Below are 68,383 nucleotides of genomic sequence, written 5' to 3'. Positions count from 1 at the left end.
GTAATTCAGCAGAGAAACTGCCCTATAAGACAAGTGCAAACAAACTCCAACTGACGGAGCCAAAATTTTAATTTTATAAGTTTTGAATTTTAAATATGGTATTTAAAACTAATATTTAATCCTCTATCTCAATTTATATGGTGTCAAGTGCTTGTGTTTCGCCTGCCAAGTACGTGGGTGCGGCTTTTTAAGGGTGTAATATTTTCGTTTCGAAACAGTTTGGGGAGTAATAGGGGTATAGTATAGGTGTGTAGTCAGTAATGTGGTTATATGTTGGGGGTTCATTTGGTTATTTTTTTAATAATTTAACTTCAAACTTCCTCTTTTACTCTTAATAAAATAATTTACAACTACATAGATACTTGTGATTTGTTTTAAATCACAAATTTTAAAAAAAATCATTTTTTCTTAAATTCCGTATCTAGTCAAACTATACCACATAAATTGAGACGAAGAGAATAGCTGGTACTGAAATTCAGTAGAAAAAATGCCCCACAAGAAAATGTAAGAATTTATATAATACTACCCCGTTACCATTATTTTTGAATGATCATGGTGCCGAGTCAACTTATACACACTTTAATTAATTTTATATGATATTTGCACATGTATCGAATAGCTATATTCACCATTACCTTCCACCTATATAGATATCGGATGACTCTGTCAGATCAGCCTTATCGACCCATGTAATAACTTAGTTCAACCAGACTTGATAAGATAGAAAAGAATAACCTACTATTTTTTTCACCTCTGAAACTTCAAACTAGGCATTATAGTTTTCATTTCAGTGATTATGAGGTCACGACTTTGTGTACTATCTCATTTAATTTGTATGACACTATATTTTTTAATTAGTTTTAGCTCAAAAAGAATGTTATATTTTTTATATTTGAAGTAAATTATTTTCACACTTCTATTTCACTTTGAAAATCATAAAGTTTGAATTTTTTTATTTTTTTTAAAAAAATTTTGTATATCGAATCAAACCATATCGCAAAAATTAAAATACAAAGAGTACTAATATTTTTCAAAAAGGCAGTCCAAATACACAACGTCAGTCTATTTTTGTAACTTTGGGATACAGACAATGTAGTACCTTGTCATGCTCCTGTATTCACATTGAAGTCGGCAGCATGGTTCAACTCCTGGATTAAATTTGATGTGATAGTGTTTAATTAATTATATTAATATAATATATTAAGTGTAATCCTACATGTGAGATTTAGCGAAAATAAAGTGTACGCAGTTCTTACATCTATCTCGTAAAGGTCATTTAATTGATTATGTAAATAAAGAAAATTGAGATTTATCAATCTTAAATATATTTAATATTTTTGTGATTACAAAATTATATCGTTAAAGTTAAATGCAAGTTCAAAGTAATTTTTTTTTTTATCATAGGAATGTTGCAGAGGATATTTATTTGGGAAAATAACACTATGGCATTTTAGGTAAAGTATTTACCCGAAATGGTCATAGTTTTGTTTTCTTACATTTTTAAGCCTTCATCCCATTTTTTAAAAAAAGTTATTACCCGAGATAGTCACCCCCCCTCCCCCCATATCAAACTCGAAGATGCTATTTTTTCCTTCCAAATCTCTTTCTAATGTTGTTGTTTTTTTAAGGGTAAAGTATGTATAAAACACATACACTATGTTACACTTTTAACACTATATAAATACTGTATAACACTACATAACACTGTAGAAGAACACCTCTTATACGTTATTATACATTTTATACAAAGTTTATACATTGTCTACAGTATATGTATAAAGTTGTATATTGTTGTATAAAGTTGTACATTGTTGTATAATGTTGTATATACAAGCTGCGGCCATAATTTGTTGGGTCATAGGTTTGTAATTTAAAAATATGGCTACCCAAATGTGTAGTGAGGAGCCAGATATTTTTTTTGAACTGTATAGTAGAATGACAGATATTAGTTGGTACTGTAATTCAGCAGAGAAACTGTCGTATAAGACAAGTGCAAACAAACTCCAACTGAACGGAGCCAAAATTTTAATTTTATAGGTTTTGAATTTTAAATATGGTATTTAAAATTAATATTCAGTCCTCTGTCTCAATTTATATGGTGTCGAGTGCTTGTGTTTCGCCTGCCAACACATACGTGGGTGCGGCTTTTTAAGGGTGTAATATTTTCGTTTCGAAATAGTTTGGGGAGTAATAGGGGTATAGTATAGGTGTGTAGTTGGTATTTGGTAATGTGGTTATATGTTGGGGGTTCATTTGGTCATTTTCTCAATAATTTAACTTAAAACTTTCTCTTTTACTCTTAATAAAATAATTTACAACTACGTAGATACCTGTGATTTGTTTTAAATCACAAATTTCAAAAGTCTTCATTTTTTCTTAAATTCCGTATCTATTCAAACTATACCACATAAATTGAGACGAAGAGAATAGCTGGTACTGAAATTCAATAGAAAAAATGCCTCGCAAGAAAATAAGAATTTATATAATACTACCCCGTTACCATTATTTTTGAATGATCATGGTGCCGAGTCAACTTATACACACTTTAATTAATTTTATATGATAACTGCACATGTATCGAATAGCTATATTCACCATTACCTTCCACCTGTATAGATATCGGATGACTCTGTATCAGCCTTATCGACCCATGTAATAACTCAGTTCAACCAGACTTGATAAGATAGAAAAGAATAACCTACTATTTTTTTCACCGCTGAAACTTCAAACTAGGCATTATAGTTTTCATTTCAGTGATTATGAGGTCACGACTTTGTGTACTACCTCATTTAATTTGTATGACACTATATTTTTTAATTAGTTTTAGCTCAAAAAGAATGTTATATTTTTTATATTTGATGTAAATTATTTTCGCACTTCTATTTCACTTTGAAAATCATAAAGTTTGAATTTTTTTATTTTTTTTAAAATTTTTTTGTATATCGAATCAAACCATATCGTAAAAATTAAAATATAAAGAGTACTAATATTTTTCAAAAAGACAGTCCAAATACACAACGTCAGTCTATTTTTGTAACTTTGGGATACAGACAATGTAGTTAGTACCTTGTCATGCTCCTGTATTCACATTGAGGTCGGTAATGTTATAAGCATGGTTCAACTCCTGGATTAAATTTGATGTGATAGTGTTTAATTAATTATATTAATAAAATATATTAAGTGCAATCCTACACGTGAGGTTTAGCGAAAATAAAGTGTACGCAGTTCTTACATCTACCTCGTAAAGGTCGTTTAATTGATTATGTAAATAAAGAAAATTGAGATTTATCAATCTTAAATATATTTAATATTTTTGTGATTACAAAATTATATCGTTAAAGTTAAATACAAGTTCAAAGTAATTTTTTTTTATCATAGGAATGTTGCAGAGGATATTTATTTGGGAAAATAACACTCTATGGCATTTTGGGTAAAGTATTTACCCAAAATGGCCATAATTTTTTTTTCTTACATTTTTAAGCCTTCATTCAATTTTAAAAAAAAAGTTATTACCCGAGATAGCCACCCCCCCCCCCCCCTTCCCCTCATATCAAACTCTAAGATGCTATTTTTTCCTTTCAAATCTCTTTCTAATGTTGGTGTTTTTTTAAGGGTAAAGTGTGTATAAAACACATACACTATGTTACACTTTTAACACTATGGGCCTGTTTGGAAAGCCACCCAGGTAATTGGAATTGGGTGTAATTACACAGTTTGACCTGTTTGTTTGACCAGGTAATTACACAGTTAGGTGGGAATTGGGTGTAATTGACAGGGTGTAATTACACTCTCCAATTCTCAAGGGGGGGCTGAGAATTGGGTGTAATTACACCCTGTAATTACAGGGTTACTTTTTAGTCTGTTTATTTTTTTACTTTAATTCATTTTTATTTTTAATTTATTTTATTTCTATTATTTTTATTTTTTTTATTTTAAATATTTTTTTATTTCTATTATTTTTATTTCTTTTTTATTATTTTTATTTTTTAAAATGTATTTTTATTTTTATATTATTTATTTTTCATTTTCTTTCTTTTCATTCCCAACCTTTACTTCTTGTGATTCCATGTAATTGCTCGTATTTTTTTTATTTTATTCATTTAGCATAACCGTGTTATTATTCTAATATTTGAAACTACACCTCTTAATATTGGAAAGAATGAGTTATTAACAAACTTGACATATAACAGGTGACGTTATTAAAGTATAATTTCATTGTGAATGGGGTTATAGACTTATATTTTTCCTTTCTTTTGAATTATTTATTTAAGTTACGTTGGAACTTACTTATGTAATGTTGGAATTTGACATAAGAGTATTATGTTGAACTTTTTCTTTTGGATTTTGAATTTAGGTTATATTTTGAATTTTAAGTTATTTGCTTTCACATTGCATGTTGTTTATTTTTCACTTACATTTGATGGATTTTTTGTGTCAAACATCTGAAGAATGTTATGGCATTATATTTATTAATATTATTTTTTTGTCAAACATCCAATCCATGACGTTCTCACAAAAAAAGTCTTCTTTTAAGTTTTATAATTAATTAAAATTAAATATTAATTTGAAAAATATATATCAATTATTTTTGTTACAATATTAGTTACAAATATATGATTATTAATTAATATATTTTCAAGAAACAATGTGTTATTAAATAACTAATTTAATATCATTTATAAAGGCAATATATTTTAAATATTAATTTTAATTTTTGTATAATTAAATTTTATTTTTAAATTAAACTGACTGTGTAATTACACTTGTGCAACCAAACAACACGCTTGTAATTACACTGTAATTACGTTATGACAAACAAACAGGTCGTTGTAATTATACTACTGTGTAATTACTAGGCTGTGTAATTACTACCCTAGTAATTACACCAATTCCAATTACCAGGTGGCTTTCCAAACAGGCCCTATATAAACACTGTAGAAGTGTGTATAAACACCTCTTATACGTTATTATACATTTTATACAAGGTTTATACATTATCTACAGTAGATGTATAAAGTTGTATATTGTTATATAAAGTTGTACATTGTTGTATAATGCTGTATATACAAGCTGCGGCCATAATTTGTTGAATCATAAGTTTGTAATTTAAGAATATGACTATCCAAATGTAATTTTATGTGCTAAATTATACATTGCTGAAATTTCCCCTATTTATTTTGTGTGCACTAGCAAGAGTAGGTAGTAGTCATAATATAGCCGTGGTTGAGGTGTAAGGTGAGGGTTGATAGTTGGAGCTTCTTTGTCGCTAATTATTATATTTAGGAAAATAGACTTCCTTTTAAATTTAATATCTGAAACTCACCAATTGAATATTAAAAAAAAACTATACGGAATGTCTTTTTTTGGTTTAGTGGTTAGTAGTACTGCGCACAAAAAAACAAACAAAGACATCTTTTAAGACTTTCTTCTCCAACGTAATAATCAATATGTTGGCTAATTCTGTAATGTTGACCCCACATATTAACGGCCAGTGGTCTTTAATTTTTTGGCCCTCAAAATGGTGATCTTTAATTAATTATATTAATATAATATACTCAGCGTAATCTTACATGTGAGGTTTAGCGAAAATAAAAATGTACGCAGATCTTACATCTACCTCTTAAAGGTCGTTTAATTGATTATGTAAATAAAGAAAATAGCGAAATTCTACCTTACTTACAAGTAGAATTTGCTTGGGCAAAATTCTGCCTGCAACTTCTGCCTTGCGATTTTTTATTTTTTTTACTGAGCTGAAGTTCGAACCCACAACCTCGGAGTATTAGGCGAAGGGCAAAACTTAAAGACCACCAATTTAAAAGGCAAAAATTAAAGACCACCCCAAATGAAAGGCAATCCGTGCAAAAAAAAAAAAAAAACATAGTAACAGCGAAAGAGAAATCAAATGGATGGACCATTAAGATGAATCCATTAGGTAGAGTTTCTCTATTTCTAGCGTTTAAAATCAAGACTTCTGATTAAAAATAGAAAAGTTATACTCTTTTAAATGGTAACGATTGCGCATGGTAAAAATGAAAAAAAATAATAGAAAAATCACTTATTTTTTAAAATAATTTTTTTGGAAACATTTTCCGTCATACCAGACACACTAAGACGTGGCAATCGACGTACTTTCACATGGAGCCCAATGAGAGAAGCCTCGTGGCATGGTTCAATTGATTTTGTAAAAGGATGTTTGGTTTGTTTCCTTATTATATTACTTACCATTAGATTACTATTTCCAACCACTAATTTGCTACTAATCTCCAAAAAAAAAAAAAAAAAAAAAAGGTTCCCACTAGGACTTGGACAAATATTCTCGTACATCCGAGGGCAATTCGCAGAATTGTACTTCTTTTTAAATTTTGCCCCTCATATTTATAATCTTTAAATTTTGTCATTTGGCTAAAATTTATGGGTTCCAGATTCGAACTCTCACTCAGTCAAAAATTTTAAAAAAAATCGCAAGATAAAGTTTAAATTTCGTTATGCCCCCACCGGCAGAATTTTAGTTATGTTTAACCAAAACTCTGCCGATGGGGGCAGACTTTTCCTTGAGGCATATATATATATATATATATATTTACTTTTCAAGGTAAACTTTTAGTTATGCCTTAACTAAAAGTGTGCCTCATAAGACACTAAAAGTATGTCCCATAAGGCGGAACTTTTCCTTAAGGAATAACTAAACTTATGCCGGACCCGGCATAACTATAAGTTCCTCCTTATAAGGCATAGTTTATGCCTTAAGGAAAAGTTCCGCCTAAGGGGTATACTTTTAGTTATGCCTTAGGGGCATACTTTTAGTTATGCCTTAACTAAAAGTCTGCCCCATAAGGTATAACTAAAAGTATGCCCCATAAGGAACTTTTCCTTAAGGCATAACTAAAAGTTTGTCTTATAAGGCAAAGTCTATGTCTTAATGAAAAGTTATGTCTTATGGGGCATACTTTTAGTTATGCCTTAACTAAAAGTCTGTCCCATAAAACATAACTAGGAAAAGACTTTTAATTAAGGCTTAACTAAAAGTCTGCCCACAAGTATGCCGGACCCGGCATATACTTGTTAAGGAATAACCAAAGTTATACCGGACCCGGCATACTTATGCCAAGTCTGCCCATAAGGCATGAGTATGTCGGGTTCGGCATAACTTTGGTTATTCCTTAACAAGTGTATGCCGGGTCCGGCATACACGCGACCCAAACCTTGCCTTGATTTTTTTTTAAAAATTTATGCTTGAGCGAGGGTTCGAACCGAGAATCTCATGATTTCTGCGCGAAGCTCAGGGTTGCAACGCGAAGGGCAAAAATTAAAGACCAACAATACGAGCGGCAAAATTTAAAGACCACAAATATAAAGGACAGCTTTAAAGACCACCCAAAAGAAGGGCAATCCGCGCAAAAAAATGTACATCCAAGCTAACGTAAAATATTATCCATGTGATATGAAGATAGCTTAAAAAATAAGTAAACATGATCTTTTATTCTTTTTAACTTTTTCTAACGTGAAATGAGTAGAGCAATAATAATTGTACTAATAACTACCGCAACAAAAGAGAACGCATATTACAAGGGTAAATACGTTTACATCAAATTAATTAAAGTTATATACCTCTATCATTTAATTACAATTAAATAATAAGATACTTAGATTTGGTCTCAATATGAGAGCGATAAATGATGCTAAAGCAAGACCGAGAAATAGATAGTTTGTTAGTTCCTTCGTCTAAATTCAATCTTTGAAACCTCATAAAATAAGAAAATTGTGGAAAGCATAAGCCCCTTTAAAGATAAAAGTGGCTTTTCTATGTTTCTTATTTTATTTTCCACCCATATCGGGCACCCGCTAAGAAGCCCGACTATTTGTATCTCGAATTGCACTACCCATTGAAACGCGCTTTCCTGTATTATACTAGTCAATAAAATTTGCCCCTTTGCAATCCACAGTGAGGTTTTCTTAACTGATTCCGATTCATTTCATAATGTTGAGGCAATTTACTTGCTTATACTCTCTTAGCATAATAATCTTCCAATCTTTTCAATATCCATTTTTCTATTAAATCAGACACTACACCTACTACAAGCTTCGTGTGAACATTGATAAATTGATAATCATATCAAATCAATTGAGTAACTAGTTTTTACAACAAGAATCTTTACTCAGTTGGATTACTAAATTATTTTTTATAAACCATCACTTAAAACTTGTCAAAAGTATCATATTCTTTAATTTGCTCCTAATAACTTTTTGTGACACAAGACAAGATTGAGATACTTCCTAACTAAAAACAAAATTTAATATTTTTGTGCAATAAAGTAAAATGACCTTTCTGAAACTTTTCCTTTTTCTTGGACTTCTGCTGCAGTCCTAAGGAAGTCTTTTCAATAAATTAATGATGATTCCATTTTATAAGGTTGAGCCTCATTTACTTTGGTCCTACTCTCTTAACATAATAATTTCCCAATCTTTTCAAGATCTATCTTTCAGCTAAATCAGACACTGCACCTACTACAAGCTTCATGCGAACATTGATATATTGACAATCATATCAAAGCATCCCACAACCCACCAATCGCAATTAAATTTCCAAACAAACTCATAAATGATGGCTTCCTTGCTTGATTACTTATCACGAGACTATTATCATTACATTATTACACTAATGCACCTTGTTTATTTTTAAGTTACATATATACAAAGAAACAGGGACGAAAGGCGTGAAACGTTGGATACCGCGACACCTAACACGCGGTATACATAGTAACTGGATACTTGATACGACGCCTCATGAAAGCCAACATATATTCAATGAAATAGACTAAATGCGCGCCAACTTGACCGGACACCACCGTTCTCACGGTGGACAAAAAGAGTGCCAAAATAGATCATTAAAACACTGGACATTGTCCAAGTGTTAAGAGCCACAACCGAAGCCTTTCAAAAAGCTTCAACTTTTGATGAAATCAGGCTGATTGCTAACAGATCTAACCCAAGACCATTTATGATCTCTAGTATCAACTTTGTTCTTTGCCTGGGCAATTTCATCTACTGGAATATACGCATAGTTTCCACTTACCGGTCCACAAACAAATCCAGTGTACCCTGCCATAACTCCGTGAATGGCCGAGTGCGCCAACAAAGTGCAGTACGCATTATCTGTTGCGTTTGCAGGAACCGCGCGTATCATATATGTAGGATCTATGTACTTTATTGTGAACAACTCGTTCGGGTGATCCCTGTTCCACCAATTCTTGAGTTCCGACTTCAACCACCCTCCGACGTCCAAGAAAACAGGGTTGCCCGACTCGTCCTTCTCTGTTTTCTGTGATTCTGTTCTCGGAATCATATCTTGTCCAGCACCCTCCGCTACCACCAACACCGCGTGCCCCCTCTTCTTCAGTCGATCTTCAAGGAATTCGAAGAGCCCTCCCTTACCTATTGAGACATAGTACAATTAACAACTTAAAAATGTGCTAACATTCGTCACACAATTCAACATGAGAATAGTATAATGAATTCCTTAAAAATGTGCTAAGATTGGTCACACGAGCAACATGCTATACCTATTGACACATAGTATAACTAACTCCTTAAAAGATGTGCTAAAATTGGTCACACGATTCAACATGCTATACCTATTGAGACATAGTATAATCAACTCCTTAAAAATGTGCTAAGATTGGTGACATGATTCAACAAGCTACAACATGCTACCAAAGCAGGACGGATACCCTAGGTTTAAATCCCAGCGCCACTCGAGAAGTAATATATATGTATACAAGATTCTCACACAATTCAACATTATATTCAGAACAGGCAAAATGATCTTAGGTTCAAATCTCAGCGCCACCTGAGAAGTAATATATATATATGAATGTCAATGAGATTGTCACACAATTCAACGTTATACTTGAGGCAGGCAAAACAATCCTAGGTTCAAATATCGTCACCACCCAAAAAGTATGTATATATGTATATAATGTATTTATGCAAATGAGATGGTCATACAATTCAACATTACTTTCTAAGTAGAAGTCGATCTCAGTAATTGAACAGCAATCAACATCAGTACTGCATGTAGTGCAATTAACCAGTATTGTCAAGTTGCAACCATGAGAGAGAGAGAGAGAGAGAGAGTCAGATAATTCAACATTACCTTCCAAGTAGAAGTCGATCTCGGGAATCAAACAACAATCAACATCACGGCTACTTAAAGTTGCATGTAGTGCAATATGACCGGTACTTCGACCCATAAGTTTCACCAGCCCAATGCCATTTACTGCACTCACTGCTTCTACATGAGCGGCATTAATTGCTTGTTGTGCCATCTCCACTGCAGTTTGGAATCCAAATGATCGGTCGATAATGCCAACATCATTGTCGACTGTCTTGGGGATTCCGGCCATTGAGATATACAGTTTTCGTTGTTTTAATTCCTCGAATATCTTCACTGCCCCGCGCATTGAACCGTCTCCTCCTATGATGTAAAGCTGAAAACAACAATACAATGCACAAACACAAATAATTCCATAAGCACCATCACTAGCTAGCAATAAATAGAGATAAAATTAGCGTCCAAGTGATCATTCAAATGGATATACATCATTTATAGAGGAGGAAGCTCAAAGATTTGCACCACAAACCATTTATTCCTGAGAATAAGTGAATAACCATGTACCACATAGACCAGCTTGTTTTAGCGATATAATCCAAATCAGATCAGCATATTCTCCAGTAACATTTTACAAGACACTTCTACTAATCAATTTGTTGGTGGATAATATTAACTATTTATAGAACACAAATACTCAAACACTAAATTTGTTTACTATAATTTGAATCGTCCTTTTATCACATTACATCAACAGCACCAGTGGTCTAGTGGTAGAATAGTACCCTGCCACGGTACAGACCCGGCTGGTGCAGAGCTTTTTTATCCAAATTGGATTTGGATTTCCCCGGACCCTGCTAACACAGGACGCTCCGTGCACCGGGCTGTTTTTAAGATTTGGATTTTTGTCTAGCTTTTTTTTTGTAATGTACATTTTGAAAGTTCATATTCCATTTCACTTCCAAACCATTGTTTAGAGAACAAAACCAAGCTCTGATATGCTCACCAATTTCAGTTGTCATAATATTGTATCAATAATTTCTAACAATACCTACGACAGCATTTTTTTTTCTATGATATACATTTATCTATCGATGTTGTTAACAAATTATGAGCATATTAAAATTCAAAAGCCTGCTATTTAAATGGAGAAAGATAGAAGAACGAGCTGAAGTTTCAACTGTGTGCCACCATTAAGTGGAGAAAGGTGGAAGGACAACGAAAGTTCCAAACAAATAAACAACTCATTTAGAACCCTGCACCACTATTTAAGTGGAGAAAGGTAAAAATGTAAGGGCTCAGTTTCAAACTGTGCAGAGGTGCCATATTTACACTAATTCCTTAAACAATAACAAAACTTAAATAGAAACCCGCAAAGTGTCATATTTGTGCAGATCTTTGGAATATATCAAGCTCATGTACTAAGTTCTAAACCGTGCACCATTATTTAAGTGTAGAAGGTAGAAGGACAGGCTAAATTTCAAACTGTGCGCCACTATTTGAGTGGGGGAAGTTAGAGAAAGGGCGTCATTAGCACTTTTGTCCCTTTTTTGTGCTGGTCTTTAATTTTTATCCCTCGTAACAAACAACTTTTTCGCGGGACATAAGTTTGTATTTTCGCTTAATAATATCCCATATCCAATAGCTTATGCCCGCATCCTCAAAAAACTTATGCAAGAACTTATGCTCTAAGTTGGATTTTGAAGGATAAAAATTGAAGACCAGCCTTTTGAAGGATAAAAGTACAATTTTTCAGAAGGAGCTAAGTTTCAAATTTGGCCACAAGTTCTCGGGGATTTCTCGATTATAAAATAAAAAATAAGACAACCACCATTTCAAAGCAAAGAATAAATCAAAACCTGGTTAAATCCATGATCTTCAATAGCATTAACAATCTTATTAAGATCAAAACCACCCCTAGATGTCTCGAGCACAGTACCACCTCTCTTATACCAATCATCAACCATTTTCGGATTCAACTTAACAGGATCATACGTGTAAAAACCTCGATAACCCGCTTTAATACCAAAAACCTCGATAACCCGCTTTAATACCAAAAATCTCTCTAACACCATACAATTCCCATAATGCAACAACTAATTCCCTAATATCAGTATTCATTCCAGGACATAAACCACCACAAGTAACAATAGCAGCTTTAACATCACTAGCGTTGAAGAAAATGGGGTCCAGCTCGAAGGTAAGCTAAAGGTGGGGTTGATGACGGAAAAGTTCTAGGAAGATCGAAAATGTTGTACCGCATGATAATATTTAAGAGTAGCTTTTGTAGAAGATCATACTTAGCCCTTATTTGTGTATAAAAACCCTTTTTTAACACTATTATAAACTCTATACAAGGTTGATACATTACGTATAATGTTTTTCCCAAGTATAATGATATATAATATTGTCTAATATTATATCTTGAGCACGCGGCGTAAATATTTTCAAAAGTTGTATTGCTAGTTGCTGGGATAAGTTCAATTGCTAAAAGGCCAAAAATTAAAAACCACCCAATTTGAAGGACAAAACGTGCAATTTTCTTCTTATTTAAGTGGGGAAAAGTATAATAGATCACCTAAGTTTCAAATTTGGCCCCAGTTATTCGTCACCACTTCTCGGGGATTTCTCGATTATCAAAAAAAAATAAAAATGAATAACCACTATTTCATAGCAAAGAAATATATCAAACCGGTTAAACCCATGATCTTGAATAGCATTAACAATCTTATTAAGATCAAATCCACCTCTCGACGTCTCAAGAATAGTACCACCTAACCGGATCATACGTATAGAACCCGCGATAACCCGCTTTAGTACCAAAAATCTCTCTTATGACATACAATTCCCATAACCCAACAATTAATTCCCTAATAACAGCATTCATTCCAGGACATAAACCAGCACAAGTAACAATAGCAGCTTTAACATCACCAGGATTAAAGAAAATCTTATTGCGGATCCAGCTCATAGGTAAGCTAATGGTGGTGCTGATGAAGGGAAAGTTCTAGAAAGATCGAGAATGTTGTGTAACTTACGAAAATTACACTTTAGGTCTATTTTTGATAATATTTAAGCCACGTATCCGATACATTGTGTAAAAAACCCGATTTAGCTCATATTTGTGTATGAACACTTTTTATACACTATTATAAACTTTGTACAAGGTTGACACATTACGTATAATGTTTTCCCCAGGTATAATAATATATAATGTTGCATAATATTATATATTGGGCTACGTGACATATATATTTTCAAAAGATGCATATTTTTTAAAATATCCCTTGCAACTTATGATGGTTGCTGTAATAAGTTCGATTGCTAAAAGGCCAAAAATTAAAGACCAGCCCATTTGAAGGACGAAACGTGTAATTTCTTCTTATTTAAGTGGAGAAGAGTAGAATGACGAGCTAAGTTTCAAATTTGTAGCAAAGAAATATATCAATACCTCGTTAAAACCATGATCTTGAATAGCATTAACAATCTTATTACGATCAAAACCACCTCTCGATGTCTGAAGCACAGTACCACCTCTCTTATGCCAATCATCAACCATTTTCGGATTCAACTTAACAGGATCATACATATAAAAACCTTGATAACCCGCTTTAATACCAAAAATCTCTCTAACACCATATAATTCCCATAACCCAATATAACAGTATTCATTCTGTTTACCCCAAATTTGGATAATCAATTAAATTTGTGAGTAGGTATAGAATATGTGGTTAAGCCTCAATCTATTTGGCGGAAAAAAGATATGTATGGATATGATATGAAGAGAGCAATAGTGATCAGAGATTCGCTATAGATTTATGTGTCTACTAATACATGAGTATCGCTTGATTGAACAAGTTTAAGAGATGAACACAACGAATTCGGATCAAAATAAGATATTGAAAGAGATTTGTATATATTTTCTAGTACAAAATGTTCTTGATGTGAGGAAGCCAACCCCTCAAAAGTAGAGCAATGAGCCCTATTTATAGTATTGCCCCATGGGCTTCATACAACATGAGAAACTAAAAAATAAAGAAAAAACTCTGAAATGGATTAGGTTGGGTTATGTTGGCCGTACGATCTGATACCCGTACGGTTGGCAGTTGAACATGGCAGGACGTTATCAACGCGTGGCAATCGCGTAACGGATCTCCCGGACTAACGGCCACGATCTAACGGAGGAACGGCCGTGATCAACTCGGCTATGGGAAAGTCGGACCAAACAATGTTCTTCCCTTTCCTCGGTTCAAGCACTCCTCCGATCCAGAAAGTAAATCTCCATACCCGTGTTGATCTCTTCCTTCACCGGTCTCACCGATCTAACATATATTCGGTTTTTACCGTATACAGATAGTCCCCACACTTTCCGGACCGAAATTTTATCGGAGTAACGGGAAGTGGATGAATCAAGAAACCGGTGACTCCATTTGTCCGTTGTTATCTTTTCATTTTGGCGGGAACCGTTGCGTCACGTCCCTCTGCCATCGGCCACGTGTCTCATCCCGGAAGGTCCGCTCTGACAACCGCCGCAACGCACGTCGCTTCAAGTCATTCCTCATTAATGATGGGACACGTGGCACTCCCCGATTAGCCGGGAACTGTAACCGCCTCAACCCCATGTCTATATAACGTCTTCCAACGCTCCATTTTTCCATTTTACGATCCCCTTAATCTCATCTTCAATCCTTCATTTCTTATAGCTTCAGCTCTTCATTTCTTCTTCATTTCTTCTCCTCACTTACCATCTTCCAATTCACATCTCTCGTTGATTTGTTGCTTGTAGTATGTAAAAAGGAACGATTCTGCCAACTTCTCCACTTTAACCATTTTTGTTGAGTAGGCTGCTGCTTCTTCCTCTCGTTTTCTGCCATTTTTGAATTCTCTGTCTGTTCTCTTACTCCACCTTTTAACTTCACTTTCGAATTTTGCCAAGTCTTTCTTCGTAATCTCCAAATGTCTGCTAACACTGAAACCACTTCCCATGATATTCCCTCGGTTTCGTCTCAAGGAACCGAGCCAACTTCTTCATCTAAGGCAAAAAGCACCTTCGAGCCCACTGCCTCGGACATTATACCGGCCAAACCTAATTTCAACAAAGATTTTGAGGTCGAAAAACCTTCTCCGATATCCGATAGAGGGTTTGATGTGAGACGATATCCCTCATCCATTACCGAGGGAAAACTCGACTTAGTCCGGGCTGATTGCGGGTGGGACACCCGTTCAGTTCAAGTTTTTGCCCCCGGGCCAAGCGAATCAGTCACTGACCATCGGGAAGGTTTCTTATACGTCTATACCTACCCTTTCACTCTCAAGCTCGACCCTCCGGTCGATCCGATCATCTTAGACATGTGCCGGACCTATAACGTAACCTTGGCACAGATTGGTCCGATTGTTTGGAGGGTCGTGTCCTGCCTCCGGCTGTTGGCCAATAATGCCGGGAAGGAGCTCACGCTGGCCCACTTGATACGCTTATATTCCCTGAGGTTGTTCCAGGGTGACGTAATAAAACTCGCAAAGCGTAGCTGGAATCCATTTTTCTCGAAAATGGACGAAGATAGAGATAAGGGCTGGTTGGAGCGATATGTCCGGGTGCGGACCACGGACATTATCCCGGACAACTGCATGACTTTTCCGGAAAGGTGGAATAATAATCGTAAGTCTGAATTCTTTTAATAACTGCTTGTGTGTTTTGTTGAACTTCAGTTTATCCACCTCCTCACTACTCTTCTTACCTATGTCAGTCGTGGGTTGGATTCCTCCGGTCGTCCGGGATCTTAACGAATGGGTTACTGCCCTCCTCAGCCAACATGCCCACGACGATCGGACGTGGGGACACCTGACACGTGGCTGATGGGTCGCCCAGAACCACAGTAATACCCGCCTTATATCCATATTCATTGTATCTTCTACCCTTCTGTGACATCTTCGATTTTCAGGTCTACCTAAGGGCTCGGTGGATCCAAGGCCGGAATCAGCAGCAGAATCAGCGACGTCGGCACCCGAGTTCGATTCAGCGGGTGCCTCTCGCATCCTTGCTGCCACCGCCAAGAGAAAAAGGCCCTCGGACAAATGGCAAAAACCGAAGAAAAGGGCGAGGAGCGTCGTTAGGACTTTAAGGGACGAAGCAGAGCCCGAGCTCCTCGTTTGGAGGATCAGCGAGGCCCCTTCCGTGGCTCCCATTCTGGAGAAGGATATCCCCGTGTCACCTCTCCCTTCAGCCGGGGAAGGACCTTCGGCTCCGGCATTATGCACAGGTGGGGAAGTAATTCATTACCCGGCTCCTTTAAGGTCGATTGAATTCATTGATATTTCAGGTGATGCTTCTTCCGAAGAAACTCCTCTGCAAAGGACGAGAAGATCCGAGGAGGCACCTGCTGCCGGAGCCGGTCAAAGGACTGAGCCGGTCCCCGAGACCGAAGCCCCCACGGATGTTGATCTACTGCCCTACTACGAGACTGCCGCAACTTCGGAGATCCCTGCCTCTGCCGAAGCTGCTGAGATCCCTCCGAGTTGTCCAACTTCGGCCTCAAGACCGGATGAGTTTGATGACATGTTCTCGGACACTCCTCCCGCTACCGGCGAAACTGCTGGATTCGGACATCTCCCGATCCCACGGGCCACGAGGGCGGCCAGTCGGACCACCGAGTCTGGTGCCAGGGACAACTTGGTGCATACCTTTCTAGCCCCAAGTGTGGAACCGAGAAGGAAAAGATCGGCTACGATCACCGTCCCCGAGGATTGCAGCTTTCTTTCTCGCCCGGTGGGTCTGGCAAGCTATCTGAGGCCCCTTGTCTCGGACTCGGACAAGCGAAAGATGAACGGGGTCTCTTGGCAATGCCTCATTAACGAGGGTATGCACGCGGGCAACAGGGTGAGTTTATCAGCCATCTTTGCATAATTTCACTGAGAATTTGTCTCGTTTGTTCAAGTTTTTAACTTGCTCCATTTGCAGAGTGTGGTGCTCATCAATGAAGCTTTCGTCCGTGCCCAGCAAGAGGTGGACGATCTCAAGGTCCAGCTGGATGCTCAAAGCCGAGAACAGAGAAATTTTTGCACCTTCTCCGGTTGAAGGAGGATGAGTTGAACCAAGCAACTACGCTTTCTAACCTCCGACCTGAGCTTGACGCAACAAAGGCTAAAAACCGTCGATTGAAGGGTGAGCTGGCTGAGATGGTCGAATATAACCGGAGTCTCGAAGTGGACAAGATCGGCCTTAGCCGAGATAACACCCGTTTTTCCTCAAAGCTTGGTGAGCTCGAAACCACCATCTCTCAACTCCGGGAGGAGCTGGACTCTGTCAAGTACGAAGCTACCAGCATGGCCGAGAGGCATCGGCTGCTCGAGTCTGAGAGTGCCCGGTATGAAGAGCGTATGAGGGTGTTTGAGGAGAAAGCGGAGAAGAGGGCCCAGATATGTGCTGCTCTAAAAACCGAGCTCGAAAATGCAAAATGTCCTCGGAGAGGCTCGGGATGTTCTGGCGGCAAAGTTAGCCCAGGCCGAGGCCGATTTGGAAGAAGCTCTGAAGAGCGTGGAGGCCGCCGAGGCTCATGCTACTATTGCTACTGAGTACGAAAAATGGAAGTCTCGGAGGATCACCCTTGAGCAAGCCGAGCATGGCTTTACGGATCTTCCGACCCTTATTCTCGAGGCTAAAAGAATCGAGGAAGAGGCTAAGGGTGCCCTCGGGGCTGACTCCGACGACTCTGAGCGGACAGTGTCCGAACACTCCGGCTCCAGCCAATCCGGATAGATTAGGGCCTGTACTTAGCCTTTTATTTTTTGCCTTTGTAGGGGTCTCCGATGTAAAATCCTTTGTATAAATAGAACATGTATTTTCCTTGATTCTTTTCTTCGAATGAATGTTTGTTATGACTTCCGCCCGAATTGTCGGTTCGTTTTAAGGAGTCTTTATTTCTGACTGTGCCTACATATCAGCTTTTCTCTTCATCCGGTACATGTCGTCCGGGAATTTTATGGAATTTTTGCCCATGGGACTCATCTTACGCTTTGTGAATTCGGACGTCTCCGAATCACGACGGGCGTTTTTAGGGCATTTTTCGGCTATTTTTTAGGGCCGGTATATTTCGGACACCTGAGTCTTAGCCTTAGCTAAATTTTGATGTAAAAGTCCCCGTTTGTGGGGTTAACGATTTTGGCTCGGTTCGCTATGACCTTGTTGCCTTTGTCGAATTTCGACCGTAGTGCCCGGTATAGGGTGTATGAATGAAGTAGTGCCGAAATACGGCTGTTATCATCGGGGTAAAGTGTTTTAACAGGAAGACATCCGAGATATCCTTATCCAAACTTTCGATAATTTTTGCATTGCAAGTATTTGTATACATGAGAATGATTTTTTTCCTTCTGCCTTTGCCGTAGCAAATACTAAATGGACACGATTCATTCTGATCGTTTGGTCCTTACATCGAAACCTAATGCATAAGGTCCGGCTCTTGGTTTTCCGTAGCAAATATTGCGCGGACACGATTCATTCTGAACGTTTGGTCCTTTCATCGAAACCTAATATTAAAGGTCCGGTTTTGTTTTGTTGAGGGCGGCCTCCGGTTTCAGCTAACCGGGGTAAACTTCGAAGTGGGTATGATAGTCCCCTAGCGCTTATCCGAGCTGCAAGATCGGGTGAGTGCTTTAAAAAACACGGGGAGTCCATACCTTAGCAGTAGTATCTTTTCAGATGAGCCACATTCTAGTTATTGCGCAACCGTTGCCCGTCCATGGACTCCAACTGGTACGATCCTTTGCCCGTTATCCCGGTTATCTTATACGGACCTTCCCAGTTCGGACCCAGTTTTCCTTTGTTGGGATTCTTGGTGTTCAAGGTAACTTTTCGAAGCACCAAGTCCCCAACTTGGAAATGCCGAAAATTGGCTCTCCGATTGTAGTACCTTTCCATTCTCTGTTTCTGGGCTGCAATACAGACTAACGCGTTTTCGCGAAGTTCATCCGTGAGGTCGAGTTTTACGGCCATGGCCTCCTCGTTTGACTCCTCGGTGGTATAGCTGAACCGGAGAGTGGGTTCACCAACTTCTACGAGGATAAGGGCTTTAGCCCCGTAGACCATCGAGAAAGGAGTTTCTCCCGTGCTTGATTTCGATGTGGTTCTGTAAGCCCACAACACCTCCGGTAATATTTCCCTCCAGTGATGCTTTGATGCTTCAAGTCTTTTCCTCAAGTTTTGAATTATTGTCTTGTTCGTGGATTCCGCCTGTCCATTCGCACACGGGTGATATGGAGTTGATACAATTTTCTTGATCTTTAACCCCTCGAGGAAATCGTCGACTTTGCCACCCACGAACTGGGATCCGTGATCACAAGTTATCTCAGCAGGGATGCCGAAGCAACAGATGATGTGGTCCCATATGAAGTCAATGACTTCCTTCTCTCTGATTTTTTTCAAAGGCCTGCACTTCAACCCACTTAGAGAAATAATCAGTCACAAACAGAATAAAACGGGCTTTACCTGGTGCCCATGGTAATGGACCGACAATGTCCATTCCCCACTTCATGAAAGGCCAAGGTGAAACCACTGAATGTAGAAGTCCCCGGGCTGGTGAATCATCGGAGCATGTCTCTGACACCCGTCACATTTTCGGACAAAATTTTTCGAATCTTCCTCCATCCGGTTCCAGTAATAACCGGCCCTGATGATCTTTCAGACCAGACATTCAGCACCGGAGTGGTTGCCGCAGGTTCCTTCGTGCACCTCTCTCATCACATACTCCGTCTCTCCGGGACCCAAACACTTAGCCAGGGGTCCGCAGAAAGACCGTCGATACAATTGGCCTTTTACCAAGCAGAAACGCGCAGCTTTGGTCCTTAATGACCGTGATTCTTTTGGGTCATTCGGGAGCTTTCCATCAGGCAAGTAGTCGATGTACTTGTTGCGCCAATCCCAAGTTAAACCCATTGTGTTTATTTCGATATGCCCGTTTTTTATCGCCGTGTTCAACAAGTGCACCGTAGTCCCGGGGTTGATTTCTTCTCCTTCGACCGAGGATCCCAAATTCGCCAATGTATCGGCTTCGCTGTTCTGCTCCCTCGATATATGCTGCATGGTCCATTCTTTAAACCGGTGTAGTATCACTTGAATTTTTTCCAGATACCTCTTCATCCGTTCGTCCTTAACCTCGAAGACGCCGTTCACTTGGTTTACGACCAAGAGCGAATCGCACTTTGCCTCGATTATTTCGGCCCCCATACTCCGGGCCAATTCCAAACCTGCAATCATAGCCTCATACTCGGCTTCATTGTTAGTCAATTTAACAGTTCTAATGGATTGCCGAACGGCATCCCCGGACGGGGTTCTAAGGATGATTCCTAGCCCGGAACCTTTGAGGTTCGAGGATCCGTCCGTATGTAGCGACCAAATACCCGAGGCTTTCCCCGAGGTTAGCAGAAGTTCTTTCTCAACCTCGGGGACCATAGCCGGGGCAAAATCCACCACAAAATCGGCCAAGATCTGGGACTTGATGGCCGTTCGAGTTTTGTATTCGATATCGTATCCGCTAATTTCTACGGCCCATTTGGTTAGTCTACCCGACAATTCCGGTTTATGCATGATGTTTTTTAGGGAGTAAGTAGTCACTACACATATCGGATGACATTGAAAATAAGGTTTGAGCTTTCTAGAAACACTAACCAATGCCAGTGCCAATTTTTTCAAGAGGGGATAACGGGTCTCCGCATCCCCCAAGGTCCTACGTACATAGTAGATAGGAAATTGTGTACCTGATTCTTCTCGGACCAAATCGGCACTTACCGCTACCTCGGAGACAGCAAGGTAGAGAAAAAGTTGCTCGTCCGCTTTCGGTGTGTGCAACAGCGGTGGGCTAGACAAGTATCTTTTTAATTCTTGTAAGGCTCTTTGACACTCCGGTGTCCAAACGAAGTCGTTCTTCTTTCTCAGTAAGGAGAAGAAGCGGTGGCTCTTGTCCAAGGACCTCGATATGAAACGACTTAGCGCCGCTATCCTTCCGGTGAGCCTCTGCACTTCTTTGACGCTATTCACTACCTCGATATCCTCGATGGCCTTGATTTTGTCCGGGTTGATTTCAATACCCCGATTTGACACCATGAAACCCAAATATTTACCGGACTGGATGCCAAAGGCACATTTTTCCGGGTTGAGCTTCATGTTATACTTGCGGAGTACATCGAAGGTTTTCCTGCAACTGCTTTAAATGGTACTCTGTTTCCAGGGACTTAACAACCATGTCGTCAATATAAACTTCTATTGTTTTCCCTATTTGTTCTTCGAACATTCCATTAACTAGGCGTTGGTACGTTGCACCGGCATTTTTTAGTCCAAAAGGCATGACGTTATAACAGTAAGTCCCATATCGGATAATAAAGGACGTTTTGGTGCATCCGAATTTGGTTATACCCGGAGTAGGCATCGAGAAAACTTAACATCTCATGCCCGGCCGTCGCATCGATCATTCTATCGATGTGAGGCAACGGAAATGAATCCTTCGGGCATGCTTTGTTTAGATTCTTGTAATCAACACATATTCGAAATTTATTACCTTTCTTCGGCACCACTACTACGTTAGCTAGCCAGTCCGGGTACTTGACCTCCCGGATAGAGCCTATGTTCAAAAGCTTTGTTACCTCGTCTTTTACGAAGGCGTGTTTTGCTTCTGCCATGGGCCTTCTTTTCTGCTTTACCGGGGGAAACCTCCCGTCCAAACTGAGCTTGTGAGTTGTTACTTCCGGTGGTATACCTGTCATATCTATGTGGGACCATGCGAAGCAAACGGCATTAGCTCGAAGAAATTCAATTAACTTGTTCCTGAGCTCCGAGGTTAACCCCGTGCCCTGTCTGGTAGATATTCGAACAAGATGATCTGCTCCAGCTCCTCTACTGTTGACTTGGTTGCATCCGAGTCATCCGGCATGACGAATGATCTGGGTACACCGAAATCATTCTTTTCGTACCCCGGGTCCAACCTTGTGTGTTGTGATTGCTATTTGGTGTCCGTTCCCCCGGTTGAGTCTTTTTCCTTTTGATCCGATTTTTTGGGCTGAGGTGTCGGTTTCTCGACCGCGAACATCTCCCTTGCAGCGGGTTGTTCACCTCGGATGGTTTTTATCCCCTCCGGTGTCGGGAATTTTAGCAACTGATGCAATGTCGACGGCACGGCCCTCATGCTATGTATCCAGGGTCTATCCAGTAATGCGTTATACTTCATGTCCCCTTCGATTACATAGAGCACCGTTTGCTGGATAGTGCCATCGATGTTCACCGGCAATGATATCTCCCCCTTTGTGGTTTCGCTCGCCATGTTGAACCCGCTGAGGACCCGGGCTACCGGTACGATCTGATCGAGTAGCCTTAACTGTTCGACCACTCTCCACCGGATGATGTTGGCCGAGCTACCTCGGTCAATCAAAATACGTTTAACCAGAGTTTTAAAGACAAGTATAGAAATTACCAATGCATCATTATGCGGTTGAATGATGCCTTATGCATCTTCGTTGCTGAAAGAGATAGAACCCTCGGGTAAATCACCCCGGCTGTGCTTCTCGCGAACAACAGAAACCTTGGCCCGTTTCATCACCGGCCCTCGTGGGGCATCGGTACCCCTGACTATCATGTTGATTATATGCTGGGGTTCTACTGGCTTGGCCCTTTTACGAGTCTCCCTTTCCTTGTAGTGACCTTTGGCTCGTTCACTCAGCAATTCTCGGAGGTGGCTATTCTTCAGTAACCGGGCTACCTCCTCTCTTAGCTGGCGACAATCCTCGGTTCTGTGTCCATGGGTCCCATGGTATTCACACACCATGCTCGAGTCCCGTTGGCCCGAATCTGACCTTAGAGGCCTCGGCCATCTTACATCCAGGATACGGCTAATAGCCGAGACGAGACCCGAGGTGTTGACGTTGAAGTTGTACTCCGATATCTTCGGCAAGTCTTTATTGCCGGCAGAGCTTCCGGCATCGCTCCTGAATGAGAGACCTCGACTGTTCGACGGGCGCTCGACCCGTTTATCACTCCGACCGGAGAAATGGCTCGGGCCAACCCTGGATTTCTCCGACCTGAAGCTTGGTTTCTCCGAATGAGAATATGGCTGATACCTTTCTCTCGACGATCTGGCTTCCGGTTCGTAATTTTTCTTTGGTCTCTCAAAACTTTTGTTCGTATTTATTGGCCCCGGGGGAAGCTCGAGTTGGTCATCCTCCACCCGAATCTTCGACTCGTACCGGTTATGGACATCTGCCCATGTCACAGCCTCGTATTCTAGCAAGTTTTCCTTTAATTTGAACGAGGCCGTCGAGCTCCGAGAGTTGAGCCCCTTTGTGAAAGCTTGTGCGGCCCATTCCTCGGAAACCGAAGGGAGTTCCATTCGGTCCCTTTGGAACCGGTTGACAAATTCACGCAGCAACTCATCGTCTCTTTTGGCTATACGGAAAATATCTGCCTTACGGGCCTGCACCTTTTTGGCACCGGCGTGAGCTTCTATGAAGGCATCGACGAGCATTTCGAAAGAAGTGATTGAATGCTCGGGCAGATGGTCGTACCACGTCAATGCTCCTTTCGACAGAGTTTCCCCAAACTTTTTCAGCAACACTGATTCAATTTCATCTTCCTTCATATCATTGCCTTTTATTGCGCAGGTGTATGAGGTCACGTGTTCGTGTGGGTCCGTTGTGCCATCATATTTCTGGATATCCGGCATTTTAAACCTCTTCGGGATTGACTTCGGAGCTGCACTTGGGGGAAAAGGCCTTTGGATGTACCTCTTCGAATCCGGCCCCTTCAGTAGAGGCGGAGCCCCCGGGATTTGGTTTACCCGAGAGTTGTATGTTTCCACCCTCTTTTCGGTCGAGTCTACCCGTTTTGCCAAGGTTTCGAGCATTTTTAGAACCTCGGTGGAGGAACCAGCTCCGTACCCATCGCTCTCAACCATCCGTGCCTCATCTCTTCTGGGTTCAGCAACACCCTTCGCCTCCTCCGAGGTCGTTTTATCTCTTCCGTTTTGCAACTGGGCTATTGCGATCCCCTGTTCGGTAATCGCCACTCTCTGTTCCTGCAACATTTCAAAAATTAAACGTAAGTCAATATTATCATTCGGGGTATCCGGTTCTTTCCGGCCCTGTGTCCGAGACAAAGTAACTGAAATGTGAGTATTTAAAGGGTCAGTGGCCGGCTGGGCAGCATTCTCCTGATCCACGGTGTTTTGATGGTTGAGGCCCTCCCTCGAATTAACGGGGTTTGGTAATCCTCGTGGACCGCTGCCTTCATTTTCGGCCACGATCTCATTGTTGTTGACGTGACCAGATTGCCCACTATTAGCCATTTGGTCCGTTTTTTCATAGACGAACAGAAGATGTTTTTGATTTTGATGGTAAGGTAGAGATCAAGATAAAAGACCACTATTATCCTAGCCCTACGGTGGGCGCCAAACTGTTTACCCCAAATTTGGATAATCAATTAAATTTGTGAGTAGGTATAGGATATGTGGTTAAGCCTCAATCTATTTGGCGAAAAAAAGATATGTATGGATATGATATGAAGAGAGCAATAGTGATCAGAGATTCGCTATAGATTTATGTGTCTACTAATACATGAGTATCGCTTGATTGAACAAGTTTAATAGATGAACACAACGAATTCGGATCAAAATACGATATTGAGAGAGATTTGTATATATTTTCTAGTACAAAATGTTCTTGATGTGAGGAAGCCAACCCCTCAAAAGTAGAGCAATGAGCCCTATTTATAGTATTGCTCCATGGGCTTCATACAACATGAGAAACTAAAAAATAAAGAAAAAACTCTGAAATGGATTAGGTTGGGTTAGGTTGGCCGTACGGTCTGACACTGGTACGGTTGGCAGTTGAACATGGCAGGACGTTATCGACGCGTGGCAATCGCGTAACGGATCTCCCGGACTAACGGCCACGATCAAAAGGACTAACGGCAACGATCTAACGGAGGAACGGCCATGATCAACTCGGCTATGGGAAAGTCGGACCAAACAATGTTCTTCCCTTTCCTCGGTTCAAGCACTCCTCCGATTTTTACCGTATACACATTCCAGGACATAAACCACCACAAGTAACATAGCAGCTTTAACATTACTAGGATTAAAGAAAATTTTATTACGGGGACCAGCTCATAGGTAAGCTAATGGTGGTGTTGATGAAGGGATTGTTCCAGAAAGATCGAGAATGTTATACCACATGATAATATTTAAGCCACGTAGCCCATACTTTGTGTAAATGACCCGATTTAGCCCATATTTGTGTATAAATACCTTTTATACACTATGATAATCTTTATACAAGGTTGATAAATTACGTATGATATTTTTCCCAGGTATAATGATATATAATGTTGTATAATATTATATATTTGGCTACCCGGCGTAAATATTTTCAAAAGTTGTATATTTTTGAAAATATCCCAAGCAACTTATGCTGGTTGCGGGGATAAGTTTCAAATTTGGCGCCAATTATCCACCACGGGGATTTCTCGATTATAAGAAGAAAAATAAAGCAAAATAACCACAATTTCATAGCAAAGAAATATATCAATACCTAGTTAAATCCATGATCTCGAAAAGCATTAACGATCTTATTCAAATCAAATCCACCTCTCGATGTCTCAAGCACAATACCACCTCTTTTATGCCAATCATCAACCACTTTCATAACCCGCTTTAATACCAAAAATCTCTCTGACACCATACAATTCCCATAACCCAACAACTAATTCCCTAATAACAGTATTCATTCCAGGACAACCACCACATGTAACAATAGCAGCTTTAACATCACTAGGATTAAAGAAAATCTTATTGCGGGGACCAGCTCGGAAATAAGCTAATGGTGATGTTGATGAAGGGAATCTTCTAGAGAGATCGAGAATATTGTACCGTGTGATAATATTTAAGCCACGTAGCCCATACTGTGTGTATAAACATGTTTGTACACTATTATAAACTTTATTCAAGGTTGAAACATTACGTATAGCGTTTTTCCCGGGTACAATGATATACTCCCTTTGTCCCAATTTATGTGGCACCATTCCTTTTTGGTCTGTCCCAAAAAAGAATGTCATCTTTCTATATTTATTTATAAGATGATTTACCGCCATACATTTATATAAGACTTGTTTTGGACACACATTTCAAAAATATTCATTTCTTTCTTAAACTCCGTACCAAGTCAAATGGTGCCACATAAATTGAGACGAAGGGAGAATAATGTTGTATTATATTGGGCTACGTGACATAAATATTCTCAAAAGCTGTATATTTTTAAAAATATCCTAAGCAACTTATGTTGGTTGTTCGGATAAGTTCATTGCTAAAGACCAAAAATTAAAGACCAGCTATTTTGAAGGGCAAAACGTGTAATTTTCTTCTTATTTAAGTGGAGAAACGTAGAATGATGAGTTTAAGTTTCAAATTTGGCCTCGGGGATTTCTCAACAACAACAACAACAACAAACTCAGTGTGATCCCACAAGTGGGTCTGAGGATTTCTCGATTATCAAAAAAATTACTAAAATAGCCACAATTTCAAAGCAAAGAAATATATCAATACCTGGTTAAACCCATGATCTTGAATAGCATTAACAATCTTATTCAAATCAAATCCACCCCTAGACGTCTCAAGAACAGTACCACCTCTTTTATGCCAATCATCAACCATTTTCGGGTTCAACTTAACAGGATCATACGTATAAAAACCTCGATAACCAGCTTTAATACCAAAAATCTCTCTAACACCATATAATTCCCATAATCCAACAACGGAAATATGAGTGTTGGTCTAGTGGATTAAGGTGTGTTTGGATATTGGAGATGTAATCTGTTATGTGAGTTATGTTTTGGAGTTGAATATTTGAGATGGAAATTGAAGATGATGAATTGGCCATTGTTGTAATAATTATCAGAGAGGAGAATAATTTGGTAAAGATTAGTGGAAAAAAAACAGGGGAATCTGTATTTTATTGAAGAGGCAGAAGAGATGACGTGGCAGTGAATAGTAGCATAGGCAGCTCGTTGTAGGACACGTCTTCATTGTTGAATTTAGACAAAATGATAAAATTGGTACGATTTTGATTTTTTAAACGTGCAGTACCTAACAATTTAGATTCTTGGATTTGATGAAAATAGTGGGAAAAAGATTTAAAGAATATATATCAAGAAAGTAGTGTAATGATCCTCTATACAAGAATAAGGGAGATATCCAGAGTTGCAACAATTATAGAGGTATGAAGCTGCTAAGTCATACTATGAAAGTATGGGAAAGGGTGGTGGAGATGAGGGTGAGGAGAGGTGTGTCTTTCAGAAAACCAGTTCGGATTCATGCCGGGACGTTCAACTACAGAAGCCATCCATCTTATGAGAAGGTTGGTGGAGCAGTATAGGAAGAGGAAAAGGGACTTACACATGGTATTCATCGACCTAGAAAAGGCTTATGACAAAGTTCCAAGACAGATCCTATAAAAATGCTTGGAGGCTAAAAGTGTACATGTGGCGTACATTAGGGTGATCAAGGACATGTATGAGGGAGCCAAAACCAGGGTGAGGACAGTAGGGGGAGACTCAGAGCACTTTCCAGTTGTGATGGGGTTGCATCAAGGATCAGCTCTTAGTCCGTTTTTATTTGCCTTGGTGATGGATGGATTGACACGGCAAATTCAAGGTGAGGTGCCATGGTGTATGCTTTCGCGGACGACATAGTCCTGATTGACGAGACTCGTAGCGGAGTTAACGCTAAGCTGGAGTGTTGGAGACATACTCTGGAGTCTAAAGGGTTTACGCTGAGTAGGACCAAGACAGAGTACTTGGAGTGTAAGTTCAGTGAAGCAACTCAGGAGGCTGACTTAGAAGTAAGGCTTGGTACCCAGGCCATCCAGAAGAAAAGTAGTTTCAAGTACCTTGGGTCTATTGTGCAAGGCAGCGGGGAGATTGACGATGATGTCACACATCGTATTGGGGCAGGGTGAATGAAATGGAGGCTTGCTTCCGGAGTGCTATGTGACAAAAAGGTGCCACCAAAACTTAAGGGCAAGTTCTACAAAATGGTGGTTAGACCGACTATGCTGTATGGGGCGGAGTGTGGCCAGTTAAGATCTCTCACGTTCAAAAGATGAAAGTTGTCGAGATGAGAATGTTGAGATGGATGTGTGGCCACACCAGGAGTGACAGGATTAGGAATGAGGATATTCGGGATAAGGTGGGGGTGGCCTCGGTGGAAGACAAGATGCGAGAAGCGAGATTGAGATGGTTTGGGCATGTGAAGAGAGAGATACAGATGCCCCAGTGCGGAGGTGTGAGAGGTTGGCCATGGATGGTTTCAGACGAGGTAGGGGTAGGCCGAAGAAGTATTGGGGAGAGGTAATTAGACACGACATGGCGCAATTACAGCTTACCGAGGACATGACCTTAGATAGGAGGGTTTGGAGGACCCAAATTAGGGTAGAAGGCTAGTAGATAGTCTCGTTATCCGTTCTTATTAGTAGTCGCATTATTGCAATATAATTTCTTGTGCTCCGATTTCTGCTATTATCTGTTATTATCTGTTATTTCCTGTGCTTTGGTTATCCTGTGTCATCTGCTTCGATTTCTGCTATTATCGGTTATTTTCTGTGCTCTGATTATCCTGTATTATCTGTGTCGCTTGCATTATTTCATTTCCATATCGCTTTAAATCTCTTATCCGAATCTCTTAACCTTATCTAACTTCTTTTTATGCTTTTATTGAGCCGGAGGTCTTTCGGAAACAACCGTCCTACCTTGGTAGGAGTCAGGTCTGCGTACACTCTACCCTCCCCAGACCCTACGATGTGGGATTTCACTGGGTTGTTGTTGTTGTTGTATATCAAGAAAGTCCATTAAAATATAAAATATGCAACATAAAATATTGCACTAGATACTAAAATCATTTCAAAACTAATAGAAATTACACCTTAAAAAGCTACATCACATTTTAATTAAAAATAATAAGAATAGCAAAATATCCCCGCTAATATCCTTTTTTCTCATAATTTTCGTTGAATCTAATAAATAGATAGAGTTCACTAATATTTGACAGAAATTGAGAGTGTTAACTTTTGATACTTAAAGGACTAAAATTATTAAGTACATACTTAAGGGGACTATTTTGAACCTACTATCAAATGCTGGGAATCTTTTTTAGTCATTTTCTCTTTGAACTCACGTTCAGGGAAGGATAATTAATACGGAGTAGTGTTTTCTTTTTACTTTATTATACTACTATCACATTAGTGGAATGCTTTAAATGGTTCATTTTCTTGATAAGGCTTGTTTGTTTTTATTAAGGTCTGGAAAGATCGAGAATATTGTAATGGAGTACGATATCAGTTTGGGTCAGGTAAAAAGCAAAAACCGTCGAATGGAAATGGAAGATGATGAATTGATCATTATTATTATGAGAGAGGAGAAATTAAGTAAAGATAATTTGAAAAATGGGAGAAATTTTAAATAAGTTATCCTAGGATTAGTTATCCGGAATTAGTTATTCCACCTTTTACAGAATAAAATAATGTATCTCAAAATAACTAATTCTATCGTGATTTTAGTCAAATCAAACGTGAGATAAACACCTCAAAATTAATTTCAAAATTATTTATCCCGTATCCCTCGTATCAAATGAGCAGTGAGAGTGGTGGGGTGGGGAGATGACGTGGCGGGGAAAGGGTAGAGATAGTAGAAGAGCTGTGCTTTTAGTTTAGCTCTTAGCAGGCCACGTGTTCATGGTTAAGGCCACGTGTTCATGGTTGAACTTTACGTTCAAGGAATAACAATTAATATTTGGTCACTCCGTCCGGTTGAAAATAGGTGTCCACTTAATATACACCCTCAGTTCATTTTTGCTCATTATACGTTTGAACATGCGATTTCATGTCATGGTTTCATATTTCAACTTGGCACAATCTTAAAGAGTCACAAATAAAACGACAATTTTACTCGATCACTCATATTATTACTACGGGGTCTCACGAGGCCGCCGTGGTGGGCACTGAGGGGATTGGTGGTGGAATAGAAAAGTCCAAGAGAAAGTAGAAGCAAAGAAGCAGGCATATGTGAAGTTGGTAGATAGCAAGGATGATGAAGAGAAGTGGACGATCAGGGAAAAGTATAAGATGGCGAGAAAGGATGCTTAGTTGGCAGTTTTGGCGGCTAAAACGGCAGCCTTTGAACGCCTTTATGCAGAATTAGAGGGCAGAGGTGGGGATAAGAAGCTATTTAAGCTCGCCAAGGCGAGAGAGAGGAAGGCACACAACTTGGATCAAGTGAAGTGCATCAAGGACGAGGATGGTCAAGTGTTGGTACAGGAAATCCGCATTAGACAGAGATGGTAGTCATACTTTCACGAACTCTTGAACGAAGGATGGGACAGAGACATTGTGTTGAAGACTTGGAGCACTCGGATAGGCGTCGCGACTTTGGATATTATAGGAGTATAAAGATTGAGGAGGTTAAGGGAGCTGTCTGTAGGATGCGCAGGGGAAAAGCGGCCGAACCTGACGAGATTGATTCCTGGGGAATTTTGGAAGAATGCAGGCAGGGTAGGCTTGGAGTGACTGACTGAGTTGTTTAATGTCATTTTCAAGACAGCGAAGATGCCGGAAGAATGGAGTTGGAGTACAATGATTCCCGTGTACAAGAACAAGGGAGACATTCAAAGCTGCAACAACTATAGAGGTATCAAGTTGCTAAGTCACACTATGAAAGTGTGGGAAAGAGTGGTGGAAATGAGGGTGAGGAGAGGTGTGTCTATTTCAGAAAACCAATTTGGATTCATGCCGGGGCGCTCGACTACAGAAGCCTATTGTAATGATATTGGTGGAGCAGTATAGGGAGCGGAAGAGGGACTTCCATATAATATTCATTGACCTAGAAAAGGCCTACGACAAAGTGCCAAGAGAGGTCCTATGGAGATGCTTGGAGGCTAAAAGTGTACATGTGGTGTACATTAGAGTGATAAAGGACATGTATAATGGAGCTAAGACTAGGGTAAGGACGGTAGGAGGAGACTCGGAGCACTTCTCTGTTATGATGGGGTTGCATCAGAGATCAGCTCTTAGCCCGTTTCTATTCACCTTGGTGATGGTTGAATTGACGCGACAAATACAAGGTGAGGTGCCTTGGTGTATGTTGTTCGCGGATGACATAGTGCTAATTGACGAGACTCGCAACGAAGTTAACGATAAGCTGAAGGGCTGGAGACAGACGTTAGAGTCTAAAGGATTTAAATTGAGTAGGACCAAGACAGAATATTTGGAGTGCAGGTTCAGTGGCCTACCGCGTGAGGCTGACGAAGAAGTGAGGCTTGGTACCCAGGCCATTCAAAAGAAAGAAAGTTTCAAATATCTTGGGTCTATTATATAGGGAGATGGGGATATCGATGACGATGTTTCACATCGTATTGGTGCAGGGTGGATGAAATGGAGGCTCGCCTCCGGAGTGCTATGTGATAAGAAAGTGTCACCAAAACTTAAAGGCAAGTTCTACAAAGTGGTGGTTAGACCGACTTTATTGTACAGGGCGGAGTGTTAGCCAGTCAAGAAATTTCACGTTCAGAAGATGAAAGTCGCAGAAATGCGAATGCTGCGGTGGATGTGTGGGCACACTATGAGGGATAGAATTAGGAATGAAGATATCCGAGACAAGGTGGGAGTGGCATCGGTGGAGGACAAGATGCGGGAAGCGAGGCTGAGACGGTTTGGGCATATGAAGAGGAGAGACACAGATGCTCCTGTACGGAGGTGTGAGAGGTTGGCTATGGACAGTTTCAGGAGAGGCAAAGGGAGGCCAAAGAAGTATTGGGGAGAGGTGATTAGACAGGATATGACACAGTTTCAGCTTACCGAGGTCATGACCTTAGATAGGAGGTTGTGGAGAACTCATATTAGGATAGAAAGCCAGGTGGCTTATCCTTTCACCATAGTAGTTGTAGTTTTGCTCATTTGTCTATTGTCATTTGATTTCTGCTTATATTTGTTGGGCTGTTGTACTTTGGTTATCTTATTTATCTATAGTAGTTAATGCTCCTTTCTTTCCGGACTGTTCTACCATGACTTTCTCACTTCTGTTATTCCTTATTTTCATATTGTTTTCGATATGCTTGACCGTATCTGACCTTTTGTCTTGTTTTCCTCTCTTGAGCCGAGGGTCTTTCGGAAACAGCAGCCCTACCTTTCAAGGTGGGGGTTAGGTCTGCGTACACTCTACCCTCCCCAGATCCACATGGTGAGATTATACTGGGCTTGTTGTTGTTGTTGTACTCATATTATTACTACGTCATAGATTGAAATCAATCAAACATATTTTAAAATTTGTCGATCACTAACAATTCATTAAAGTTTCTAATCCAATAATTAATATTAAAGGTAAAACAGGTATAAAATGATAAATTATCTCTTGATTTTTCAAATTGGACAAGCAAAAATGAATATTTATTTTTAATATAGAGGACAAGTAAAAATAAACGGAGGAAATAATTCAAAATAAGTGCTCATTTATCCATTAAATATTTTATGTTTTCACTATTTCAGTCAACCTTAACGAGCAGAGTTTGATCAACATCTAACGGCGAACTTTTGGTAAACTTAAAGGACAACAACTGTTCAGATACTTAAGAAACTATTTTGAGCTTACTATAAAAAATAAGTGACCATTTTGTCATTCCCTCACTTGTTCACTTTGCTAACCTCACTTTAGGGAAGTGTATTTAATTGTTTATTTCCGTGATTAGCGCTTGTTTGTCTTCTAGTAAGATAGAGATATTGAATTAAACTACATGTCGGCTAACACATTAATAATTAAGATGAGTTGTTTTTCTCGGGGATTTTCTCAACAACAACAAACAAACAAACAAACTAGTGTGATCCCACGAGTGGAGTACTATATGAGTATTTCTCGATTATCAAAAAAATTATTAAAATAGTCACAATTTCAAAGCGAAGAAATATATCAATACGTGGTTAAACCCATGATCTTGAATAGCATTAACAATCTTATTCAAATCAAATCCACCTCTCGATGTCTCAAGAACAGTACCACCTCTTTTATGCCAATCATCAACCATTTTTGGGTTCAACTTAACAGGATCATACGCATAAAAACCTCGAAAACCAGCTTTAATACCAAAAATCTCTCTAACACCATATAATTCCCATAATCCAACAACTAATTCCCCTATAACAGTATTCATTCCAGGACATAAACCACCACATGTAACAATAGCAGCTTTAACATCACTAGGATTAAAGAAAATCTTGTTACGGGGTCCAGCACGTATGTAAGCTAATGGTGGTGTTGATGAAGTGAATGTACCAGAAAGATCAAGAACGTTGTTACGTAGAATTATGTCGGTTTGAGTTAGGTAAAAACCGTTAAGTGTACGGAAATATGAGTGTTGGTCTAGTGGATTAAGGTGTGTTTGGATATTGGAGATGTAATCTGTTATGTGAGTTATGTTTTGGAGTTGAATATTTGAGATGGAAATTGAAGATGATGATGATGATGATGAATTGGCCATTGTTGTAATAATTATCAGACAGGAGAATAATTTGGTAAAGATTACTGGAAAAAAAACAGGGGAATCTGTATTTTATTGAAGAGGCAGAAGAGATGACGTGGCAGTGAATAGTAGCATAGGCAGCTCGTTGTAGGACACGTCTTCGTTGTTCATTTAGACAAAATGATAAAATTGGTACAATTTTGATTTTTTAAATGTGCAGCACCTAACTATTTAGAGCCCGTTTGGGTTGGCTTATAAGTTGCTTATAAACTGTTTTTAGTTTTTTTGAGTATTTGAATGGCCAGCTTAAAGTCATTTTGTGCTTAAAATAAGCTCAAAAAAATAATAGGATCCATTTGACTTAGCTTATCTAAAGCAGCTTGTCAAAAAAAAATAAGCTAGACTACCCCAACTTATTTTTTTTAGCTTATAAGCTGTTTACAGCTTATAGGCATAAGCCATCCAAACAGGCTCTTAGATTCTTGGATTTGATGAAAATAGTGGGAAAAAGATTTAAAGAATACATATCAAGAAAGTCCATTAAAATATAAAATATGCAACATAAAATATTGCACTAGACACTAAAAGCATTTCAAAACTAGCAGAAATTATATCTCAAAAAGCTACATCAAATTTTAAAAATAATAAAAATAGCAAAATATCCCTGCTAATATCTTTTTTTCTCATAATTTTCGTCAAATCTAATAAATAGATAGAATTCACTAATATTTGACGAAAACTGAGAGTGTTAACTTTTAATACTTAAAGGACTAAAATTATTAAGTACATACTAGGGACTATTTTGAACCTACTATCAAACACTCGGAATCTTTTTTAGTCATTTTCTCTTTGAACTTACGTTGAGGAAAGGATAATTAATACGGAGTAGTGTTTACTTTTTACTTTATTATATTATACTACTATCACATTAGTGGAATGCTTTAAATTGTTCATTTTCTTGATTAAGGCTTGTTTGTTTTTATTATGTAATGGAGTACGATATCAGTTTGGGTCAGGTAAAAAGCAAAAACCGTCGAATGGAAATGGGAGATGATGAATTCGTCATTATTATTATGAGAGAGGAGAAATTAAGTAAAGATAATTTGAAAAATGGGGCAATTTTTTAAATAAGTTATTCTAAGATTACTTATCTTGGGATTAGTTATCCGGGATTAGTTATTCCAACTTTTACAGAATAAAATAATGTATCTCAAAATAACTAATCCTATCGTGATTTTAGCCAAATCAAACATGAGATAAACACCTCAAATTTAATTTCGAAATTATTTATCCCGTACCTCTCGTATCAAATGAGCAGTGAGAGGGGGGAGAAGAGCTGTGCTTTTAGTTTAGCTCTTGCAGGCCACGTGTTCATGGTTGAAATTTACGTTCAAGGAATAACAATTAATATTTGGTCACTCCTTCCGGTTGAAAATCGGTGTCCATTTAATATACACCCTAACTCCCTAAGTTCATTTTTGGTTAGTAGACGATTTGAAGATGTGATTTCATGTCATGATTTATATTTTGACTTGACACAATTTTAAAGAGTCATAAATAGAACGACAATTTTACTATATCATTCATATTATTATTACGTCATAGATTGAAATCAATCAAACATATTTTAAAAGTTATCAGTCATTAACAATTCATTAAAGTTTCTAATCCAGTAATTAATAGTAAAGGTAAAACAAGTATATAATGATAAATTATCTCTTGATTTTTCAAATTGGACAAGTAAAAATGAACATTTATTTTTAATATAGAGAACAAGTAAAAATGAACGGAGGAAATAATTCAAAATAAGTGCCCATTTATATATTTCAGATTTGCGCTTATTTACTGAGGACAATAAATAATCAAGAGTCTTATTAATTAAGGGTAATTTAGTCAGGTTAACTACTTTTTAGGAGTTAGTATTTTCTGAAGGAATGTGCTAAAGGCTAAGTTGACACTTAGTTTGAATGAACAATTTTAGTCCTTTAAGTTTACATAAATGAACACTTTTGGCTTCCACCAGATGTTTATCAAATTCTGATTGATAAGTTTAATCGGAACTGTAGAAAAAAAAATAACCGTAATTCGAAGTTCTCATCGAAATTGGGAAACAAAAACACAATATAAAAAGTTGCACCAAACACAAATAAATAAAAGAAATAGAAATTACACCTTAAAAAGTTACACCAAATTCTAGACCAAAGAAAAGACTTATACCTCTAAGTGTAAATTTCCATTAAATATTTTATGTTTTCACTATTTCAGTCAAACTTAACGAGCAGAGTTTTGATAACATCTAACAGCGAACTTTTGGTAAACTTAAAACACTAAAACTATTCAGGTGATACTTAAGAAACTATTTTGAGCTTACTATAAAAAAAATAAGTGACCATTTTGTCATTCCCTCACTTGTTCACTTTGCTAACCTCACTTTAGGGAAGTGTATTTAATTGTTTATTTCCGTGATTAGCGCTTGTTTGTCTTCTAGTAAGATAGAGATATTGAATTAAACTACATGTCGGCTAGTGACATTAATAATTAAGATGAGTTGTTTTTTTGGGAAAAGGTTCACATCTGTCCTTCTACTATACGAAATTACACGGATATGTCCATCTTTAAAAGGTGATCTCACATATGCCCTTGACGTTACTTTTTAGGTTACTCATGCCCTTGATTTAATGGAAACCCGACAAAAATATTGGAGGGCAGATTTGTGCATTTTCACATGGTATAGAGGCATATTTGATCTTACATAAAACTTTCGCATAACAAAAATTTAGTAGATCTATAATGACTTGTGATTTTTTATTTTTTTTGTGACAGATCTGTAATGATTTTTTTTATGTTTATGTTTTGTGCGGCAGTTATTGCATGCATTATCGTGTAGATATTGGGACTCGGAAGACGAAAAATATCCAGAAAAAACTATTCAAATCATCAACAAATTGCAAAATAAAAATGATATTATCATTATTAAAACAAATCTTTTGAAAAGGGAAAATGGTGCTCTTGTTTGTGAAAACAATCTTTAAAAGATGGTTGTATTTATATTTGATCTTTTAGTTGTATAATTTAGAATGTAATGTAATGGTGGATGCATGGATTGTAATTGCAGTTTTTTTTTTTTTTTTTGGTTTTGGAATGAAATGATATTTTGTGTCATATTTTTGTTTTTTGCCATAATATTTAGGAATTTCAGTGGATCAAATATGCTCTTATACTATGCGAAATTGCACAAATCTGCCCTCCAATATTTTTGTCGAGTTTTCATTAATTCAAGGGCATGAGTAACCCAAAAAATAACATTAAACGCATATGTGAGACCACCTTTTAATGACGGACATATCCGTGCAATTTCGTATAATAGAAGGGCACATCTTCACCTTTTTCGTATTTTCTTTATCTTCTAAATATTTAATATATCTTATGTAACAATTAATGAATGTTGTATTTAAATAATAATTAAATATTATTTAATAAAATATTGAAGAGATCTCAATTATACAGTGATGTAAAAAACAAGTGTGGTTTTTATCCGAAACACATTTATCATTTAATCATGGTCAATCGATATGTACTTTCACTTTACTTTTTAACAATTTATGTTAAATTGTTTGATGTAAGTATCTGATGCAAATAAACTTTTTATCCCGAAACAATATGGCATGTTATAAAATTGTAATTTTTAGACTATAAAGATGAAGTATTGTAGTATTCATCGATTAGATTAGAGGCAGGTAATTTAACATTGACAACTCTATTAATTGCGTGAGATGATACCATACTACTCCTGTTAGTTATGTTCAATATAATAGAGGTTAATATAGGACTCCTAATTTTAATATAGGCTTCACTTTCTTTCGATTAATTAAATTGTCTCCTAATAACATAAAAATTCTTATCCTTAAAGACTTCTAATAGATTTTATCCACTATGAAGCTGCAGTATATATAAATATTCCAGTTACAATTAGCCATTGTTATATCATTCTTTTGCCATGATCATTACCAATGAAGGTTTAATTTTGCGTCGAGAAAGGACAATGTTATCTTATCTATCATTGTTCCTAGTTCTTTTTTCTGTGTCACTGACACCGGCTATAGCAGTGAAGAAGGTAAGTCGTTCGTCGGAAAAGAATTACATTGTATGTATAGGTCAAATTTATTTTTTATATGCATATATTAAATCTGGAATTACCTCAGAGAAAATCTTGGTCTCTCTCTTTAGTGAAAATGACAAATACTTGTTGCATGCGGAGCTGACTTTTCGTTATGTATATCTGCATTGATATATATGTAAAAACCGGTAAAATATCCATAAAATAGTGAATCTGAACCATATTGCGTATATAGGTCAACTTTTACTTTTTTATACATATTTGTCGAATCTCGGACACTCTTAGCAAAAATTTGGTGAAAAACTCAAAAACTTTGTAGCGTGTAAGTAGAGCCAACTTTTTGTTATGTATATGTGCATAGATATAAGCATGACACTTTCCGGTGCGAATCTGAATTTAGTCAGGCCAAATGCGGATATTGGACACTGGGTTGGAAACCAAAAAATATACATATAAAAAAATCTCTAAAATTTCTTAATTTTGAATCCATAATTGTGTATATAGGTTATATTTTAGTTATAAATCTTGAACACCCTTCTCAATAATTTGGTGCGAAAACTCGAGAACTTATAGTAAGTCGCTAAAATTGCATGATAAATTTTGAATCCATAATTTTAAAAGTGTAATGGTCGAATCAATCATTATGTTTTTGCTTCGCCTCTGAATATAACAATTAGCTTTAATCCTTAATTCTTTATCAATTTTATCCCATATATTTTTCTTATTTATTTATTTATTTATTTATTTATTTATTTTTGGTTGGTTTTAATGGAATTATTATTAAACAGTCATACATAGTGTACTTGGGTGAGCACTCTCATGGTCCAGGTGTAACATCTGCTGATCTTAATCGTGTGGTAGATTCTCATCACAAGTTTCTTGGTTCATTTTTGGGAAGGTATTTACGCGTTTAAGTTCTATGCACTTACAGTATTAAAAAAACAAAAAAAATCGCGTTGATCTGACTAAAATTCATGCAGTAAAGAGAAGGCTAAGGATGCCATCTTCTACTCATATAAAAGACACATAAATGGTTTTGCTGCTATGCTTGAAGATGATCAAGTGGGAGAGATTCAAAGTATGTATATTATTGTATATCATAGTATATTATTAATTGTGAAACATAATTCTAATATATTTTATGATTAAACTATTAGGCATACTAACTTTTTGTTTGAAAAATAATGCAGGGCATCCAAGTGTGATCTCTGTTTTCTTGAATAAAGCTAGAAAACTACACACAACTCGTTCATGGGAATTCATGATGCTGGAGAAAAATGGAGTCGTTCATCCGAGTTCACTGTGGACAAGGGCTAGATTCGGCCAAGACATAATTATCGCAAATCTTGATACAGGTAATTACGCCCACCGAGGCCTATACATATGTTTGTTGTGTTGCACCATTGTTAAATGTATTTAACTTATATGCACTGCCAATATATTTACCTCTACCCTATTTTTCACGTTAGCGATATCACTATTTATGGATGTTGACATATGGGTCGATCATGTTTCCTAGTCCGTTTGTTGTGTTGCACTGTTGTTAATTGGATTTAACTTATATGCACTGTCACTATATTAACTTTTTATGAACGGTTGCCTATAGATTGATCATGTGTCCTAGTCTTTTTGTTGCATTGCACCATCGTTAATTGGATTTAACTTATATGTACTGTCAGTATATTAACCTTTCTCTTATTTTCCACTGATACCACTTTTTATGGACAGATAATTGATCTTTTAAGTCACCTTCACTATCGTGTATTCAACTTGTTTAGGATTGAGGCGTAATAATTGTTGTTGTATATTGTCGTCGTAAAATGATTGTGCTCTTTCAACAGGTGTTTGGCCTGAGTCAAAAAGCTTTAGTGATGAAGGGTTTGGACCCGTTCCTTCAAGATGGAAAGGAATTTGTCAAAATGACAACACCACCGCAGGCTTCTCTTGCAATAAGTAAGTGTTATTTGTAAGAGTTTAAGTTATATACACCGCCGGTAAAAAATAAAAAATTACACTATCAGATCACCCAAAGAATATCTACTTTTACCAGTATAATCTCTAGACATATTACTAACAAGAAATCTACTATAATTATGTATGTAGAAAGCTTATTGGAGCAAGGTATTTCAACAAAGGCTACATCGCAAGCGGAGGAAATGCAACCGCTTCAATGCACACGGCGCGCGACTATGATGGCCACGGGTCTCACACTTTATCAACTGCTGCTGGAAACATAGTCCACGGGGCGAGTGTGCTAGGTGTGGTGAACGGTACAGCAAAGGGTGGGTCTCCCAAAGCCAGGGTGGCCGCATACAAAGTTTGCTGGCCACCCGTGGATGGTTCAGAATGTATGGACGCCGACCTCCTCCAAGGCTTTGATACTGCCATACATGATGGTGTTGATGTTATATCTGTGTCGCTTGGGGGGTCCTCTTCTGATTACTTAGACGATGGGCTCGCCATTGGCTAGTTCCATGCTGTGAAAAATGGTGTAGTTGTAGTTGCATCAGCTGGTAATGATGGGCCTGATCCTGGAACTGTTACAAATGTTGCTCCCTGGATTATAACAGTAGCAGCAAGCACGCTGGACCGGAGTTTACAAAACAGCGCGAAATTGCAGAATGGATTGGTCTTAAAAGGAGCAAGCCTTTCGAAACCAACAATGCCCAAAGAAAAATTCTATCCATTAATCAGTGCTGCACAGGCTAAAAAGGCCAATGCATCGGTTGATGATGCGTAAGGAAGAAATTGAGCTGATTCTTCTCAATTATACTACTCCTTCCGTCTCATTTCATGTGAAGGTGTTACTATTTGGGCGGTCAAACAATATTTTCTTTGACTAAAAAATTTTCATAGATTTTCTAAAATATTTTGAATCATTATCTATGTTGACTTTTGGTACTTTTCTTATAGCTTTCAAATATGTAAATTTTATATTAGAATATTTGAAGTATCTATATGCAGATTCATAGCCAATATTAAGTGTTTTGACCCTCTACTCCGAACTCCTTCACATAAATTGGGATAGAGAGAGCAATTTTTTTGCATGACATGTATTTTTATCTGATGCAGGATAAAGTGTAAGAAAGGTACGTTGGATCCAAAAAAGACAAAGGGCAAGATATTAGCTTGCCTTAGAGGAGAGATCGCCTTAATTGAAAAGGGGCATCAGGCAGCTCTCGCTGGTGCTGTTGGAATGATCCTTTGTAACAATAAGACTAATGGCAATGAAATTTTCACCGTCTCTCACGTCCTTCCAACGATACATGTCAATTATAGAGATGGCGGTCGAGTCTTTGACTACATTTCTTCTTCTAAGTCTGTCTATATATCTCACTTTTCCTTATTTTCACTGTCGATGTACATATATGCTCAAGTAGTTGTAATTCTAACTTGCGACGTTATTGTTACAGAGATCCACGTGCGTATATTACAGCTCCTGAGACAGTGTTGCACACAAAACCGGCTCCATTTATGGCATCTTTCTCTTCTGTTGGTCCTAATACTGTAACTCCTCAGATTCTCAAGGTTTGGAACATAAATATATGTGTGTGGGATTAGTATAATTTCGATGAATATTAAATTTTGAACTCATAATTTCGAAAGTATTTACCATAGAATCTAAATTCTGAATCTGTCTCTGTGTTCATGCAGCCTGATATTACAGCACCAGGAGTGGATATCATAGCTGCATACAGTGAAGCAGCAAATCCTACAGAAGAAGACTACGATAAGCGTAAGTCTCCCTTCAACATGATCTCGGGAACCTCAATGTCTTGCCCCCATGTTGCTGGTGTAGTAGGCCTTCTCAAGAGCCTCCATCCTGATTGGAGTCCTGCTGCTATTCGATCTGCTATTATGACTACAGGTACGTGTACTACTTCATAACTCCACTATGACCGTTCAGAGGTGTCAAATGGATAGACCGGATTAAATATAGATTCATTAAAATGAGTTTCATCAATAAACGCATTGGGTGATCATAACTCAGACTCGAATTATGCTAAAGTTGCCCTCCCATGCTCGACTCAGATTCGTCCAAACTTGGGTGTAGTATATTTTCATAAGCTAAATTTGACACCTGACGAATATGTACAGTCAAACCTCTCTATAACAACGTCGTTTGTCTGAATATTTTTTAGTTGCTATAGCAACATGATTTTATAGAGAACGTATAACATAACAAGAAAAATCAGTACCAAAGAAAACTTGGTTGTTATACTGAAATGTCGTTATAGAGGATGATAGCTATAGAGAGGTCTGACTGTATATGTCCAGCTCAATTCATCCAAACTTTGGGGCGGTTATACTTTCATCAGCTCAATTTGGCACCAGACGTCTTTTAATTAGTTAGAAATTGTTCAACTTTCTTTCACTAACTAAGATGTAATTTTTACAGCCAGAACAAGAGACAACACTGTCAATCCAATGCGTGATGGAACGGAGAAAGACAAAGCGACACAATTTAACTATGGTGCTGGACACATGCGCCCCAACCGCGCCATGGACCCTGGCTTGGTCTATGACTTGAATGTGAATGACTACTTAGACTTCCTTTGTACACTTGGTTACAACCAAAAGAATATCACAAGATTTTCAGGAACAAAATCACCTTATCATTGTCACAAGAAACACCATGGCCATACTAATCTCTTGGATTTCAACAATCCTGCTATAACCATTCCAAATATCTCTCATTCAGGTCCAGTCACCATCACTCGTAGGCTCAAGAACGTGGGGTCCCCTGGCTTATACAATGTACATGTCCGTCTGCCACGAGTGTTTTCAATTTCTGTTGAGCCCCGCGCGTTGAAGTTTGATCATGTTGGAGAAGAGAAGAGTTTTAAGTTGACAATTGAAGTTCAGGATGCTAAAGCAGTAAAACATGGTTATGTTTTTGGAGAGTTGTTATGGACTGATCGCGTTCATTACGTGAGAAGCCCAATCGCGGTGGCTTCTCTGAGTAGCCATAAGAATTAGCTAGGATGTGAATAATTTTCATTATAGTATCATATTTAATGGATTAGTACTCTCTAATTAGTTGCATTTTTAGTCTGCAGTTCATATAAATATATTGCTACATAACATTTCACTATCCCGATTCCTGAAGTTTTAATTAGCTCCTTGCAGATTTTATATTATAAAGTTGACATTCTCAAGAAAATATTAGAAGAGTGAATCTTTCATTTTATTGAATATGAGATAGGAGTACTTCCAATATACATAATCCAAAAAAAAAAAATCTATTGACAAAATGTTTCAATGCTTAGTTGTAATTCAGGCAATATCATAGTGAAATTGTGCCTTCAAGAACATGTTGTAGTATATATATATTAGTCAAGAGTTACAGCTAAAAATGGCATCTTGGGTTTCAACGGCACTTGGTTCATCCGAACTAAGTGTTTTCGATGCGGAGCATAAATTTATATGTAAAACTTCATTAAAATTGTAAGTAACAAATATTATAATTCTAAAATTTCAACGGGCTCAATACTAAAAACCTTAAAGGTCAAACCTATCAAGTTTAAACCACGGATCTGCCTTTCAGAAATGCATCTTTAAAGCTTTCCTGCCAAATTTAATGCTCTATCTGAGGCAGATTACAAATAACAGATCGTTCCATGTACACGGAAGGGTGGATCTAGCGAGTCGGTTACCGGTTCGTTAGCTTTTATCTAGATATGTATATAAAAGTTAAATATCTATAAATATTTTGACTGTGAACGGAGTTCCTAATGTAGTATTAACTTGGAGTTGTTGTAGGACGACCCATAAACTTCAAATTCTTGATCCGTCTTTGAGAGATCAATAGATACCTAGTTTCTATTGTTCTGCTCTTAAGCGTTCAGATGCCTGGGCAATGAAGCCTGCTACATCAATACATCATGTTTTCTATAATCTATATGAACTTGATCAGACAAAAGAAATCAAAGTAGATTAATTAGGTGACAGGAATACTAAATTCTGTGGTAATTAAAATTTGTCTGATCGTCATCGATACACCAAACTTGTGAAAGAAGACAAATGATGAACGATAGATTAACAAATTAAAATAGCTTTAACTTACATGGATCAATCGCAATTCGCAAAGAGAAATACGTGAAATGGATATAGAGTGCGGCCAAGGGGCAGATCCACAATGCAAGTTATTGGCAGTAACTTTGGCCTAAACCTTATAGTATGTGTTAAGAAATTCACCGAAATATGTACAAACATTATTAGATTTCGAACTCAATTATTAACATTTTAGGTCACTGTCCAAGAATAAAAAAACTCATAAAAGTTCAAATCCTAAATATGTCTCTAACATACCCTTTGTTAGGCTATATTGTACAAAAAAATACAAGAAAATGGGGAAAAGAAACTAGACATTAAATAAGGAAAAGGAAGAAGAAGAATGAAGTGGATCAATCCAAACAAGATTTCAACTGCATAACAGAAAAACAAATTGCATGCATTTTTTACCTTTGCAAATATTGCGTGAAATTCGGTTTCAACTGTCTTGTCTTTAAAATAAAAAATTAAACCCTCTAAAATTATGTACCGACCGGTGAAGAGAGCAATTTAAGGAGTGAAAAGTAAAAAAAATTGGTATAGTCATGGGAATATGTCAGGCATAACAAATTTAAACTTTTGCATGCGTATTTTAGGGACCTTCCGATCCACATTTTAATTAGCGTGTGAGACTTCTTCATATCATCACTATATTAAAACCTTCAATCTCCATTTTCTTTTGTACGATGAAAATCATCAAATTTCTATCGAATATCTAAACCTACATTAAATCATCTAAAAATGGAGAACAAAAAGAGAGGAAGAGACGATCATCATCGTGATCAAAAGAAAACGATGAACAACAACAGGAAGAAGAAACGTCTAGTCATGACGAATATGGATAACAATGATGTTGAAAAAGTTAGCGACAAATTTGAGAACACTAAGAATTTTTCTTCGCAAACGGAGGAATATGGTGACGATGAGACATGGAATGTTAAAGGAGTTTTCGACTTCCCATGGATTAAAAATGGAGAAGATGTCACCTTTAGAACAGAAATTGATGAATGTTTGGATAATAGTATATTTGCGGCTAGCACTTCTTCATATGATTATGATGATAGCGAAAATTTTGATATCGCCACTACTACTACAACAACAACATCAAATTCGTGCTATAGTGCATTATTTGATGAGAAAAAGACGTGCTTAGAGCTCGACCTTGATCTTGATCTTGATTTAATTGATCAATTCTTCAGTGGTACTACACAGTCATCTAATGATGATGATGATGATGATCAGCTGAAAATGAACAAAATTGAAGACGAGCAATTGAAAATCGACGACGAAAAAAAACTTGTTGAACCCAAGGATGGAACTTAATTAATTGGATAAATGGCGACACTTGAAGCCATTTAATTTCATGATTTTCATTACAACAAGTTAGTGTGTGCCTTTTCTTCACCATTGTCATGGGCGAGCAGTTGGTATAGGGGTAGTAGAGGTTAGTAGCGAACCGGCGACCATTGAATAAGTTTTTTTGGGTTGAGTTGAATTAAAAGTACGGAATGTATTTGTTATCGTCTCCAAATATAGTCCTTTCTACGGGTAGCACCATAAATGGCTCATAGCAAAGCAGAAACCAATCAGAGGCGAATTCAGGAATCGAAGTTTTGGGGTTCTTACAACAACATTGATTTAATACACAATAATAACTGGTTCACAGTTAAATAATTACATATAAGATATTGAGTGATTTTCTTATATACTATTTACAAGGTTTGGGCGAAAGCTACGGACTTGCCGTGAACCGTTGGAGGTTAGCGGCGAGTCAACGCTCAATAAATAAGTTTTTTCGGCTTGAGTTGGACTAGATACACGAAATTTATTTGCATCATTATCATCTCCAAATAAGGTAAGGGTAAGGTCTGCATACACTCTACCCTCCCCAGACCTCATATTGTGAGATTCATTGGGTATGTTGTTGTTGTATGGTCTCCAAATAAAGTCTTAGTTACGGTAGCACCATAAATGATGCATAGCAAATCAGAAACCGAAACATCGGCAACTTCCAAGTTCAAGTTCCAATTATGAAACCTTTGAAAAATAAGTGTAGTATAATGATTGGATTCTCAATCAGAATTCTTCTGAGTTTCGAGAATGGAAAAGTTTTTTAAAGCATATTTAGATTGACGTCAAAATAATCATATCAGTGATCTTGCGGATACTGAATGGTTAGCGAAAAGGGTATCATATCTTTTTTACATTCACGACTAAACTTAACGTGCATTAAACGAAATAAATGAATGAATTGCGTCTAATTCATTTCTCATTAGGCAGATTGGTTAGTCACTTCATTCTTTTACAGGTGTACCTGAATTTGTTTAGGTGTGGCCAACTTGGAGTATTTGGGATTAGATAATAATAATAATAATAATAATAATAATAATAATAATAATAATAATAATAATAATAATAATAATAATAATAATAATAGTAATGCACCTTCTATTTTCATTTTATGTGATAAGATTTATTTAGGGACGGAGGAATTATAAAAATTAAAGAAACTTGTTTCATGTATAGTATACTAATTAAAAAAAAAAAATCACTATACACTACAATTATGAGCTCCTTCCTTGTAAATTAAGTATTCAATTGCAATTACCAACTGTCCATTTTGACTTATTTATAGAGTGAAACTGGAAAATGATACATTTTTTTATATTAAAGTTCAACTATCCCGACAAATTTTTACGAGGATCGATTTGACTTCTTGAATGTCTCGTTATCCTTGATTTACCAACTTTCACATTTTTCCAGTTCATGTCACCACTACTTAATTTTATGGGAAAATGTTTAAATTTGTTCTTATATTATCCTAAATTATTTAATTTTGTTACTCCGGCATATACTTTTGGTTTATTTATACCTTTATTATTAATGGACCTTCAAGATGAAATAGATGAGCTCCACGTGTTCAATTTATTCGAGAAATATGTCTAAATTATCTTTCAACTTTTTTCTATAATTAAAATTACCATCAGGTTAATTTTTGTTCATTTATATCTTTATCTTTAATGGAGCTTCAAGATGAAATAGTAGACTCCAAGTGTCCAAATTATTCCAGAAATAATATCTAAATTTATCTTAGTTAAAATTTAGAGGTCTTGTACAAAAAATATAAATAATAAGTTTTTTCTTTTTTAACGATGGAGGTATATTAGACCACATGTTTTTCAGTTTCACAATACATGAGCAAAATTTATATGTTTGCCTTATTTTATTGTAAATGTCTCTTCTTCATTAAGCAATTTACTGTCCCCCAATATATTGGCATATGTGATGGCCCTTTCTCAAGGGATGTCCCTCGTCACTAGATAACATTTTATTGTTGAAGCAATTTAATTATCCACAAATGAACACGTAGTTTACACTCTTTTACCCCACCGAAAACACTATACGTGTACTCAATAATTGGATTTATAATTTTTCGATTCAATCAGTAGGTTCACAGTTCATAATTTTTTTTAAGTTCGATGATCGATTTGATGCTCGGATTTTTCGGTTTTCAAAATGAGTTATGCGCTTTTCGAGACCTATTATTTAATTTTAAAACTTCATTATCTGGGCTGTGATTCCTTTATTTAGCTAAAAAATATGAATTTTTAGCCAAACTTCTTACATATTTGAGCAGAAAATAGAAAAAATAAACAATTGAAACAAATTGTCATTCGTAGAAAAAATAGAAAGAAATACATGTTAGGAATTTTACTATTTTGGACCATCCTTTTTTAAATACAATGAAGTTCGAGTATTTTAAAAAAAAAAAAATAGCCCAAAAAACTGCATAATTAAAATAAATAATCATTACATTAAAACTTTACTGCTTAGTGTTAAAAAAATCTATTCGGATAAAAGTAACGAGGTCCAGCTATTTCATTTTTTATAGATTTAGGGTCCTAAGTATTCTGCCTAAATATACACCCTTTGTCATAATTTATGTGATAAACTTTTTTTTGCTGTTGCGAAAAAAAAAATGATATATTTCTATATTTAGAAATAATTTAGCTCAAAACATCACCTTTACCCTTAATGAAATGATTTACAACCACACGAATATTTTAACTTTTTTGCTATATTTTCTCAGCACGAACAAGTTAAAAACTGAAACCTGTATAACAGGCTTAATAGCTTCTTCTGCTAGCCTGTGAAAATCATCCATTGCCTACATTCTACTTCTCTCCAAGAAGCTTGGCCAGTTTGTTTACCATTGTGACCTGTATATGAAAATTCGACATCTTTCAACAAATATTGGAAATAAGGCAAAAGAGGGACGTTCACACCACTGAAAGTCACATAAAGAAAAAAGAAGTGACCCATAAGGATTTAACAAATATGGTCATACTTTGGACTCTCAGATATCACAACCAAAAATGTATCAGAGTGCATCTTAAGTATAATATTGACAAACATATGAAAACTGAGCCTCTCTAGTCAGAAGGAGAGACGGAAAATTATCCCTGCTTGTATCTGGTGGGCAGTGTGGAAAGAAAGGGACCAGAGATGTTTTGAGGACAACTACAACTCTATTCAGGAGCTAAAAATGAATCGTTTGGTGTTGTTCTATTTTTGGTGTAAACAGGAATACATGGAAGATCTAGATTCATTTGTGGATGTTTTAGGATCCTTGTAAGTTTTTTGATGTAGGACTAGAAGATCTTCCCTGAAATCCCTTTGTATGTATGAATTCCTGCAATTTTGAAGCAGGCCTGATTTTGTGATTAATACAAATGTTACCTTTTCAAAAAAAAAAAACTCTAAGTGACTTCAGTAATCAATTTTCCTCTGCAGTAGAGGCTGTGACTACGATATAGAGCTATACTAAATTTCAATTAATTTTTGATAAACCCTAACTCCATCATTCTACTGTCAGATTTGGAACTCATAAGATCATTACCTTGTGATTTTGACCTACTTTTTTCATAAGCGTTAATTCTTTGCAGTTCCTCCAGACGCACAAAACTTGTTATTCAAAATATTAACAAATTATTCTTTCCTTTCATGACTTTCTTTTCATTTGAGCTGCGAGGGCAAAAGAGCAAGGTCTGTGAACATTAAAACAAACTATTCTTTCCTGTCATGACTTTCCTTTCATTTGAACTGTGAGCGCAAAAGATTCAAGGTCAGTGTCAACAACATTTTTAACAAAGTGAAACTCCAGGTTCCACTTTTAGTTCCTTCTTGTTGCACAACAAATACAAAAGATTTTCAATATACCAAGTTTCCAATCTAACATGTGTATGTGTGTGTGTGTGTGTGTGTGTCTCTGTGTGTGTGTGTGCGCGTGCGAGAGAGAGAGAGAGAGAGGGAGGGAGGGAGGGAGGGAGGCAGAGAGAACGAAACGAGAAACGACAATTATATGTTCTTTCTTTTTTCTTATGATTTTAATCAACTTAAAAATCCATATCAGTGAGAAATGTTACAAGTCACTAAAAGTTTCCAGAAAAGAAGCACGCAAACCTTGGTGACTTTGGTATTTCCTTGAGCAGAACAGGTTCAAAATAATGAGTTCCGGGAGCTGCAAATCCCATAGGAATTTGCCCATGAGAAGGATTCAAAGCAAGCAACCTGAAATTCCAACTTCCAATTAAACCATCTTTAAATAAAAAATATTTTAAAAGGCAACCATAAGTTCCATGATTCTGTTATTTTGAAGCAAAAATATTTCTATTTTCCTGCTTGCATTTGGTGGACAATCTGGAAGGAGAGGAATTCTAGATGTTTTGAAAGCATAGAGAATGGTGTGCAGAAGATCAAATTAAACTGTATCTTGCTGCTTGGTTTTTGGTGTAATCAATTATACTCAAATGATACTGTTTCTATCATTGATGTTTTAGATTCTATATAGACATAGGACAGTAGAGTTTTGGAGTACTTTTGTAAATATGGTTTCAGTACAACCCATGTACTGTTTTGCTCACAAGATATACAATACAGTTACCAGTTTCAAAAAATATTTCTATTTTCCAGGAAAAATCTTTCAATCTCAACTATTCAATTTAAAATTTCAGACGATGCAGACCCCATACTGTGAGATTTCACTGGGTATGTTGTTGTTGTTGTTGCAGAAATATATAGAAAAGTCTCTATTTGACAAAAAGGCAACTGCCCGATATGCAAATAATTATCAGAAACATACAAAAAGATGTTACCGCATAGGTGTTTTATCAGAAACATGAAAAAAGATATAACCAAAATAGGTGTTCAGAGATACGAACCATTCCTGATACTGTGCAACCTATGAGTTGATTGCATTAATAAGAGTCTGAGATAAATCTCTGTCAAGCGTAAAACCCTTCTCCATCATCTGATCCCAAATTGAACAAGCAACTGAGAGGTTCTTCTCCTGTATGAGACCTCCAATAATAATTTTGAAGGTCATTTCATCAGGATTCAAACCTCTAGCTTGCATATCTTCATAAAGATTCAGCGCTTCAGTTACTCTAGAAGCCTTGCAAAATCCGTTGATTAGTGCATTATACGAGATAACATCAAGAGCAACACCCTGTTCCACCATTTCATGGAAAATGCTGTGAGCCATCCCTGTTTTACCTGACTTGCACAGGTTATCTATAATAGAAGTGTTCAGTACACGATCAGGAAAAAGACCCTTGCTTATCATCTGATCAAAAAGTGTCTCAGCTACACTAGAATTGCCTTCTTTTAAAGAAGCTTCTATAAGAATTGTAAAAGTTACAACATCAGGAAAAATCCCTTTTTGCTCCATCTCCTCAAAGAGATTGTATGCCTTCTTGCTGTGGTCTTTCTTGCAGAGTGCTCTAATAATAGTATTGTAAGATACAACATCTACCAAACCTTTCGTCGCCATCTTCTCGTTCATTAGCTTATAAGCCTTATCTGATCTATTCGCTTTGCATAAACATCTAAGAAGCTGGTTATAGCTATAACCCATCAGGTTCCAACCCATTTCTTTCCATCTTCTCTATCAACTTCTCCGCCTCTTACAACATAAGCTCGTTACAACAATAATTCAAGAACACATTATAAGTAACCAAATCCGGTTCACACCCGTTTCTCCTCATAAACGTCTTAATCGCTTGCACTTTGTCAATCCTACCAGCTCGACAAAACCCATTTATCAATGCGTTATATATTTCCGTATTGAACTTAACTTGACCCCTTAAAACACCCAACGTCAACTCATAAGCCAAATCAACCTTACCACTCTCACAAAGCCCGAAAACAAGAACTCTACAAGCCTTATTATCCGGAATTAAACCTTTCCTAATCATCATATGCCACAATTCAACAGCATTATCGAAACATCCAATCCTACACAACCCACTAATAACAACCGTATAACTCACAACATCGGGCTCTCGTCCTTTCTCTCCCATTACTCTAAGCAACTCCAACGCAACATCGACCAAATTTTCACTACACAAAAGATTTAGGGCCCGTTTGGCCATAAGAACTTTTTTCAGGAAATTTTTTTCATTTTTTCCGAATCAACGTTTGGCCATAAGAATTCCAGAATACAAGTTGTATTCTGGAATTCCAAAAACAAGAAAAACTTGTTTTTCAAAATTTTCACTTTTTTCACAACCAAAACAACTACTTTCAACCAAAAACTACAATTTCAAAAACTATGACCAAACACAACTCCAACTCTAAAATTCCCAAAAAAGTGGGAAAAAAAATTGGTTTCTATGGCCAAACGCCTACTTAAATACATATTATAAGCCCAAAAATCGGATACTACTCCAACACTATACATATCATTTAACAACCTATAAATAAGCTCAAAGTTCTAAACTTTACACAAACCACAAATGAATCTTGAATATGTCAATGAATTTAAAGAGTAACCCATAGGCTTTATTTCATTGTAATAACGTTCAGCTAAATCGAAATGCGAGTTACGAATGAAAACACCAATAATTCTATTGTAATCAATGCTGTAATCTGATTGAGTCATTTTGTCAAACTCTTGGAGTGCTTTATTAACTAAGCCGTTTTTAACGTAATTAGAAATGTAAGCATGGTATATGAGTCGATGCTTACCAATATTAAAGCTTGAAAAAGTGATATTTTTCACGTGAGTATATATTAGCTAGAGGTCAAAGTGAAGTATTCAGCAGGGAGAAGATGGAAATTTTGTAGAGAAGAAATTGGGGTCATTTGCACTTTTGGCTAGGGTGGTCAAATGATACCGAAAAATCGATCCGAACCAGTAAATCAAGTTAAACTGACTTAATAAATCGAAAATCGGTTTGGTTTGACTTGATTTGGTTTTAAATTTTAAAAAATTAAATAACATTTGGTTTGATTTGGTGTTAAACCAAAAAAACCCGAACCAAAACCGAACCAAACCGATAGATACATACATATTTAAAATATTATATATATATACGTATCTTCTTCAAAGTTTTGGCTCGGACCAAGTCCAACATAAATTCAAATAATTAGAAAGAAAAGTGTAACCCATTTAAGTTTAAGGTAAAATAAAAATTCCATGCCATCAGAATTGCTACTAATAAACTAGAATTTTATCAGTAACAAATTAAAGGGAAGAAAATGGCAATTGGAATTTAAAAAGATTTGGTAGATGACTTTATCTTTCTGTTTATCATTTTCCGTTTTCACTTATGTGCTTTCTTCTCAATGTTTCATAAACACGATGAGTCTAGATAACAAAAATTCAGGAGGGTTGTGTAATATCAAAAAGCTATATGTAGGGAGGTAACTAGAATCGTGAAAAGTAGATGTTACGTTTATGTAATTCCTATACTCAGAGTCATAGGCCTATACCTAAATAGAGTTAATGAAATAATTAAGAAGATTCTTAAATTTGAGTGGCTCACGTCAAAGCCGTATTTAATTACCATTTAATTCAAAGGTTCTTTGTATTAATACATTCTTAAAATCCGAAAAAGCCAAACCAAACCGATAAAACCACAAAATCGAAACTGATAGAATTTATACTATAATAGTTTGATTTGATTTGAATATTAAAAAAAACCGACTTAATTAGTTTGGTTTGATTTTCACCAAAATCGAGTCAAACCGAACAGTAAACAACCCTACTTTTGGCCCTATTTTGTGCTGGTCTTTATTTGGCCAATTCGCAGCGATGAGATCCATTAGTCGGGTAGTCCTTAATTTTTGTCTATCAAATTGTCGGTGTTTAGAACATTTGAGGTTCTGGGTTCAAATACCGCTAAGGCATAAAAGTAAAACAAAATACAAAATAAGACTTTTGAAAAAGTATGTCTTTTATGCGGCATAGGTTGTCTTAAGATATAATTAAAATTCTGCCAGATCCAACAAAGATGTCTTATAAAGCAGATTTTTAATTATGTCTTAAGACAATTTATGCTGCATAAGGCAGATTTTTTCTAAAGTCTTGCCTTGTGAATCTTTTTTTTTAACTGAGCAAAAATTTAAATTCAAAATCTATAAATATTTTATATCACTTTTTAAGCGAAGGATAAAAATTAAATCCTATAAAAAAAAAAAAAACAATCCGCGCAAAAAAAAACTTTAGTTTATGTCCTTCAAATGGGCTGGTCTTTAATGTTTGTCCTTGAGAAGGGGCTGCTCTTTACTAAATATAATAATGTTGTGTGGTCGGCAACAGCTTGGCATATCATATTCATCAACATAAACCATCACTTTCACATTTAGCATGATACTTTCACTATCAAATTAAGTTGTGTAAACTAAAGAGAGGTAAGTATTTATCTAACGGTATGTATCAACCAGTCTCTTAAGCTTTTTAATTTCAAATCCTCAAATTAGGATCTATTCTGGTTGAACATTTAAACACATGATAAAGTATTCTGCACGTGTTTTAATTTAGTCTAGGGCATAATTAAAGGAATGATGATGTTATGTGGTTATTCTGTCTACATAATATACACTTGATAACACATTTAAATATTTTTCTAAAATTTAAAATAAAAATATTAATAAAAACACTCTATCACATGTTCAATTGCTCTATTAAGATAGACAATAATTTAAATATCTAAATAAAATCTATTGGTGTATTTAAGTTCGCATATTCATACCAAATAAAAAATTTACTTGTCACTTTAAGTTCGCCTATTTATAATAGCCAATTTTTTTCCTGTTGGAATAATATTTGATTTTTATTTTTATTTCTAGAGTATTACTACTATAGTTACTCTTCGGGTCACATCATTACTTTTACGGACACCCATTCGCTCTCTGTTTGTCAACCTGAGTGATGAAGAGAATAGTGAGCTGGAGACTGTAGAAGCTGGACAAGTTGCACGAGCTGAACAAGCTGTAGCTAATTAAAGACAAGAGCGACTCAATAAAGTTAAATATATTAACGGACATTTTAATTTTTCAATACGGAATGATGATCTATTACATGAACTAGGGCAATTGCCTAAAGTTGGTGATATGTGTGAAGATATTCAGGTATTAGTTGGATAAATGAGCCCCACAGGTGGGAACGTGAAAATAAATATGGTTGTATTTTTACAGGCCTAAAGCCAAGTTGATTGGCTACCTGAACTTTCACCTTATTGATGAAGGTTCGAATTCCCTTTCCCATTTCCCCTTCCCCTATGTAATAATTTTTTTTTAAAACAAAAAAGTCTTAATAAGGTTCATATTTTTTTTAATACTTATTCTTATAGTGTAGTATCCTTAAAAGAAATAACGCTTTTAACTTCACATACTAATATCACTAGTATCATTTATATTAGTGAGAATTAATTCAACCTAATAGGATGTTAGACATGTGTTTGCAATACAATCCCCTGAATATTGCTGAATAAATTTTTATTTACCAATATGAAGATGTAAGTAGTTTAATTCAAAATTCTAAAACATTTCTAATATGAAAAGCAACTATTTTTTTTTTTTTTTTTATAATGATGTTTTTATTTTTTCTACAGACTCCAATAAGTAAAAGTAGAATCATTGAATTCATTATTAATAAAAAAAATTAGGGCTACAAGTGTTTTATTAGCCTTCCTTTGAGTCGCCCCTAATTAAAGAAGTAATATATTTTATAGAATAACTTATCTTCTATATAATAAGTGTTTAAAAGTGTTTAAAACACTTATCTTCTATATAATAAGCGTTTAAAACACACTCAAAAGATTTTGTAATATTTGAATAAAAGTTATTTAATAAGAACACTTGATCATAGGATGTAGTGAGGCAATTAAAATAGATCAATAATTCAAGTGTCTAATTAAAATTTTAAGGCAAGTTTAAGTAGTCGTTTGACCATAAAAATCAAACATTTTTCACTTTATTTGGTGAAGCTGAAGTTGAGTTTGGATATAGTTTTTACAAAGAATATTTAGTTGTTTGAATGTACTGGTTAGAGAAAGTGAAAATAGAGTTTTAGGTGCTTACCAAATCTCAAATAAACTTCAATGTGTATTTAAAATTTTTATGGCCAAAACGCTAATTTTTAACTAAAGTGAAAAAATTTCTAGAAGAAAATGAAAAATTCCCTTGACCAAACGGGTTTATTTCCAACTGGAATAATATTGATATCCTTTTAGGGAAAGATCCCGGAGCGTTTCCCCCGAATAAAACTCTATACGGCCCGAATCCGAATATAGTCGGGCTGGATACCTATTAAAAAAAAAAAATATATATATATATGTATGCATTTTTTTTAAATTTCCAACTTAATTACTACTATGATTGCTATTCGGATCACATCATTACCCTTACCGACACCCATTCTTTCTCTGTCCGTGTCTTTCTCTTTCTCTCACTAAACTCACCATAGCCAACTTGTGTCTTGTTTGAAGGCTGATTTCATGGTATGTTCAAATCTTCTCTTTTACTTGTACCATTTTTTCTCATCTGTATTTTTGTTCTTACTTGTAAAATCACCAATCTGGTTCACTTCTAGTGGTGTAGTATACTACTTTAACCAATACATTATACATCAATTTATAGATTTATTAAACAAATTGAGTTTTTCAATCCATTTCCCCAAGTGGGTCTTCAATTTCTTACCTGCAAAATCATCAATTTGGGTCACTTTTAGTGGTGTAGTATACTACTTTAATCATACATTATACATCAATTTGTAGATTTATTAGTAAAATTGAGTTTTTACTTCATTTCTTCAAGTGGGTCTTAAATTTCTTACCTGCAAAATCATCAATTTGGGTCACTTATAGTGGTGGAGTATACTACTTTAATCATACATTATACATCAATTTGTAGATTTAGTAGAGAAATTGAGTTTTTGCTTCATTTCATCAAGTGGGTCTTGTTCAATTTCTTGTAAAAAGAAATTACCACTTTGGGTTCACTTCTAGTGATTGAGTGTACTACTTTAACCATATATTCTACATCAATTGACAGATTTATTAGTTAAATTGAGTTTTTTCCTTCATTTCTTCAAGTGGGTCTTCAATTTTACCTGTAAAACCACCATTTGGGTTCAGTTTCAGCGGCTTATTATATCGCTTTAACCATACATTATATATTGATTTATAGATTTTTTAGTGGAATCAAGTATTTTCTTCAATTTGTTTTACTTTTTCGTTAGGTTCAATTGAGTACCGATTTGGTATTGATATTTGTGCTTAAGGACTATACTACTTTAACTATACATTCTAAAGCATTTTTTGCAGATATATTAGTGAAATTAATTTTTTCCTTCATTTCCCTAAGTGGGTATTCAATTTCTTTACGTTTTTCGATAGGTTCAATTGAGTACCGATTTAGTATTCACCTTTCATAGTACTTTTAACCATACATTCTACAGTAATTTATAGAGGTTTATTAGCGAAATTGATTTCTGCTATTATTTGTTATTTCCTGTGCTTTGATTATCCTATGTTATCTGTGTCGCTTGCGTTATTTCATTTCCATATCGCTTTGAATCTCTTAGCCTTATTTGACCTCTTTTTATGCTTTTTTTTTATTGAGCCGAGGGTCTTTCGGAAACAGCCGTCCTTCCTTGGTAGGAGTAATGTCTGCGTAGACTCTACCCTCCCCAGGCCCCACGTTGTGGGATTTCACTAGGTTGTTGTTGTTATTAGCGAAATTGAGTTTTCCCTTCATTTCTCCAATTGGGGTCTTCTTCAATTTCTTTTATGTTTTTCGATAGGTTCAATTGAGTACCGATTTAGTATTCACTTTCATAGTACTTTTAACCATACATTCTACAGTAATTTATAGAGGTTTATTAGTGAAATTGAGTTTTTCATCCATTTCCCCAAGTGTGTCTTCAATTTTTTGTACGTTTTTTTCGTCAGGTTCAATTGAGTACCGATATTTGCGCTGAAGGAGATCTGAGGTTTTGCTGCTAATAAGCTGAGAAGGAAGGAATTAAAAGGGGGTAATAGTGATGAAGATGAAACTGAGGAAACCGGTTTTGTCGTTGTTGCTAATTACTGTTCTTGCCCCTATTGTCCTTTACACCGACACTCTTGGGACTTATTTCAATTCTCCTTCTTCATGTAAGGTCCTTAATTTTTTCTCTGTTTATTAAATTGGACATAGTGTGTTAAGGATAATGTTTGATGTATTTGGATTTTTGTGATTTTTTCTGCAGCGAGGACGGAGTTCATTGAAGATCTGTCCACCTTTGTAAGTCATATTTGGGTTCATAGTTTTGTGCCTTTTATATGTTTGTTAAAATATAAATATGGAATATAATTTTTTTTCACAATTTCCAATTCTATGATGTAGTCTTTTGGTGGTGACGTCCGACCTCTTAATGTGCTGCCTCAGGTATCAATTGTAATTCTAATATGAGGATTTGTGTTTCCTCTTAGGGTGTGTTTGGAATGAAGGAAAATGCATTTTTTTTTTTTGGGAAAACAAGTGAGATTCTTACTGATATTCTAGTGTTTGGTAATTAAGCAAAAAAATATTATTCCAAAATCATTTAAATGTAATATAACAAAATACTATTGGGGTGAGATGGGGCGGGAAATGGGGGTTCGGGGATGGAGAGTGGTGGGAGGGTCAAGAGGTGGGCGTTGAGGGAGTTGGGTGGGTGGGGAGGAGACAATAAACTTGGAATGTCACCTATGGAACTTGTTTTCCCTACTTCTATTAAGGAATTCATTTTCCTCATTTCTAAGGAACTTGTTTTTCTAGAGAAAATGTTTTCCAAAATATTTTGACCAACCAAACATGAGGAAATTGGGAAACTGTTTCCGGAAAATGTTTTCGTCCACACCAAGCACACCCTTAGATTGAGCAACATTTAGTCCCAGTTCTTAACTTTCCATGTCTACTAATACTGATAGGAGTCATCCACATCACTCAAAGAACCACCGGGCGACGTATATTCAGACACCATTTCTAATGCCTCGGACACCATAAGCAGCGAGGATGCTCGTAAAGCAAGACAACTAACTGAAGGTTCTTGTTCATTTATGTCTCTTTATATTTCGAACTTAGAGGTTTAGAATGAAGTAAAGCATGAAATCTTGATCATCTTTTACGTCGCTTCCAGAAATTTTGAATTGACTATCTGGAATATATCATCTTCATTTAGCAGAATCATTGAAACATCAAACTGCCACTGGAAACAACGACAGTGGAGTAGAAGTGGCTATGAATGAAAATCAAATAAGTCAGGTTACTGATAACTTGCACGAACCGCAACAAGTCGACAAAAAATCACCAAAACTTGTTTCAGCTGGGAAAAGTGAAAGCAGAGCAATGGAAACCAGCTCAAAGAAAAAGACGAGTCCAACAGATTCTGACCACACCTTGGATGCCACATCTGCGAAAATGGTAATTACCTTATATATTTGCTGCTTCTGCATAACTTATCTGAATTTCCGATCTGCAACTATTTGAATGTTTTGTGGTATATGCTGTTTGTTTCAAACTGTTAAGTTGTCCCACAGCGAGTGAGGGATGTGGATTTGGTCTCTTTATATGGTCTTGGGAAAGTCCCACCTCATGAGCTGGTTTTTGGGGTTGAGTTAGGCCCAAGGTCCATTTCTTCGCATGGTATCAGTGTCGGACCCATCCCCATTTTTTGTTTACCCGATGTTCTGGCCCCATATTATGTTGTCCACGCTCTAGTTGACAAGCCTGGGTCTGCAGGGGGCATTAAGTTGTCTCACATTGATTGTGGATGTGGATTTGGTCTTTTTATATGGTCTAGGGCAATCCTCACTTCATGAGCTAGTTTTTGGGGTTGAGCTAGGCCTAATGTTCATTTCTTTACACAAACATTCATATGTTGACATTGTGACATCGTAATAGTTTTCTTGCTGTCGGAATCTGATGATTCGATCCATATGGTGCACTTTGGTCCTTTTCTCGGGTTGTCTTAGAATCTATAGTTCCATCATTTGCTTCTGAGTATTGACTTTTGGGCTCATGAATGCTTCAGTGTCACGGGAATTTCTTCATCTCTTCATTTGCTTCTTCAATACTATGTGAAATGGAGGAGATATAGATGGTCCTCTCATCACCGTGGATTTACACCCGTGATTAGTGTTGAAACTTAACATGTTTACCCTAGTTGTCATTGAGTTAACGGATAGTATATAGAATGTTGTTCTATGGTGTATGTCATTTGCAATAATATTATGTTAATTGCCGAAACTAGTAAGGGACTCAACAAAAGCTGGGATTATAGAGAAGCATTATAGAGCATAACTTAGGACGGGATTGCTGTGCTTAAGTATTGATCGATGAAGATGCAACATTTTGAAGTAAAATTTGATGGTTTATATAAAAGAAATAAAATAAGATGGTTGAAATTGGAGGAATCCTCGCGGAGTGTTATGCGCCGGAAAACTGCTTTACCAAGTGAAAACAAGTTGTTTGAACAATTGTGAGACTTAACAATATTATATAGGAGAGAAGTTGGGCTGCTAAAGCCCAATATATTCAATCTTTCCCAGTATATGCACAAGATGAATGTTGTAAAAATGCATGTTAAGGCAAATGTGTTTTCACTTATCTTACAATATTGAATAAGATTAGGTGATATCCTACTGAACTTCCTTCCATATGTACCGGATTAGGTGCAAAAATATGGAATGTGATAAATGAGGATGAGGTAAACTTAAAATATCACATACATGAAAGGAAGTTACTTTTAAAAGTTCTAAGATCTCTTGATCAATGCAAACTTGACTAAGAATAGAACAAAATGAAAGAAGAAGGATCCACGTAGGTGATACCAGATTAGTTGGATTAAAGGTCAGTTGGTATTGTACTTACATTAAGTTTGGTGGTTGTCGTGGTGTTGTCAAAGGCGGAAAGTGCACAAGGTCTTCTGTGGTTTATAGCACAAAACACAATCAAATCATGAGCTTTAATAAGGAAAGGCTCAATGAAGAAAAAAAATATGAATGTAGTGAGAAAAATTAAACTATAGACAAACAACAGTATCCCTACAATGAGGTGAAAACATTATCTCAAGTTCAAAAACCTACTTAAATTTTAAATTTAGATGCAATACTGCAGTTTTAAATTAATAATTCAGGTTAACTTACTTTTCAGTTTCAAAAAAAAAATTCAGGTTAACTTACTTTTAAAAAATAATAATTAAATTCCTAAATCCTTTTCAGAATAAGTAACAAATTCATTCATAAAAATTAAAATATCTATTCGCTTCACCTTGCTTCAGGGACTAAGAGACCTCAACTGAGCCTTTGACAACAGAGGTTTATCAGATGCTTTGATTCTGGTAGAGACCCGTATGTCCGTATGGAATAAGTATGGGTTTTGGATTTTTGCTAATTTTCCAGATAAATTGTTGAGTAGTGGAGTAAAATGGAGTTAAATAGAGAAGATTAGATACATAAGATTCATGTAGCTTGATCCTACTAATTTGATTTGTGATTGTGTGACAAAAGGATAATCATGCTATATTCTATAAAAAGTTAAATGGTTTTTGTGGACTGCATATTATTGGTTGATCTGCAATAGTTATCTCGAGATCCCTAGATGAAAAATGACCTTTATACCTGAATTGAACTTGCCTATCTTTGGTTTGGTTACTAGGAAATAAGGCATGATCAACGCACTGTTCAAACCAGTGGTAGAGTTGCATCTGGAGAGACAACCAGGAGCAAAGTTGAAGAGCGGAGTACACAAGTGGTTCCCCCTGATGCTCGTGTTCGCCAGCTTAAGGATCAGCTCATTAGGGCGAAGGTCTACCTTTCACTTTCAGCAACACGAAACAACCCCCACTTCATTAGAGAACTTCGTTTGCGGGTGAAGGAAGTAACACGATCACTTGGTGAGGCCACTAAGGATTCTGATCTGCCAAGGAGGTAAGTCTTATTTTTGACAATTAGGTTCATCTTCTGTATTCCTGTCAAAATTGGCTTTGAGGTGGTCCTGAATCCTGTCTTCCCAGTGAAAAGGATAGTGTCTAGGGGTGGCAAAATTAGCCCATGACACCATGATCCGCCCAACCCGCTCAAGTTTCGGTTGGTCAATAACCTGCTCATTTATTAGCTCAGTCCATTTTTAGCACAACCCATTTCAGCCCATCTAAAAGTTGGACTGCTAAGTAGCCCAACTTGGGCTGATATGTAGCCCAAATTGGCCCATAGAAACCTTATCAAAGTATTTCCAACTAAGATATTTTTTTCTTATTTGATATGTTATATATAGCCATAATAAAGGGAAAAAAAAAGTTCTGTTAGGTACTTAAAAAATTATAAAAGAACAAACAAAGAAATTAAAAATTAGTAAGAATTGGGCAGTTTGAGTTATGATCTGCGTTTTAGCCCATTTCAGCCCATGTAACTTAGCCCATTTTTGACCTGCCCAAATCCAGCCCAACGCGCCCATTTGACACCCCTAATGGTGTCTACAAGCTTGGTCCATGTTAAGGATTTATCCTCTAATACAAATTTGATTTCTTTATATAGTGCCAATGAGAGGTTGAAGACAATGGAGCAAACATTGGCCAAAGGGAAGCAAATTCAAGATGATTGTGCTACTATTGTAAAGAAGCTTCGTGCCATGCTTCACTCAGCAGAAGAGCAGCTTCGTGTCCACAAGAAGCAAACATTGTATTTAACACACTTAACTGCTAAGACACTTCCAAAGGGTCTTCATTGTCTTCCTTTGCGCCTTTCAACAGAGTATTTCAAGTTAAATTCGTCCCAACAGCTTTTTCCACGTCAAGAGAATTTAGAAAATCCCAAGCTGTACCACTATGCACTCTTCTCAGACAATATATTAGCAGCTGCCGTCGTCGTAAACTCAACTGTTTCGCATGCAAAGGTAAATCAGTTATTGTCCGAAACTTTCTTGTGTATTGAGATCGCATCTTGCTCACAATGATATAATTCACTTTATCTTTTCCGTTTCTTTTCATATATGATTATGGAGAAAACATGCCCATCTGCCTGTTTAAGTTTATACTCCCTCTGTTTCAATTTGTTTGTCTTACTTTCCTTTTTAGTTTGTTTCAAAAAGAATGCCACTTTCCTAATTTGGCAACTCTTTAATTTCAACGTCTCACATGGCATGTTTAAGACCACTAGATTAAAGGGCATTTTGGTTCATTATACATATCTTTAGTTTAAGATCAAAAGTCCTAAATTTTCTTAAACTCCGTGCCCATCAAACTTGGACAAAAAAATTGAAGCAGAGGGAGTAATATCTCAACCTTTATGTCTCTTCGGGGCGTCCATTAAATTTGAAATATCTCAAGTGTAACTTTTTTCTGCATGTGGTGGCAGGATCCTTCAAAGCACGTTTTCCATATAGTAACAGACAGGCTTAATTTTGCGGCAATGAGAATGTGGTTTTTGGCAAATCCACCGCAGTATGCTACAGTAGATGTTCAAAATGTTGAGGAATTCACCTGGCTAAATTCAAGTTACAGTCCAGTTCTGAAGCAATTGGAATCTCAGTCCATGATAGATTATTACTTCAGATCTCGTGCTGATTCTGATCCAAATGTGAAGTTTAGGAATCCAAAGTACCTTTCAATCATGAATCACTTGCGCTTTTACTTACCGGAGATCTTCCCAAAGCTGGATAAAGTTCTCTTCTTGGATGATGATATTGTTGTGCAAAAGGATCTCGGTGGACTTTGGTCGCTTGATCTTAAGGGTAAGGTGATTGGTGTGGTTGAGACTTGTGGAGAAAGCTTTCATCGGTTTGACCGCTACCTCAACTTCTCAAATCCTCTCATCTCCAAAAATTTTGATCCCCGTGCTTGTGGTTGGGCATTTGGAATGAACATCTTTGATCTGAATGAGTGGAGGCGGCAAAACATCACAGAGGTGTATCACTCATGGCAAAATCAGGTATGAAATAAATTCTCTTAGTTATGTCTGGATTAGCATGTTAATTTAGCCATCATTTTGTGTATATCATATCACATGCTTTGCTTGGTCTTAAAATTGAAAGCCTGGAGCAACACCGTCAGTATTTCGTTAAGTATCAAATGGCAACTTCTCTTTTCCCAGTAAATCAGTCTCATTCACATTTAAGGCCTTGTCAACCCCCCCCCCCCCCCCCCCCAACCACACACGCGCGCGCCCACACAAAAAAAATAAAAAATAAAAATGGAGTACATGCACATTCAAGATATTTTTGCTTGAGATGACCACTGAGCTGTCATAATGGGTTTGACTGTTACATTGGTATGCATAAGTTATACTCCCTCCTTTTCAATTGTTTGTCTTACTTTCCTACGTGGTATATTTAAGACCACAAGATTCAAAAGGCATTTTGGTACATTTCACACATTTTTAGTTTAAGACCACAAGATTCAAGTCATTTTTTTTTCTTAAACTCCGTACCTAGGCAAACTAAGACAAACAAATTGAAACGGAGGGAGTAATAAAATGGGTAATATGTTTAAACTGACTGAAGTTGAGGATAGCTAAGTAAATTCTTTGGTATCGGCCAATGCTATGGACTAATAAAAGCTGGGCAGTTTACATCTCAGTCTAGATTAGGAAGTGAAACTCAGGCCGAACTTCCAGATGATTAAGAACTGCCGTGTGTACTGTCCTGTCACGTTCCTCCAATTAGATTCGACAGTGATGTTGTAGCCTCACTAAGTTCTGGATTAATAAATTCAACATATACACCTGCAATTTTCATGCATAATAAAGTTGTTAAAATAAGTCTTGAAATTTAATGAACTTTTCTGTGCACAGAATCATGAAAGACTACTCTGGAAGTTAGGGACCCTACCACCTGGCTTGATAACCTTTTGGAAGCGCACATATGCCCTTGACCGATCGTGGCATGTCCTTGGGCTTGGCTACAATCCCAATGTTAACCAGAAGGACATTCAACGAGCAGCAGTCATACATTACAACGGAAACTTGAAACCATGGCTTGAAATAAGCATACCCAAGTTCCGAGACTACTGGTCAAAATTTGTTGACTATGATCAGGTATTTTTGCGAGAGTGTAACATCAATAAATTGGCTGGTTCATGAAGTGTTGCCTGCACATAATACAGTGAGCATTCATTTAGTATACAGGCCTGTTCTTCCTCGATAAGTGTATGATTTTGTTCTTGTCTAAGTGAGGAGTTATTCAGGTATATAGATGTTGAGTGGAATATTAGAGTGAACATTCTGTATTGCATTTATTCTTGACATCCATTGTTGGATGACAGCTTGAGCCAGATTTGTTGTAAATGATTAACCGTAGCTCTCCCTTTGAATTTCTTTGTTGTTTGTTGTATATTAATGGCTGCCACACTCTAGAGCCATGTATTTTTTCATTGCTCAGTTTAATACACTAATCTCTTCTATGGTTGGTGTTTTTGAATCCAAGTCAAAAGCATTGGTAGTAGATACATCCGGTGGCGTGCATGCTCAGTTATCTAGCAAGTATTATGAAAACAACATACTTGCAATGCCTCGCAATTGGTGGTAGTCATGTGGCTGTACTGATTGTGATTTTTTACTTTGATCCTTGTGGTTATGAACCACTCATTGCATGATTGTGGTTTTCTACTCTGATCCATGTGATTATGGACCACTCGTTACGACTACGCGATTGTTGATTCGTAGATATCCGATTAAACACACTGAGTGCCTTGTATATTTGCATTTTGAATGTAAAGAAGGTGATCTGTCTGGGTAGTGGGGAAAAGCTCGTGCTGACTTTCTTCTGTCACATAGTAGCAAGTACAATTTTAGATGTATATATGCAGGTGTCTTGGTTATTTCCCCAACTATGAACCGGGTAATTGCCGAACCAAGCCTTTTCGCGCTGACTTGCACTTGCTGCATGCAGTAACCGAGGGGGAGCTATGGTAGATATAGACTATAAAGTGTACGGAGAAGGGAAAAATGGGAAATTAACCTTTTTTTCCCCTTTGACAAGAAATCACCTTGTTAGATGCACTTGGCTAGGTAAATGCTTTAGCCAACGTCTCTGTGAGAAATGCAGCATTCACTAGTTTTATTAGGTGTTTGGCCATGAAAACCAAATATTTTTCACTTTATCCGGAATTCTGAAGTTGGAGTTGAAGATAGAGTTGTGTTTGGTTATAGTTTTTGCAAAGAATATTTGGTTGTTTGAATGTGTATTGAAAGTGAAAAATAGGTTTTTTGGCGTTTTTCAAATTTCTTTTTGGAATTTTCATGGCCAAACGTTGATTTCCAAATAAAGTGAAAACGTTTTCTAGAAAAAAGTTAAAAATTCTTATGGCAAATGGGTCCTTAGTTTGTGATGGTGTGTTGATTGTTGGCTTGTTAACTTTTTTTGAGATGGCAAGTTAAAAATATTTTAAGGTATTGTATACACTGGTGATTGTTTAGTATTATTTATTAACACTGACGAGTTATGCAATGTCGCAAAAGAATCTAGGATTTGAATTTGATAGGTTTCATCTTTTAAGGGTCGTAGACTGAACTCATTTGTACTTTGAAATTATGGGTTGGAATTTGAGCTATGACTACTGGATATTACATTCTTTTTTTCTGTCCTGTTTTTATCACCAGAAAGTCTTTTTCATCCTGAATTGGAGTATGTTATCTTGATAATATATAAAGGTCACCTTCTTATGAATCTTACTAATCAGATCTACCTTTCCCAAATCCCAATTATCACATGCTTCTGATTTGATGAGTCGAATCTTATATCCACTGTCCCCAAAATATTGGCAATGTAGCAACCTCTTCTATATTTCAAATTGTGAATTTTGTGTTTACTAATCTTATACTATAATACTCTTAAAAAGTGTAATTATGGAATATTACAAAAAAATTATCATGCACCTTCGTTTCCTGGTTACAAGAAAAAAATACAGCTGATTTGTCCAGTCTATTCTTGAAATAGATAGCCAGCATACACCTTCTTCCTAAAAAAAATTACACACACCAAAACACTTCTTTTAAGAAGTTTGAATGAGATCTTCCTTTTCAATTAGTTGGAATAGAACAAATGAACCCTATTCATTTCTATTCATTTCTTTTTATTTCTTCAGGATGTTTTCTGTAAATGTGTCCATTTTAAAAAAAAAAAAAATTTGGTAAAAAAAAGTGAGTTAAAGTTAAAGTGAAATCACCCTAGACATGCCTAAAAAGTACTCAGAGTTGTGCTAAGCCATGGGCCTCTTTGTTCCCCATCTTTGTCACATGCAATCTTTAACATGATAAGATGACCCAAAAAATTTCAAGCATCTTGATTTTGTGTACTATAGTGGGATAGTGGCGGTAAATACTTACTCATACATGAAGTTTATATTAAATTAAAAGATTTAATATTAGCAGGTGCAAATTAAAGTGAGAAAACGTATCATTTAGCTATGGTTAAATGATAATTTGTTGGTTTGATGCAACACTTAAGGTGATGATAGCGGGGAGCGGAGCTAGAAGCCTGGATACGGGTTCGGCCAAATTCAATAGCTTTTGCTCAAATAATATATTGGTATTAAGAAATTCATTAACTATATATAAATATTATGTTTGAACTAAATTATTAACACTTGAAGTTGTCGTTCTAAAATTTAGAACCTATAAAATTAAAATCTTGACTCTGTCTCTAATTATTGATAGCTTATATGGTCAAGCAATTTTCATGGATTAGGTCACATATTGAAACATGATAACGATCCATAAGACAATAATTTCAAATTCAAAGTTCAAATTCAAAATTGTGATCAATCTTTTTGGGTCTTCTTCTCAAATAATCCAGCTTTTGTTTTGTCTTTTTAAAAATCAGCTAAAGTCCCTCCTTCTAGGTTGTTCCTTTTTATATGTATAGATTTCTTTTTGTACTTTCCTTTGGTCATTTCAATGTATTATTGGTTCCCACTTTGTACAGTAAAATTTAAAAAGCCCATTTCATTAGTCGTATTTCTACTGTGTGTAAATGTTCGTTTAAGATTACATGTTTATTTTTAAGATTACATATTTCTTTTTATGAATGAAAGATTACTTGTAGATATCTTTTGATGGCATTATAGTCTAAATAATTTTTTTCACATTGTAAGTGTACATTAGTTAAAGTCATACTAATATAATGCACAAATTATTCGAGTGAGAATACATCGACAATTTAAGATAGAGGGACAAATATATTATTCACTAAATTTTGAATTGTGCGCCAATAATCTTCAAAGATTTTTTCGATTATTATAAAAAAAAAAAGGAGCGAGCTTTCTTTTGTTAAAGACTTGTAGTCCCTATATAACAAAAGATTCAAAGATACTATACATTTGGACTTATTGAGAAGCTCCCAGTAGATAATGACGTTCTAAATGTACTTATTAGTCAAAAATATATATGCTTTTGTAAGTATATGTCCCTTTTTTCTTTTTAAAACTTCGAAGTCCTTATCATACATATATATTATATCAATAATTGAAAACAGACAATGAATGAGACATAAAGATTATTGCAGGAAGTAGCATTATCGTGGAATGGGAAACCATGTCGAAATTTACCCTTTTACTATACAAAATATTTCTTTGGGCAATTTATATTTTCACTGTTAACAAATTATTTGTATTTGTTTTTGCCTCTAATGAAACTCCAACGTAAACCGAATGAATTCCATTTTTGGAAAGAAGAGTTCAAATATATCCATCTACTTCTGAAAAAAGATTCAAAATTACTAGTTATAACACTTAAACGTTGGAGCTCCGTTAAGATCAAGACTAAATACAAGACTATTTGCTAATGATAAAGATGTAAACGACCCTAAATATTACGGACGATAACATTAAGAAATTCAGTCCAAGGGGCCGTTTGGTTTGGGTTTCAAAGATATAATCTCGACATAAAAATATTATAAATTTATACAATGTTTGGTTGAGTTTTAAGGAGATTTAATCTCCACATAGAAATCAACCTTAATTAATATAATGTTTAGTTGCTTCTCTTTTATTTCCTCATAAACAGCACTTACATTCATAAGTTATGCATAAATCTATGTTTTAATTTATTCGGTGCAGAATGTGGAATAAGACTATAGATTTAACCGTGCATGGATTCAAATGCTAAAATAACCAAACCCACCCTCATAATAGTAAGAATTTTTTATTTTGTAGTGTATACTATTAATATATAGTATGCCAAACTAAATAAAATGTAAGAAATATTCATGCATTATACAATTTCTATATTACTCTCTTCGTCCCATTTATGTGAAGGTATTCGGCTGGTCACGGAG

General features: G+C 36.4%; 3 protein-coding genes and 2 pseudogenes across 5 annotated transcripts; 2 read left to right on the top strand and 3 right to left on the bottom strand.

Moving 5' to 3' along the window:
* Window positions 1-8,590: 8,590 nt before the first annotated feature.
* Window positions 8,591-33,766, bottom strand: LOC132614787 (ATP-dependent 6-phosphofructokinase 2-like). The gene is made up of 3 exons (XM_060329316.1): window positions 33,091-33,766; window positions 10,154-10,487; window positions 8,591-9,432 (listed from the first exon to the last, which is right to left on the bottom strand). Exons 1-3 carry the CDS (start codon window positions 33,649-33,651, stop codon window positions 8,945-8,947), a joined length of 1,383 nt encoding a protein of 460 aa, XP_060185299.1. The 5' UTR covers window positions 33,652-33,766; the 3' UTR covers window positions 8,591-8,944.
* Window positions 14,008-27,687, bottom strand: LOC132614786 (uncharacterized). The gene is made up of 2 exons (XM_060329315.1): window positions 26,680-27,687; window positions 14,008-24,156 (listed from the first exon to the last, which is right to left on the bottom strand). Exons 1-2 carry the CDS (start codon window positions 26,785-26,787, stop codon window positions 22,591-22,593), a joined length of 1,674 nt encoding a protein of 557 aa, XP_060185298.1. The 5' UTR covers window positions 26,788-27,687; the 3' UTR covers window positions 14,008-22,590.
* Window positions 33,767-37,675: 3,909 nt separating the features above from the next.
* On the top strand, window positions 37,676-42,744 carry LOC132614779 (subtilisin-like protease SBT5.4; annotated as a pseudogene).
* Window positions 42,745-47,810: 5,066 nt separating this feature from the next.
* Window positions 47,811-52,051, bottom strand: LOC132616075 (pentatricopeptide repeat-containing protein At1g13040, mitochondrial-like; annotated as a pseudogene).
* Window positions 52,052-55,443: 3,392 nt separating this feature from the next.
* On the top strand, window positions 55,444-64,511 carry LOC132616213 (probable galacturonosyltransferase 4). 3 transcript variants are annotated; one of them, XM_060330828.1, is made up of 10 exons: window positions 55,444-55,590; window positions 57,043-57,246; window positions 57,342-57,376; window positions 57,479-57,520; window positions 58,045-58,159; window positions 58,299-58,537; window positions 60,773-61,044; window positions 61,651-62,008; window positions 62,470-63,042; window positions 63,904-64,511. In XM_060330828.1, the coding sequence occupies exons 2-10, from the start codon at window positions 57,135-57,137 to the stop codon at window positions 64,189-64,191; spliced, it is 2,034 nt and encodes a 677-aa protein (XP_060186811.1). In that variant the 5' UTR covers window positions 55,444-55,590; window positions 57,043-57,134; the 3' UTR covers window positions 64,192-64,511. The 3 variants fall into 3 exon arrangements, with proteins under 3 accessions (XP_060186811.1, XP_060186809.1, XP_060186810.1); XM_060330826.1 differs by having other exon boundaries at window positions 58,296-58,537; XM_060330827.1 differs by lacking the exon at window positions 55,444-55,590 and adding an exon at window positions 55,975-56,809 and having other exon boundaries at window positions 58,296-58,537.
* The last annotated feature ends 3,872 nt before the right edge of the window (window positions 64,512-68,383 follow it).

This window comes from Lycium barbarum, chromosome 10, assembly GCF_019175385.1.
Source record: "Lycium barbarum isolate Lr01 chromosome 10, ASM1917538v2, whole genome shotgun sequence".
Classification (NCBI taxonomy): Eukaryota; Viridiplantae; Streptophyta; class Magnoliopsida; order Solanales; family Solanaceae; genus Lycium; species Lycium barbarum.
Note: the sequence above shows the minus strand (reverse complement) of the source record. Positions and strands in the feature narration are given on the sequence as shown.

What these genes read in the sequence shown, in the direction of transcription:
- LOC132614786 (XM_060329315.1), bottom strand. Translation starts at nt 26,787, where the DNA reads ATGGTTGATGATTGGCATAAAAGAGGTGGTACTGTTCTTGAGACGTCT. An exon ending in AAGATCATGGGTTTAACCAG is followed by an intron (nt 24,157 to 26,679) that starts GTATTGATATAT and finishes GAAATGTTGCAG; the next exon opens with GAACAGAGAGTGGCGATTAC.
- LOC132616213 (XM_060330826.1), top strand. Translation starts at nt 57,135, where the DNA reads ATGAAGATGAAACTGAGGAAACCGGTTTTGTCGTTGTTGCTAATTACT. An exon ending in AGCAAGACAACTAACTGAAG is followed by an intron (nt 58,160 to 58,295) that starts GTTCTTGTTCAT and finishes ATCTTCATTTAG; the next exon opens with CAGAATCATTGAAACATCAA. An exon ending in GATTCTGATCTGCCAAGGAG is followed by an intron (nt 61,045 to 61,650) that starts GTAAGTCTTATT and finishes TTCTTTATATAG; the next exon opens with TGCCAATGAGAGGTTGAAGA.
- LOC132614787 (XM_060329316.1), bottom strand. Translation starts at nt 33,651, where the DNA reads ATGGCCAATTCATCATCATCATCATCATCTTCAATTTCCATCTCAAAT. An exon ending in AAGATCATGGGTTTAACCAC is followed by an intron (nt 10,488 to 33,090) that starts GTATTGATATAT and finishes TGTTGTTTTCAG; the next exon opens with CTTTACATCATAGGAGGAGA. An exon ending in GATCGACTTCTACTTGGAAG is followed by an intron (nt 9,433 to 10,153) that starts GTAATGTTGAAT and finishes ATGTCTCAATAG; the next exon opens with GTAAGGGAGGGCTCTTCGAA.